Genomic DNA, 65,510 nt, shown 5'->3' on the forward strand with positions numbered 1-65,510 from the left:
GATCCTGTCTCTCCTTGTGAAATCTGAATTAATTGCCACTTTAAAGAAAGGGGAGGCACCTGGGGAAGGTGGAATTATTGAGGAAGTTTACAAAGCAGCCCCCAATTGGTGGGCCTCTACCCTTGTAGCTTTATTTACAGAAATTAATAACAGCGGCCATTTCCCCCTGCAATGGAATATCCGTCTACTGGTCCCCATATTTTTAAAAAACGTGACCCTAGTCAATCAGCCAACTACTGTCCTATTAGTTTGCTGGATACTTCATCTAAAATTTATTCCAGCTATCTATTAAAGAAATTAAATCATTGGCTCGAATCTAGTGAGCTGACTGCAGAAGAACAGGCAGGTTTTCATTGCAATCGCTCAACAATCAATCATTGTTTTGTTTGTTCTCACTTGGTCCATAAATATGTAAAACTGAAGTGCAGGCGTTTATTGGTGGCATTTATTGACTTCTCAGCAGTGCTTGATTCAATTAACCATGACCGACTCTGGAGTAAACTAAACCAATCCTCAACTGATAAAAGATTATTGATGCTGATGCAGAAACTTCACTCTGATACCAAAATTCAGGCTATAAGTAGTGGTATGTCAGTTGGCATTGATGTCATAAAGGAGAGATTTACCCTCCATTGTCTTCTTGGAATTTACTTCATTGCCGTGGAAGTAAATTACACCATTTGCCGACTCCTTGCTGAGTGTGCTTTCAGTGCCAAGCCTGGGTTTACTGTCGTGTGTTGTGTGTATGGAGGAGAAATCAGTTTGGGTTGCACTTTAGTGTGACCTTTCCTGATTTTGCACTTACAAACCGATACATGAATATCCTTCGAAATTTGCAGTGCCCTTAATTTTGCATTGCAGTTCTCAAATAAGAAAAGAAGGTGCTTACAAAAATGTGCACAGGGAACTGCACACAAAAATGTGCATATGTTAGTGAAAATAATGTTACAAAATGCGTTAAGTCAGGAACATTTCTTACCAAAAAACGTGCATACGAGGCAAGAAAAGAAGCGTACGAAAATGCATATATTAGGAGAAATATGCACAAAGGAAAATACATATTTTCATGCACTAAAAACAACACAACAACTCAAGGTTCATGACAAACTGAATTTAAGATTGGAAAAATGAGAAATGGAGAGGAGTGGAAGGAGAATTCCTCAGTCGGTGTCAATGGGGGATTTCCCCACAAAGCAAATTTCAGCTTCAGAAGAGAGATTTTCTCAAGACCCCAGCTGGGAAGTCAAGGGTGCCATTCCCTCTTCATGCCCGCTCAACAACTTTGCTTTTTTTCTTCTTTTTTAAAGCTGCACCTTAAATATAATTAACATCATGTGCAGTTTAGCCGTGAAACAGGATCTACCAGGGAGCTGTTATTGATGCTTCTCTATACATAGCCTGCACTTCTTCCACCTGCGAGGGGACTTTGAGAAATGTCGAGTCCAGAGTATAGCTTTGGTGCATTACAGCTGGTACCCATTTGCTTTGTCTCTTCTGCCATGCCCAGATCTGTCTCAGATGGCATCTAATCATCCAGAAGGCTTATCTTCAATCTCATCCTCTTGAAGGGAAAGAAAACCTTCCAATCAATGCAGGATGGGAGCTGATGTTACATTTACCCACCCCTCACACCCCCTCTTACACCCCTCTGAGCTTTAGAACTGAGCCCAGCAAGGAATTTCTTGCCAAGTTGGTTGGGCTACCATGGGCTGGCTTTGTTGGTTTTTTTATCTCAAAGGAACTCAGAGCTAGGCTCACGAGTAAGTCATATTACGCTAATCATTTGTTTACAGAGTCAGAGCACTTTTGAAAGCAATACCTGCAATAAAAAACTTGTCAGATATGCTATCAAAGTTTTCTTAAAATAATCAATTTAACATTGTTAGGTCATAAAATCCGCCCATATGCCACCAGACCAATGCATGGTGCAACAATTCTGAGACTTGCGATGATTGGAGCGCATATTTGGGAATCCGCCCTGGCACTAAAAGCAGGACACCTGCTGCCAAAAAGCTCTGGGGTTAACCTTCCACACTTAAGAAAGCTTTGTACCCCCAAATGTAGCTTAATGTGCTAAGGTTTTGTTGCTGGCACCAGTTTAAAAACAAAACGAAAACAAATGCTCCTGTTCTCTCGCTCTCTCCCCTCAGGTGATATTTCTCCAGCATATATTCCTGTGTTTCTAGCCCTGAGTTTCTTTACGACATATGTTCTTTGAGTTAGGCAAGCATCCCCTAACTGATGGACTGAACTACAACTCCCATCATCCCAGGCAGTTGGGCTGGTAGGAGTGATAGGAACTGTAGTCCATCCCCTCTGGAGGCCAACTGGTTGGGGAGTCTGAGTTAGGCTACTCTTTTGTTTGGGCTTTTAAAAGAACATTTCTAGACCTTATTGATTTTCAGTGCTCTGTTCCATCATTTCCCCTAATGTAATGACCTCCAGATGTTTTGGACAACAACTCCCAGCAGTCTCAGCCAGTATGTCCAATGGCTCTGAGAGTTGGCTCTGAGATGGAACTCAATGCAGTGGGAACCCGAGGGAGCAGTTCCAACGTGGAACCCAATGCAATGGGGAATTGAAGGGAGCAAGTTCTGAGGTGGAACCCAAAGCAGGAGCAAAACCAGGGAGCAGGTTGTGAGGCAGAACCCAATGCAATGGCGAACCCAAGGGAGCAAGTCCTGAGGTGGAACTCAATGCAAGCCCACACACACACACACACACACACACACACACAAAGGAACAGATTCCAAGATGGCATCCAATGCAAGGGGGGAATCCAAGATTTCAAAGCTCTCCGAACTGCAGGTCGCATTAATGGCCTTCAGACCCTTCTTTCCTTCTTCCTAGTCCCAAAGCCAACACACAAATCAGGTGTCAGTGGTGCCAAGGAGATGAAGGAATACAACGTGCCGTGTCAGCGTAAGGCAGAGCATGACGGGCTGAGTGAGGCTGAGCTAGAGAAGATTGGCCTGAGAAGCCAGACCCCGCCGCCCTCCATCTGTACCAAGATCCAGAAGATAAGGTATGGTGATTCTACAGCTCACTAAAGTTGCTGATATGAGGAGGCTGGAATAGACACTGTGGCGCTCACAAGCTCTGGAAAGAAGAAACAGGATCGTCCAAAAAAGAGCATGTTGTGAGAAATTGTGACTGTCAATTGATACCCCCAAAGCCTGAACATGACAGAATACTCCACCTCCCTGTACTACGGGACATCTGGTCATAATTTGTGGGTCCCTAGTGGATCAATAGACCAGTGGTCTAGTACTTTATACTGTTAGTTTTACCCTACCCTGTGCCTGCTTACCTTACCCTGTGCCTGTTTGCATTCTCTTCCCCTCCTTATTGTTTTACTATGATTTTATTAGATTGTAAGCCTATGCGGCAGAGTCTTGCTATTTACTGTTTTACTCTGTACAGCACCATGTACATTGATGGTGCTATATAAATAAATAAATAATAATAATAATAATAATAATAATAATAATAATAAAAAATACTTACATTGGCTTCTACTTATCTTGCTTGTTTTCTAAAGGGTGTGTGGGTGTGGCAATTAGAGATATACAGATTTTGTTACATCCATTCTGCCTGTGTTTCAAAGATTGTCAGGCATCTTTTGCTCTATTATCCACTCATTGACAGTATCTGACATTTGCTATGAAAATTTCATTCTACTTGCACTAATTGGCATTAACACTCATGCATGCTAATGCATGAGTGTGATTTCTCCCCAACGATGAAAAAACGGTTTGCAAGTCCACAGAATCCACATGACTTGGAAAAAGCTGGTCCACTGTGGAATCCACATATGGGATTCATAGGAAACTGAACTCATTTGAATCCGTTGCAGATTTCTCTGACTCCCATAGTGGCAACTGCTCCCTGTATATGTTGAATGGGTTGCCTGACTTGTTTCACACCAGCAGAGGCAGTGGTTTTGCATGCCATCCTATGGCCCACCTTGAGGAAGCTTGCAGCGGCATCCATAATGAAAGAAACACCCATATCTAGTGTCATAGCGGTAAAATTTGAAGTGCAGGCACTCATCGTGACAGTCCCTATAGCCCCCACCCCCACCCCAAGGACAGTCCGAAAATGCAGGTTGCGGTGTTGATCCATCGCAACAAACCAGGAGCAGGTCTTCTGCAAAGCGAATGGGTCTTGACTGTCCATCCCAGACCAAGCCATTCCAAAATACCTTGCATGACAACAGGGATAGCTCACAACAATATATTGTTGCTGGGAAACTGTTTCTGAGGTGATCAAAGCAGCTCCCAGTTCTCCCATTGCTTCCCCAGTCCCCAATACAACATGAAGACCCTGCTCCCCTCTTCAATGTGCCTTTCTGTACCTCTTTTCCAGATGCTCAGGTTCAGCTGCAAAGGCCTTGCTGTTCCGGTTCATCCCCATCCTGAGCTGGCTACCACGGTACCCAGTCAAGGAATGGCTACTTGGGGACATCATCTCAGGATTCAGTGTGGGAATCATGAACCTCCCACAGGGTAAGCTATCAGAGATCCTGTCATCAACCCTAAGGTTTCTAGTATCCTCTGAGGGCATTGATGACTCTGTGAGCCTGTTCCTTTCTCCTCCTGGGATTGGAGAGTGAGAGGCTGCTCCAGTCTTCATGGCCATCCTGAGTGTAGTCCTCTGTATTGTTTATCAGTGTACCTGGCAGGAGGGGCCACTAGCATCTACTTCTCAAGAGGCCAAAAACATCTTTCTGGCCCATTGGGGTGAACTTTCCCAAACATTTGCTGTGCGGGGAAATTAGGAGAGCTATTTCCTTCCTTCCTTACCTGTTGCATTAATACCTCACACTTTAGCCAAAAAGGTTCACAAAGAGTAGCAAGATAAGTACCACAACAGTCCCTGCCCTGTTTTCAATTCAAAACATGACCCAGAAAGAACAGGGAACAAGGAGGGAGGAGGATACATATAATTAAACTAGCAAGAATATACTATTTGATGGTGACCATTGACTTCTTCTTCCTCTCCTGCTCACAGGGCAGTGGGTTGCAATGGCCTCTGGGAGGAGAGGGCAGCCCCAGGCCCTGCTTGCTGAAGCTATGGGATGCCAAAGTCAAAATGGGCATAGAAACCCAACAAAGACTCTGGTTTGATTTAAAGCACGCTTGAATGTGCGCCTCCCAGCACTTGGGGTGTGGCAAGGACAAAACCGTGGCTAAAATACTGGCCGGAAATGAAAGGGAGAAGGGAATGCTAGGGCAGTAAGTGCCTGGTGCCCAGTGTGGAGCATCTGAGAAATGCTAGCAAGCTTGTGGGGAAAGGCAAGAGGCCATTTAAGCTGCCTGTATGGGCTTGGGTGGTGGATCAAACTAACCAGAGAGGAGGTGGAATGGAGTATGCATTGGAGGTTGGTGGCTCCTAGTTCAGTGAGGTAGTGAATCTGTTCTGGGCTTCAGTCGGAACTAGCCAGAACTCTAAAGGAGCTCTCCAAGGTGCTGAACCCATTTTGGGAATATGGGTCAGCACTTTGAATAGCTCCTATGGTGTTCTGACTGAAACCCTGAGAGGATTTACTGCACCACTGAATTAAAAGCCACCAGGCTCCACAGGGAGGATGTATTCTAGGCAAATGGACCAAGCAATGGCCAAGTCTTAATGTCCACCTTTGTTTTGTCTAGGTTTGGCTTATGCGCTTCTGGCAGGCCTGCCGCCTGTCACCGGCTTATACACAGCCTTCTATCCCGTCTTGGCGTATTTCATCTTTGGGACATCCAGACACATCTCTGTTGGTGAGCAGGAGATGCTTGAACAAGGGCCCCGTGGGATCACCCACTCTTGCACTACTTAGCGCAGGGGTGAGCAACCTGCGGCCCTCAGGCCCCATGCGGCTCTTGGCCTAATTTCATGCAGCCCTCTGCCTGTGATCCGTTCAGACTTCTGACAAGAGTGATTTGTCCCTTCCCTGGCAGTCTGCTGGGCACGAAGGAAGAGTGGGAGGGAAAGAGGGTGGTAGAAAAAAGAGAAGGGGTCACGCACCCACTTTGGGCTTAGCCCTGTCCACTGCCGATATGTGGCAGCCAACTGATTACCTGCAAAGGAAAATAACCCTTGACAGAAAAAAGTTTGCCCTCCGCTGGCTTCAGCACATGGCACTAGAGATAACCTTCTCTTATTCATTTGGTGGATTAAGTACCTTTTCACAGGTTTCACAATGAGTATTTGTTCTCTCAAATCAGGTGACTAGTGTGATATAAGGAGGCCTCTTTTTCAAAGTGCCTTTAAGGACAGAGGGCTGGGGACTTTTCCCTCTCTCCCTAAGCATGGCGAAGAGTGTGATACTTTGTCATCCAACGCAACCCTTCCAACCCATGCCTGCCATCCTGATCTGAATGGATAAGCAAAGCCAACAGCACCCTATGACCAACCAACTCTCCCCCCACCAACCCCTCCCCCAATTCTCTTAGAGATTCAAGGATGGACAGAACCTTGACCCTTGAGTGTTGCTGTCTTGCCTAAGAAGCCTCTATTTCCTTCCTACAGGGCCATTTGCGGTCATCTCTGTGATGATTGGGAGTGTGACAGTGGCACTGGAACCAAGTGAGAAGTATTTGGAAGTGATCAATGGTACAAATGACACGATCAACGAGCCCCTGAGGGATGCTGCCAGGATAGAACTGGTGGCTACGCTCACCTTCTTGGTGGGCATCTTTCAGGTGAGTGCGGCCCATATCAGGATGCTGCAGCACTTTGGGATAAGTAAGAGAGGCACTCAATGCATGGTGACAGGGACCACTGGATTCACTCTCTGGTTTCACGATTGAAAGGGTTGCACCATCCATTTCCTTCAGAATATGGGGGCCACCATGGCAGGTCTGTGTGCCCATTCTGATGTCAAGTTCAATGATTCATGGGAGCTTTTCTAGGATGATGGCCCTACCCTTGACCAGCACTGGGCTGCAGAAGACATTCTGCAGTCCAGTTATGTCCTGAAATGCATGGGACTGAGCTGAGTTGCAGACTGGATGGGTCAATGGATGGATGCATCTTGCTGGTGAAGAACAAGCCTTGCTCCTGGGAAAGTTCACAAGGATGGGCAATTCTAGCATCATTTCCCCACAAGGATGCACTCCCCAAATCCCTTCCTAAAGATCGTATGGGTACCTATTGGTAATGCTAGAAAAGAATCAACAGCCTTATCCAGATTCAGACCAGTTTCATCATGTCCAGGGGGCTGTGTTCAGAGCCGAGTTGGCGCCACCCCACCCCCAAAACCCCATGGTTTTACTTCCCCAGGGTGGCGTTGGGTAATCCTGATGCCAAGGAGGGAGCATGGGGTTTCCGGCAGTCATCTGGGTACCAGAGCTGCTCCCCGCTTTTTTTCCTACCAAAAAAGTCAGGATAAGTCCCCGATATTTTTTTCTGTGCAGCTTGGAAGTCTTGGAGAACAGCTTTGGTCTCATGATTTTGTCCTCCCTACTGGACTTCTTTTTTTTTAGATTGCCTTGGGCCTGCTGCAGTTTGGCTTTGTGGCCACCTACCTTTCTGAGCCCTTGGTGAGGGGCTACATCACAGCCGCTTCCATCCAGGTGCTGGTCTCCCAGCTGAAGTACGTCTTTGGGATGCATCTGGAGGAGCGTTCAGGACCTTTGTCATTGATCTATGTAAGTACACTTGGACATGGGGTAGGGTGGTGGGAATTAGAGGCATTGGCTTGTGAGTTTTTAGGGTTTTTTTATCCCTTCTGGTTATCTTGGGACCAAACTAGATGTGAGCTGAATTGCATAAATATAATTACTGTGCACATTTTAAAAAAAAATGTAAAAAGTACCTTTATGGGGGGAGGAGCTGGAGGACTGCAGGGGGTGGAGAGGGAGAGTTTACACCCCTCCCCCTTGCAAGCAGAAAACTAGGCCACCAATAAAAAGGCTTTACTTTTCTCCCTGTTGGATTAATTTTCTACTTGCAGGGTGTTGTTGCTGTTTTTCTCAGAGGAGCATTTATAAACCTTATCCCTTATCTACAACCTGAACTGGCAGTCCAGTGTACTAGCTCACTCCTTTCTCATTCTGCTGTATGGGTTAGGCCAGGTTTCAGCTGCATCAATTACTATGTTCATGCATATGCAGACCAGCCCTGGATCTCTCTAGGAGATACACACACGCATCGAGAGCTTGTGTTGATGGTGTCAGAGAATTTACAAACTCGCTAGCCAATTTTGTTTCTCCCTGGCTGGAGATATGTTCAGATCAGATGGAGAGGGGTGTATTGTCAGCAGAGTCTTGGAGACTCATACCCAAATAGCACCCTCCTGGGGTGGATGATATTGTGTTCCTCGCAGTGGAAGCTGGTGGCTCTAGTGCCAGTGGGGCAGTGAATCTGCTCCAGGTTTCAGTCAGAACCGGTCAGAATGCTAAAGGAGCTATCCAACCTTGGATAGCTCTCTTAGAATTCTGACTGGTTCTGGCTGAAATGTGGAGCGGATTCACCACCCCACTGGCATCAGAGCCACCAGCCTCCACTGGTTTCTCAACCTTCTGTGTCTCACAATTATTATTTTGCCTTTTTTTTTCTTTCTCTACAGACCTTTGTGGAAATTTGCTCAAAATTGCCGGGAACCAATGTGGGCACTTTGGTCACTGCCTTGATTTCTATAATTGCCATCTTTCTTGTGAAGATGCTCAATGAAAAACTTGGCAAGAGGCTTCCAATACCGATCCCCATTGAACTTCTCACGGTAATTTATTTTATGTACCTCCAGGATTGCTATTCTACCTTCCTATAAAATTATCAAGAGGACTTACAAAGAAACAAGAACAATAAAAAGGGCAGCAGCAGCAGCAACTCAAGGAGTCATGATTAATAACAGTACAATAGTATAATGAAAAAGCCCAGTAAAACAACACTGTTTCTGCTGCTTATCTAAAAGTGAACAAAGGGGCCAGTTGTACCTCTTGGGGGAAGATGCTCTAGATTTTGGGTGCCACAATCAAAAAGGCTCTGTCTTTTTGTTTCCCCAATATCTTAGCATCCTAGTCTTAGCTCTGCTGTTTTAAATCTGTATTTTAAATCTCTGCATTGCTGCTAGATTGTATTCTGGTTGTACTTTTAAACTGCAGTTTTAAGCTTCCATTTTTTATGTTGTACCTTGTGTTTTTGTAGGCAGAGATCTTCAGTATTAGATGGTATAGAAATGAAATAAAGAAATAATAAATGCAATCAAGCCAGACCTGTAGCATTTCCCTTCAAGATTCTCAATGGCATTTTTTTTTAAAATCAGGATTAGTTAGAAAGAAAACGGTCCATGGAAAGGCCCCCTTTTACAGCTCCGTCCCCTTTTACAGTACCAAGCCTAGTATTAAGAATAAGAGCTTTGCAAGGCCAGGAGGCCTTGCAAGTTATAAGTCAATTTAAATTAGTTCTAATTAAACTTACTTACAACTTGCAAGGCCTCACGGCCTTGCAATTTTTTAAACTTGATACCCAGACCCCTGATCCATGTGGGTTCAATGCTGTTTCCCACGCTAGATTACAAAAGCTGAGTTCTGGTCCCCCCCTCTGAGATGAATCAGTGAGGCTTAGTGTGCCGTTCCCACTGCATGAGAGACCAGGCCTGCAGTCCCATTCTTAACCCTTCTGACCAGCTAATTTCCTTCATTTCTGCCCTTCCCCAGTGGCTTTGAAAGGTAAAGGTGGTTGCTTTGTAACACAAGAGGGCTGCCTTGTCTCACGCTGCCACCTCTTTTCAGATTATTGTCTCGACGGGGATTTCCTATGCTGTCGGCCTGAACAAAGCTTTTGGGATTAGCATTGTGGGGGACATCCCCAATGGGTGAGTGAATGCCTCTTGCTTCTTCCCATCAGCCCGAGAGAGATGCAATTTGCCAAACCAATTCGTTTCAAGCCTGGTGGGCACCTCTTCCATGCTTTGTCCAAGGGGATCAAATGGTGCTCCCTTTCCTGCTGCCACAAAGTCTCCCCACTTCGCCGCTTTCCCCAGGGCCGAAGAACTGCTTGGGGAAATTAGCTGTTTCCTCTCTTCCCTTCCCCCTGAGTTGCCGTTAGACCAGAATGCCCTTAATGCAGCTCTGTTTCCTTCTTGCAGGATGAGACCTCCTGACATTCCCAAAGTATGCTATTTTGGGAAGGTGGCAGGAAGTTCTTTTGCCATTGCTATTGTCAGCTATGTCCTTACCATCTCGCTTGGCAAGATCTTTGCCCTCAAGCATGGCTACAAGGTGGACAGCAACCAGGTAAGGGCCTTCCTACCCACGCTGCTGCTCTCTGACTTCTGGTCTTTTTCTTCCCCTCTTCCTTTTACCCTGTCTTCTCCATTGCTGTCTTTCTGCTTTTTATTGTCTGTTTCACTGTCCCACCCTACAAGGGTGCTTCCAGGCAGAGGGCTCCCAGGGCTGCCCATTATTGCTCTTCAGATGTAAGCTAACAGCACAATTCCCATCGACTGTCCACACTTTGCAGGGTGCGCATCTCCCTGTGTTTTGTCCACACAGCGGATGGGACATAGCTGTGGCCGGTGTGATCCTCTTAGAAACATAGGAAGCTGCCTTATGCTGAGTCATACCCTGGGTCCATCTAGTCCAATACTGTCAACACTGACTGGAAACAACAGCTCTCCAGGGCTTCAGGCATGATTCTTTCGTAACCCTACCTGGAGAAGTCAGCGATTGAAGCTGGGACCTTCAGCATCCATTCAGCAAGTGTTCCACCACTCAGCTGCAGCCCCTCCTCTCTCCTTCCGTGACACCACATATCTCTTCTCCCAACATTTTGAAGAGAAGGAGAAAGTACAGGGCAAGAGGATTGCATCCTTACTTCTGAGTGAACATGGTTACAGTGGGGCTATAAATCCTGACATTTTCTGATCATTTTCTTGCTTTTTTAGTGGGGTGGGGGGCAATCCCATCCATGTTTAGATGGAAAAAGCCCTACAACTCCCAGCATCCCTCCAGCCAGCTAAATGCACATGGGATTGCGCTCTTAGTCAATGTCAATATTTCTGGTCAGTTTCGCAAGGCAGCTAGGTCACTGCAGAATTCCATTACATCCTAAAAAAAAACCTTCTCTCACCATTTGAAGTAGTTCCTTTGATTGTCTCACCATTTTTTCCTTTTTTTTTTTTTAAAGCAGTTCTTGTGGAATTTCAGAGTTCCCATATTCCAGCATAGTGAAATGTTATTTTAAAAAAACCTAAATAAAATAAATGGATTAAGTGACAATGGTAGGATTGCACCCTTATAAGCAAATCCTATACATGTTTACTCAGAAGTAAGCACTGTTGTGTTCATTGGGATTTCTGCCTGCTGTGCAAGCACAGAGAAGCCTTGGTGGAAGGGGAAAGCCTTCACATGGCCCAACATGGCTCTTTGGCTATAAATGCACAGGATGTGATAGAGAAAGGAGGAGCATCCACAACATATCATACACCTTCCCCAGTGACTGCTCCCCCCCCAACCTGCCTCAATTGCACATTTTCCTGTCCACACCTGCTGAAGAATTGCACTGCTGTTCCACTCTTTCCCTCCTTACTAAATTTTCTATGGTTAGAAAAAGATCACAAATGGATCACATACATGCAGCAACTCTGATCAGGATTGCTGCTTCCCCTCCATCTTTAGGCGTGGGGAAACAGCAGTTCTGACTGCATCAGGACTGCTGAAGTGGGAGAGGCGAAAGGCTCTTCCCCTGACCCAACGACCCCTCTTGGGATTGCTGTAGCAGAGCTGGAGCAATTCTGATCAGACCGACTGTAAGGGGAAGTGGGTGGGGCTCCCCGGGCAGCAGGCCACATAGAGAGTGGCAGAGGGTCATATGCGGCCCATGGGTTGGCCATCCCTGTTATAATGGGACACTATTAATAATGGGACACTGAGGAGCTGCTGCATAAGTGGCACATCTTGTACTTGTGGTTATCAGACACGCGTGAATAATACGGTAATAAGCTGAAACAGATTTGTGGCAAACAATCCACTGAGTCAGCACAACACAACTTGAATCCATGAAGTGATTGTACCTTCAAATGATTGGAACTTTGGGTCTTATTGGACTTGGGCATTTTGTGGCTTAAACTTGAAGGGTTATTTTATGTCATTGCTACCTTTATCTCTTCCTCCCCACCTGAACTGTCATTTATTTTGGACTGATATCAAATATAGATTGATTTGTTGATGCTCATGGGTAGGATGTACTTGTGTGGTGTTTTTTGTTTTGTTTTTTGCATTGGGATTTACATTGTATTGTGTATTTTGATTTGCAATTTGACGTTTGAGTGCTTATTATATATGATAAGTGGCTGTTTGTTTCCGGGAGCTTCCACAATTATGCTTAATCCCTGGGAGCATCCAGACCTTTAAAACAAATTAAACAGAAATGAATATAATTCAGAAATCATTGTAAACAACATTTTTTAAAAAAAACCACAAAAGCAGGGGGAAAAGCATCAATAAAATTGACTTGAAAAAGGTATTGGAGAACAAAAAGGCCTTCACTTGATATCTTTATGAAAGTGAAGATAAACCTCTATGAGAAAGGTGCACCACCCCCACGAAAGCCTGTCCCCTGGTAGCTCCCTTCCTCCCTCCCCTTAACATATGGGGACACCTTTATCAGATGATCCTCAAATGATCTTAACCCAGATTACTCCATCAGGTAATTTGGGCCTAAGCCATTAAGGGCTTTATAAATTAAAACCAACTCTTTGAATTGGGCATGGAACTGGACAGAGAGCTAGTGTAGTCATTTTGATACGGATGTCATACTGTATGTGCGAACCTGCCCCAACCCCAGTCAGCACACGTGGAGATGCATCATTTTGTACTAACCAAAGTATCCAAAGTGTCTTTAAAGGCAGACCGACACAGAGCGCATTGCAGTAATCTAGTCCCAAGGTTACTAGTGTATGAGCAACTGAGGCCAGGTTCTCATAGTCCAAATCAGGACACAGATATTACGCCCATGCAGACTCTCAGCCCTTCTCAATGGTAAATCTCTTTGCAGGAGCTGATCGCCATCGGGTGCAGTAACTCCGTGGGTGGTTTTTTCCAATGTTACAGCATCAGCGCCTCCATGTCCCGCTCCCTAGTGCAGGAGAGTACAGGAGGGCAGAGTCAGGTAAGTCCCAGATTAGACATGTAGCCTTTTTCTGGTTGGAGCAGAAATCAGAGCTTACGAATCAAGCCGATGAGCATCAGAAGAGTGCTGCAGAGCGCTCCTTTGGAGCTAACCGAAGTGCATGCCGCGATAAATGAGACCATTGTAATTTGGACAGCGGTGCCATTAGGTAATTTCAGATAAGAGACTTAATAGTCCTATGAAGGGGGATGAGCTCTTTACATGGAAATGTGTATTAATTATTCCGTGTACTTCAATGGGGGTAAATGGGCCGTGTTGTGGTTGGAGACCGTCTGCCTTTTCTGCTGAGAGGGGCTCTGGTGGTCTGCCCCAAACTCTCATGTCGAATGTGTAGCTCAAACCTTTCTTCCATCTCTATTTTCACAGAGCACATGGCAGAAATCACCTGCATCAATTAGGACTGTTTGCTTTTCCGCTCACAGGAAAACTCACAATCACCCTGAGAGCAAAAGGGAAGGGAAGAAATTAGGGATCTTTTTTCAAGCAAAATGAATTGAATGTTCTCAGCATCTCATGGCCATCACAAAGCTCCATCCGATTAGTATTTTATTGCATGCTCATTACTGGGCACTCACGGAGTTTGCTCAGGTCCCTCACATGACATCATCTGCCTCCCGCGTGCAACAAAAAAACCCCTCATTAAGTCCGATGTATTTTTAAACACAGAATTGCTGCTCTCTCCTGCTGTGTGCAGGAGAAGCAGCGCCATTAGAACAGAGGGCTTAGTGGGCCTCGTGCTTGTTGTGTACTTCCTCTTTTGAAGTGCTTGTTGTGTACTTCCTCTTAACTGAGGAATGAAAACACGGGCAGAGAAGTGACAGTAGAGAGCGTGCTAACCCCTGGTGTGATGGAGCTCACAGTCACCACAGAACTGGGAGGCTGTGGATTTCAGGATTCTTCCCCTGCACGCACTCACCCCAAATCAGCTCTGCACTCAGTTATCTTTATTTCCTCCTCTACAGGTGGCTTCGGTGGTCTCCTGTCTCCTCATCCTAGCAACCATCTTGAAGATTGGGGAGCTTTTCCAAGATCTACCCAAAGTATGTTTAAAATCCTGCCGCTTCCCAACTTTTCCTGCACATACACACGTGCATACACATACTGATTTAGGAGTAAGCTCCATCAAACTCAATGGGACTTACTTCCAAATAAACATGCATAGGGTTGTTCTGTTTATGTTCTTTCACTTGTCGACAGGATTATTATTTTCTGGGGCTTTATATATGCCAGCACCATCTATATATACCCTGTGGAAGACAGAAAAATAATAGCTCATTGGGCATATATAACCTTGAAGAAAATGTCCTTTAATTACAGGACCAATGGCCACGTCTGTCTTTTAGGGCTTCACCACTACTAGATAAAAGTTCTTCCTTTCATATTTAAATTTAAATTTAAAGTTTAAATGAAGGCTCTTCTGTTCTTTTCCATGATAGGTGTGCTATGATACTCAGTCATGTCTGTTCTCTGAATTTTCATATTCTATCTTTGCCTTTTCTTTTTCAGGCCATCTTAGCTGCTATCGTTATAGTCAACTTGAAGGGAATGTTCAAACAGTTTTCAGATATACCTGCACTTTGGAGAACCAACGTTATTGACCTGGTAAGGTGGCAAAAAGGACCAGCACACGAACCGCAGGGAGTCTATTTCATTGCTAGGCTGCTGTGGTCCTGTTTGGATGCACCTAAACTACCTGATCAACAGAAGCACACCGTTTCATTCTTCCTAGACTGCAGAACATCAAACCAGATACCTAATTAAATGTGGGAAATACTTCAGTGAAATCCAAACTATCATTCACTAACTAAAACTTTTGCAGGACTGCATGTTTGAATGTAGCTCCCAAGTGGCTGGGCAAGAATCCATGCACATAGAAGACTTCGGGGAAAGCCTGTGCTAGAAACTTTCTCCCATGCATGCTAGTTTAATAAATAAATAAATAGTTTTCTACATGTGGGGAGATTTCTCTCTCACACACACACTCTCTCTCTCTCTCTCTCTCTCACACACACACACACACACACAGAGGGAGCATTGAAAGATATAATCCCTGCAGTTGTTTGGTGAATCATTTCTTTTTATTGAAGTATTTTCCAGGCATGTGCTTCGTGTCTGATATTGTTATCGTGGTGTCTGATTTGTCTGCCGTCCCTGGCACATGCCGAGGGTATAAAACTGGGGAGCCACAGCCTAGAAGCCTCTAGGCTTGCCACAGACTTCCCAGCACAGTGCAGGAGCCTCAACCTATGCAAAACTCCTCAATGAATCCATGCATGGATAGTGTGCCAGGGTCATTGTACAAGATCATGCATGAAGTGTAGACGTGTAGCAGATGCAGGGATGCAGTGCTGGCATTTTTTTTCATTAGCAGGGGGGAATAAATTTCCCCAGCAACAATATACTGTTTCCTATGGTAATGTGAAGTATTTTGGGGTGGTTTGGCCTTGAATGGGCAATTAAGACCCATTCGCTTTACAGAAGACTTGTGGGTGAAAATGACTAGAAATGGTTTGTTGGTGTGGACGAGCACTGCACACTGAATTTTTGAACTGTTTCTGGGGGGTGGCAATGCGAAGGATGAGAATGAGGATGAGAATCTGAATTTACCACTACACCACTTGTGAATTGTACTTCTCATGAACCACAAGACCCTGGAGGATTCTGTTCATCCCATTTTAAATTGCTTTCTTAAACTATTGTTTAAGCGCCATTTTTAGTTTTTAGGTTGCATTTTATACTCTTTTGCAATGTGCTAATTTTTCTGCATAGGCCATCTTGTGTGCTTTAGTAAAGAGGAAACAATGAAAAAATAATACTGCATAGCAAGAGCATCCAGTGACGCTGCTGCATCTGCGTGGTATGAAAAAGGCGCTTCCTGCCTGCTGGATGACTCTACGGCGTTAGCAGTGGATGCAGACAGGGCACCATCAGTGGCAGAGTCCAAGCCCCAGTGCCATCCTCTAAGCCAGCCTTCCCCAACCTGGTACCCTCCAGAGACTTGGGACAATAGTGTCCATCAGCCCCAGCCAACATGGCTTATGGTCAGGGATGGTGGGAGGTGGAGTCTAAAATATCTGGAGGCCACCAGGCTGAGGAAGCCTGTTCTATGCTCTACTCTCTAAGCTAGAAGCCTATCAGCAGGCCCAATGGCCAGGCACAACAGAGGACCTTTCTAGATCAAGGCACAGTTGCTGTAGTAGTTCAGTGAGTCCCACTTAAATATGTTGCTGTATTATGGGCTTTTCTGGGATTCGATGGCAACCCTGCTTATTGTTCTCCTCTCCCCACCTCCGCCTCCAGCTCATCTGGCTTGTGACCTTTACTGCTACCATTTTGCTGAACCTCGACTTAGGACTGGGGGTTGCTGTGGCCTTTGCACTGCTCACTGTCATCTTCCGGACCCAGATGTGAGTATTACGTTGACTAGAGAGGGGAGAAAGAGGGAGCCCGCTCAAGACTTGCCTTTTGCTGAGAAAGATTATGCCAGAAAACAGGAGGCAAAAGGATGCTTCCAACAGGACACCGTGGGAAGATCATGGGGCCACTCCATGATAAGAGTCAGGGATGAGTCAGAGACAGCCATCAGGTGGGAGTTAGGACCATTGTAACAATCATAGATTGCTTCAGTAAACAAGCCCCCACAGGGCCTTGCTATTTACTGTTTTACTCTGTACAGCACCATGTGCATTGATGGTGCTATATAAATAAATAAATTATTATTATTATTATTATTATTATTATTATTATTATTATTATTATTATTATTTCACTGTACGAATTTGCCAACTTCTCCTTCAACGTAACATTCCGAATAACTGATGCCATAAATTACTTGCTGCCTGGAGCCTTTGCTAACCCCATCTTTTCCCCCATCTTCTCTAAGGCCCCATTATTCCATTTTGGGAGAAGTGTCTTTGACAGGCATTTACAAAGACGTGAAGGAGTATCACAATGTAAGTGTATCATGAAAGTGACCGAGGGAGATGCCTCTGAGGGGGAGGGAGAAACCATATAGAAAATGGTACAGGTGCTTTACAAAACAAAGTACTTGTGCCTTCTGTAGGGGCAAACAGCCACTAGGACATGCTGAACCAATAGCTGGGATGAGACAACCCCAAGAGTCAAAGAGTTTATCCTTCTCAAGCTTTCCTTCAGTTCTCACTCGGAACAACCCCTGGTCTACGACAATGTGTTCCATCAAGTCCTGTTTCGGGATCGATTTTTCTTGCCACATAAAGTGCCTTCTACAAGAGTTTCTCTTCTTACCATCTCCACTTTTAAAAATTTATCCAATTTGTATTCCCGGCCCACCCCCCTTCCCTTCAAGGACCCCGTGGCATCAAATACGGGGTTGTCCCATTTCATGCTCACAACTCCACTTTAAGAATGTCAAGCTGAGAGATGGTAACTTGCCCATGGCCACCAGGTGAGCTGCACTCTGTTCACTATTGCACACCACGTGAACTCCTCGTTTTGTTTCGTTTCAGGCCGAGGAGATCCCAGGTGTGAGGATTTTCCGCTCCTCAGCTACACTCTATTTTGCTAATGCTGAACTGTATGCAGAGGCCCTAAAGAATAAGGTGAGGAATGTTCAGAAGAATATTTCTCGTGGCACCGTTTCCATTACCAACATATGAGCCATGGAATGGCTTTGGGCTGTATTCCTCTTGGAAGGGATCAAATTGTGGGTAGGCAACTCAGTACTTTACAGATATTTTGGACCACAACTCCCAGAATTCCTGACCATTGGCCTTGCTGTCTGGGGCAGATCAGAGTTGTAATCCAAAATATCTGGACGCCTCCAGGTTGCCTCTCTGAACACCCTTTCAACTCATGTGATATGCATGCAATAATAGTTGACAACCCCACAATAGAGTGAATTCTCGCCAGTCATCTTGGTATGGAAAGACTGGGTTATTGTGCATTTTAAAGGGAAAAGACTGATGCAACCAACAGGATCAAGGACTGCACATTATACATTTTTATGTTTACTTTAAAAATGCTGTTCAGAGGGAAGGGACTCTGAATTTGATCAGAGCAGCAGTGCTGGGGAGGGGGCAGGTTCAACCCTTTCCTCCACCATTTTTCCTATCTAAATCTTTCCTGCCACTGATAGAGTGTCTTGAAATATCCCAAGTCCCAGCCAGTCCTATCATTAGGCAGAGTGAAATGGTCGCTTCAGATTGCAGATGCTACTTTGTGTGAAGCAGGGAGTGGTAGCAGCCCCCTAGCTGTTCCTCTCTGTTGGGAGGACAGAGTTGTGTGTTCCAGTCAATCTGCTCTGCCCCTCCCCCTAAGCTAGTCTGCTAACTCCCAGGTGTGGTGGATGACGCTGTCCCATCACCAGTATCAAAGTAAAAGTCAACTGCTGGCCCCATTGGCTTCAGGAGGTGGAATCATAGAATAGCAGAGTTGGAAGGGGCCTAAAAGGCCATCGAGTCCAACCCCCTGCTCAGTGCAGGAATCCACCCTACAGCATACTTGACAGATGTGGAGGGCATAATCGTGTCTTAAATCTGGTGCTCCGGGCACTTGGCCATGCTGTTCATATTTCTTTGAACTACATTTCTTTTACAATGTTAGCAGTATTAGCCTTTTTCTGTTCAAGAAGTTGGTGAAGAAAGAGGTCCACAGCCCATGGCTCATGGAATCATTTAACATTGTGCACAAGGAGCATATGGGAAGCAAGCAAACAGGGATCATCACAACAGCCCCCTAAAGCCAAGAGCTGCTGTTGCATAAGTATATGTCTCTTTTGTAGTGTGGCATTGATGTGACCCGCCTCATTGAAAAGAAGAAGAAAGCCTTAAAGAAGAAAGAAAGGAGAGACAAGAAAGAAGCCAAGAAAATAAAGGTGCACCCTTCTGTCTAGCGTGCTCTCTTCTAAATTACTAACCAATGTGTTTTCCATGACATTTCCTATGTAAGGTTAGTCCATGAATCAACAAAGAGAAAAGAAGGAAAGGGAGCTAGACTACAATTCCCGATAACCCTCCCAGCCAGTATGGTCAATTTTGCAAATGTAGTCCAAAACATCTGGAGGACACCAGGTTGGGGAAGGCGGCAGAACACGATAGAAGGCCTAAGGCAGCCATTTTTCAAACAGAAGGGATATCCATATATGTTCTACATCCACATTTCATTCAGGGGAAAACTGAAAAGCTCTGCTACTATTGTGTACCAAAACATTTTGAGCTACATTACACCAGCGATTTATCGCACAGATGGAATTTCACATTGGTGGAGTACCAGGAGAATAGTTTTGAGGGGATTTTTTTTAATGAACAGACCTGATACAAACATGGCCTGGCTTAAGCCCTCCTTAAGCACTATCACCCTGCCAAGTTTCATCTCTTTATCTTTAAAAATTACACAGATGTAAGCATTTTCATTAGCCACAGATGACAATATCAAAGCTACCCCTCACCCCACTCATCCTCTTCCAAATATGGAGATGTTCAATTAAGACATAGACACACACACACAGCATTGCTACCTGAAAAACTGTGTAATAATTTCGAAGACATTAGAAGCTCCAATTTGGTGCAGTAATTGAGCAGTTTCAGGCTGCCATACTATTGTATTTGCCCAGTAATAAAAACATATAAAGAAATATAAAAAATAACTGCAGAGGAAAGGAGAATTTAGGGGGCGGGGTGGGAGATTTCGCTGGCATAGCAGCGATACAGGTGAAAAGATACATGAGCTGAAATAGCACAACAATGCACAAATTTGAAAGAGCGCAGAGCTAGACTTGCTTAGGAAACAGAGGGGGAAACCATAGACTCAAACTGGAGTGGGGAGGTGTGTTGGAACTCTTGAACACAACAGCATAGGATCTGAAACCTTCTTTAGAAGTTCAAGTCAAAAGAGTATGTCTGTTATTTCTTCTCTGCCAACCTTTTTTCCAAAAGTCCTTTCTGAGGTTCTTAACATGTCTTAAGGCAAAACAGTTGTTGTGGGCTCACTGTGACTTATATACTGTTTTCTTGTTTTGGAAACAGAAAATGACTTCTGAGATCAAAAAGGCACAGGATTCTGGAAACAATAACATTGCATTTGTGGATATAGATATGGAGGTAAAATCACAGGTATATATCAATCTGAACATTTTTTAAAAAAAATCCAGAGCAGTTCACACAATTCTGTATCAGACTAAAACTTCAACTATTCTGTTTTGGAAACAGAAAATGACTTCAGAGATCAAAAACGCACAGGAATCTGGAAACAATAATATTGCATTTGCGGATATAGATATGGAGGTAAAATCACAGGTATATATCAATCTGAACATTTTTTAAAAAAAATCCAGAGCAGTTCACACAATTCTATATCAGACTAAAACTTCAACTATTCTTTTTTTAATTATATTTTTAACCATAGAGCACAATTTGGATTTTCTGCCACAGGCACCAAAATGTACTGGACCATCTCTGACTAGGGTTACATGAAGTGACACCCCACCAAGGTGCTACAATAAAACTAGCCATAGCCATGACAAAATAAGGAAGAAGCAGGATAGATAACTGACTTGGAATTCCTGTCTTCCCACCTTTCATCTTGTCTGAAATCAGTTGTATGAAACTTCCCTCGCTGAGGAGAGTTGCATGCTCCCATTGCTGGGACAACATGCACATCTCCTCAGCAGACATGTATATAGCTCCTCTCAGGTTTGAAATGCAGTTTTCTGAGCTCCAGGCTATGGTGTGAGAGCCTTACATATTATCAGTTAATAGGAGAAAGGAAAATGGAAGCCTCAATTTCCAGAAGAAAAGCCTCTACTTCCAGCTTTCTGAATATGTCCCAAGAGACCATATGAACAGAGACAACCTGGGAAAGCCCTATGACCAGTAACCTGTCACATGTAGGAAGTCAGCTGTGTGTTTTCTTTCTCACAGGAACCAGAGGATAACGCAAACATGGCTGAGCTTAATGGAAGCATGAAGGTCTGGGAGCACGAAAAGGACACCCAGCAGCCACAATCTCATTTCAATCCCAGCTTGAAGTCTCTGGGACTGGAAAAGCCTTCGCTTCACTCACTCATACTGGACTTCACTCCTGTCAATTTTGTGGACACTGTCTGTATAAAGACCTTAAAAAATGTAAGGAGCAATGACACAGAGACTTGTTTTACATGGAGTAAAATACAAAGGGCAAATCTATCACACAAAGCAAAGCTCTGGAAAGAGAAAGCTTTCAGATGCCCAGATGAAGGCGGCCATCTTTTTTATTAGTATTTTTATCCAAGGGTGCCCTGGGAACAAAGCTAGGCCACAGCAGCTGGTTATTGTAGTTCTATCACTGCTTGATGCAGTGATGAAGCTTTTGTTAGCCCTTAAAAGAAAGTCAGTCTGAAAATTTCTGCTATCAAAGTAAGGCCCTCCCTTTAAAAATATAAGAGACATAAAAATATATTATTTAAATACATAATGAGAATATAATAAAAAATTTAAGACATTCTCCCAACCCCCAAAGATCACAAATATCTTTAGGTGGGGGTGAAACGACTGTTCAGGCTGTTCCCTTCCTCCCCAAGCCAAAAATGTCTGGGCTGTTTTATTTTGCCTCGAGGCATTCCCCAAGAAGGGCCTCCATCGCATTGTAATGGCTGACTTGTCTGCTTGAATCTTCCTTATTGGCTTCTGTTAAATTCTCTGCCAATCACAGCTGTGGTGGAAACGTAGGTTATTTTAATATGCCATTAAACCAAAATGGTTGGATGTGAGCAAGATGTTTATCTCAGCTTTCCTTAAGCAGAAATTGTACCCATAGTAGTCCATTGCCCACTGGCCATGGCTACTCAGCTAAAACTCTAGTTGGGGCAGAGAGATCAATAAGAATAATACGAGTTTTGTGAAATAACTTCCTCATATCTTTCCTTTGCTGGCTTGCCTCAGCAGGACAGACAAGAGCATTCCCTACATTTCTACAAAGCTTCTCAACTCAGTTGTTTATGTTTGTTTTCCTTGGCAGATATTTAAAGACTTCCAGGAAATTGAAGTGGACGTGTTTCTAGCTGGTTGCCATGGTAAGGAGGCCCAGAACATTATGGTCAGCCACCATAACCTCAAAGAGAGTGTGCCTTGTATCACTGACTCCTCATCCCTCAGTTATAAATCATGGATGCCCAGTTCTTCCTGCCCATTGTGTTTCTTCTATTCCACCCCATATAGTCACATTATTTTATCAAGCCACAGAAGTGCTTTAAGTTTACTATCAAGGGCACAAGAAGTCGGTGATTCAGATGTTGCTTGCAGATGATGCTTTTACCATGCAATCATCCATGCCTCAGAATTTTAGAGCAGGTCCTGATAAAGTTGTCTTCCATTCGCAACCCTCCTGTATTTCCCCATCATTTCTTCTGGGTTTTTTTGGGGGAGGGTTTTTTGGGGGGGTCCTTACTTGAAAAAAATCACAAGGCTCCCATGTCATACCTAGTGTGGCCCTTTCTGATGGCCAAACTATTCCCATTGGGATCTACAAATGCCCATGGTTCAATATTGGGTGTAGAGATCAGAACAGACTCCAGTAAATTCTTACCAATGTACAGGGGTTTTTGCTCAGCATCTTAGTATGCTAGTATTAGCAAGATCCAGGAAAAAAAACTTTGGCAAAGCCTTACCAGGAAAAAAAACCTGTTACGAAGGAAAAGATGGAATAAATGCACAGTGCCATTTGACTGGTCATGCTAGGAGCGCTCCCACACCCCCGCCCCAGCTAGAAGCACTCAGAAGCCAAATAAAGCCAGGATGTAAATAAATATAAATCCCAAAAGAAGGTAATGCAGAGGCACACTTGTTCATGCTAAAGCTGTTTGGAGTTTTGGACCTGGATCTTGCTAATATGAGGGAGCTGCTAGCATGGGGTGGCAGAGGTGACTCAGAATGGTCATGGTGTACCAGTACTTAAAGTCACTCTCACGTTGCTGTTCCTTGTATTTCTCTTCACAGGTTCTGTCATTTCACAAATGGAAAGAGGCAACTTCTTCAGCCAAACCATCACCAAGCATCAGCTTTTTGCATCGGTGCATGATGCTGTTACCTATATCATCAGGAATCAGGGAGAGAGGTTACCACAAACAGACACAGTAAGCAGTCAGCACTGTTGCTTAACTGATTGGAAACAGGCCTCAGGCATATATGTGTGACGGGTCCATGCTACTTCCAAACCAGGGAAATGCCCTCAAACCACAGGGTTTGAAGGCCACCCTTGGTCAATGTACCTTCCTACCATGTACTTAATGTACCTTCCTTCCATGTGGTTTTCCCTACATTGGGTGCTGTTTGGCCTTCTATACACTGCAGGGCCATAGCTTATCTCATGTGCTAAGAAGACTCACCGCACTCCGTGCCAAACCATTGTGCACCCTCCCCGTTAAATGTACTTTTGCTTAAGCCACTGCACTGAGATAGAGCTAATATACAGCTTGTGCAGAGCAGGAAGTCCCCACTTCAAGCGCTGCTTTGCTATGAACTCATGAGGTTGTCTTAGGCCAGGAGTGGGGGACAAGTTTGGGATGGGGAGACAGATGAAGCCCTACCCAGCCCTCCACGGGCCAAATTACATCAAGGGATAGGGCCACAGTCCCTGCTGTCAGTGGTAGGGGCAACATTCCCTGACACTGATCCCTGGGAGAAGTGTCCACTGGAGCTCCTCCAGCCAGGGCAGCTTTGCCTGCACTGCACTTTCTCCCATTAGGGAGGATGCTGGGCAAGAAAAGCTAGTGGAGGCTGGTGGCTCCTATTTCAGTGGGGCAGTGACCACTCTGAGTTTTAGTCAGAACCAGCCAGACCTCTATAGGAAGTATCAAAGGTGCTGAACCCATTTGGAGGATAGCTCCTTTAGAGTTCTGACTGAAACCCAGATTGGATTCGCTGCCCCACTGAAATAGGAGCCATTAGCCTCCACTACCCCATTGTTAACTCCATTATTTAGGCAACCCAGTACTTCACATCCTGTAATATGTAGAAAAAAAATATTGGAAGGATTGCTATACCACTGCCTTAGCACTCATGCAAGTTGCCATCGTTAGTGGGTTTATTATTTTTAAACAAACAATTGAGGATAAAATCCATATAAAGAGTGTTCTGTGAAAGAGGAGGCCCTTTTCCAACCCATTTGTAGAGGAGTTATACTTTGGGTGGGTTTTCTTGGAATTTTCTCTGAGAGACATGTAGAAGGCTATTGGCAAATAGACTCCAGGGGAACCAATGCCCAACTCTCTCAGAGACATGGGTGGTGAGCAGGGTTAATTGGAAATGTTCTCAGGCGAAATCAGTGACAATATCTTTTGTCCTCCATTTTCATAGATCAATCCCAGCACTATGCTGTAACCAGTGGAATCATCTGCTCCTTCATTTCTCACAGAGGAGGATAAAATACGTTTCCAAATGACTGATGGAATTGCCTTTTGTTGATGTTGGTAAAAGTGAATGATGTGAGATTCTCCACCACAGCGAATCCACAGAAGAAATGAACTCATACCAAGTGTTTGAGAAACTGGGAGCCTGAGATTGCTTTTCCTTGACAGTCTACTTTAGATCTGGGAGAAACTGAGAAACTATCATTGTTAAGGATCTGTTGTTCCAAATGTTTGGGGACAAAGCATCTTCTGGTCCTCCCGTGAACACATTTCAAGGTACCAAAGTTCCTACCAAGGAAGAATTCCTTTCAGACATCTCATTTGTTGCTTTGACTACACTCCTTTGATAAGGACTTTACAGTCAATCCTGACATGATTAAGTGGAGCATATGGTCATCTACAGCATCCTCTGCCTGTCTTAAAGTCCCTGTTGATGTGGAAAGAGAGTACACTAACATATTCCTTGTGTGAACATCTACTGCCCATTCAGTCCTTCCCTCTTGGACAGGAATTCTAAAACCGGGTCTTAGAAAGCAACTTGTTCACACCTTGAATGTCTCTACATCTGTACCTGGATGTTGCAGAAGGACACTTATCTCAATGGGAGAGTAAACACTTTTCATGCAGTAGGGTCCAAGTTTCAATACTCAGCATATTGCCCGTTAAAACAATCAGGTATCAAGCAATGAGAAAGACAAAGACCTGTAAGTCACCGGAGAGCCATCACCATCCAGAGTGGGCAATACTAAGCACATGGACCAATAGTCTGACACAGGTCAAAGAACAGAAAGCTAAGAGTAGGAATAAATGTTCAGTTCTCACAATAGAGGGATGTAAACAGTAGGGTCCCACAATAATCTGTACTGGAACTGATGCTTTTAAACTTATTCATAAATGGTCTGGAGTCAGAGGTGAGCAGTGAGCTGGAGACGTTTGCTGACAACACCAAATTATTTCGGGTGATTAAATCAAAAAGAGACAGCAAAGAGCTCCTAAAGGAGCTCTCCAAACTGGAAGAATGGGCATTAAAATGGCAAATGCAGTTCAATGTAAGAAAGTGTGAAGTGATGCACATTGGGGGGGGGGGACCAAACTTCATCTATACGCTGATGGGGTTTGAGCTGACAGTTATTGACCAAGAAAAGCATCTTGAAGTTGTAGGTGGGCAGCTTGATGAAAATATTGACCCAGTGTGTGACTGCTGTGAAAAAGGCAAATTCCATGATAGGGATAATCAGGAAAGGAATCAAAATTAATATTGCCAATATCATACTGCCTTTATAGAAAGGTCTGGTGGGACTATGTTTGGAATACTGGTCACACCTCAAGAAAGATATTGTAGAGCTAGAAAATGTGCACAAAATGATCAAGAGGCTGGCACAACCCCTCAATGAAGAAAAGTTACAACATTTGGGGCTTTTAGCTCAAAAATAAGGCAATGGGGGAGCAAGATAGAGGGATATAAAGTTATGCATGATGTGGAGAGAGTGGAGACCTGGGGTCATCTAATGAAGATAAAAGGAAGTACTTCTTCAAACAGCACATAGTTAAACTGCAGAATTCACTAACGCTGGATGTTAACTTGGACAGTGAATAGCTTGGAATTTGTTTTAGGTAGGTAGAATCTTATATGTCAAAAATCCTTGGTCATTTTGCATGAAGCGTAAATTTAGCAATATGTGATTATAACAACTTATATAAGCACATAAAGTATTTGAGACATGTTTTCCCATATGGGTGTAATTCTGCTTTTTAAAAAAAACCTCTCCTAAACTCTATTCACTGTAATCAATGAATGCAGAATTTTAATGCCAGTGTCAGCTGTACATATGAAGATATTTTATTTAGACAGAAAACCTCTTAAATTGGATATGTTGTATATTACTATTGATTGCTAAAGAATGTATGTTTCAAATATTGTAGAAGTTCTAATTTTGCACAAATAAAACTATTTGCTATGTTAACAAATGCCTATTTTATTTGTTCTCCATTAACTAAATTATTTCTGGAATAATAATCTCCCCAAATAATAGGGCAGAATGGAAAGGCAGTTGGTTTTCAGTGGTCTTCAAAGTAGCTAATGAGATTACTTTTAGACTTCAGATATAAACATTTCAAAATGAATAATGCAATTAAATCATCACACTGTTGCAGATCACAATAGCAACCTAATTACACATTAGTCTCCATGGCGTGAAGTACAAATAGGAGCAACATGACTACATTTGACTTGGAGCCAATCTGCACATTGTGTTAGAGTTTAACAGTTAGATCAATGCAGTAAAATTTGAGGGTATATCTATCATGTCGGACATCGGTGGTGGGGTAAACATTTTTAATGTTCCCGAATGTAAAAAGCCCCCTGTAAACAGAAAAATAGTACACCGGGGAGAGTTTTGGAAAATATGACAATTCTCCACTTGCAGCTTAAAGTGGTACAGACCAGCCTTCTACCACCACATTCTGCACTTTTCTACACCAAGCATTTATTGTGCATGATTTCTTACTCATGGTTGTTTAGTTTCTTTGGATGATGTCATGATCCCTCAGTTTCACTTGTTTTTAAGAGCAATTTCACCGGAGGAGGGGTTAGGGCAGGTAAAATGGGGTACAATTTCTGATGGCGAAAGAAAAGGTATTTTCCTACTTGTGTATTTGTGCTATTCCACTATAGTACAGCACCACCTAGAGGTTATGTACCACTAAAGGAAAAGCTCTTTGTGTAGAGCTCAGATCTCAATTCTGCAATGAAATGGAAAGTAGATACAGCATTTAACTGCCTTTGTAGAAAAGCTCAGTATGATGGAGTCTTGCTGAACTCAGTAGATTCATTCATAATCACTACTTCCAGCTTGACTGCATGCAACAATCCAAGTTGGCACAAGACAGAACCCAGTTTTCAGGGACATCAACGAACCACTTGATCAACAGCACAGCTTTTCACTTGACTGTTGTATTTTATTTTATTTTATTGTATGACTGATTCTCATCCCCTTCACTGGATAATCCCCCTTTTCTTAGGTTTTTTAAAAAATTGAGATTGTCTACTTTAGTGTAAAGGCTTTAACGCTAAAGTAGACAATCTCAATTAAAAAAAGAAATAACTTAAAGCATGATCTAAGCTGTGCCTAACTATAAATGAATGTTCTAGTAAATACACATTTATCAGGAGTGTTGTATATTTCTGTGTCTCAATAAGTGACATTCTTTTATATCCGGCTTCAAATCAGTTGGTGCCAGCCTTTTCATTAAAATTCCATCCATTATAGCAAGGCTTATGAACAGCGTGTCCTTCAGAAAGGAATAATTCAGAGCAAGCAAGCCTGATTCAGGTTTTCATTTTAAATTAGTGTGACTATATGAAAAGGAGGACAGGGCTCCTGTATCTTTAACAGTTGTATGGAAAAGGAGATTTCAGCAGGTGTCATTTGTATGCATGCAGCACCTAGAGTCCCTCTTCATCACAACAGTTAAAGCTGCAGGAGCCTTGCCTAGCGTGACCAGATACAAATGAGGGCAGGGCTCCTGCAGCTTTAACTGTCGTGATGAAGAGGCAATTTCCCCCAAACCTTACCTCTCACACACTTCCCCCCACAAAATTCAACACCACTACCATACAAACAAAACCAGAAGACATTGGCACCTTGAGGTTTTTTGTCTTTTTCTTTTAGTCCCAAAGCTAGGGAAGATTGAACGGGGGGGGGTGGGAAGCAAAAGATAGGCGGGAAGATCTAATACTCCCCTACCAGCACATAGTACTCCCAATCCAGACTGGGCCCAGTACACTTACACTAAGATAAACAGATTGGTGAGGTTCAGCTGCATGTTATGTATTATGTCATGTGTACTTTAGCCCTAACTAGGAAGTCTGGATTTTGTGAAATCCATCCCATATGTGTTTTGTGGATTGTGCAGTATTGTTCATTCCAGCATCCATTCACAGACAGATTCGATTTTTCCTCATTATGCGGAAATACGCAAATAATTCCGTAAGAAAGTTCACAACACTTTACGTAATCTATGATAGTATGTAACATTTAGCGCATTGTCCCCCGTTCCATTTGACTTTTCCCCACGTATATTTTCCAGCATGGCATATGTCTCAGCAGAAACTTGTATTCACTTACCTGTGAATGAATTTTGAGAAAGTAAAAACCAAAAATCCAGAAGTCTACCTGGCCTGGCCGCAGCGGATTTCACAGATTGGATTCTTAGAAATCCAAACTCATTTTAGTCCATCTCAAATTTTTTCATCATCCCTAGCCCTAATGCAAACCATGCTTTTGGTGTAAATCAATACAGTGTAAAGCAGGTGGGGAAGAGCCTTCAGCGGGGTTGGAAGTAGTAGTGGCTCAGGCCATGATGCATGGTGGGAGAGAATAGATGAGTTGCAAGTACATGAGTGTCCTTATTTGCTTGCTTTCATCTGTGAAATGTTAGAGGGAATGCAAAGAGAATGCTCGAAGTAAAACAGCTTGACCTCTTCTTCCTACCCCAAAGATTGGAAAGCAGATTGAAAAGAGGATGACTGCTTGCAGAATGTATACTCATCCCACTTTCTCTTCTGAAACCACACAAGGAGCAAATCTTGTTTACCAAATGCCTGCTTACAAAAACTGCTTTCACCAGAGAGATGTCGGTGGGACTAATGAAATGGAAATGTGATGCATCTTTCACTAAAAGCCCGTCCTAGTTATAAATGACTTGCCAGTTCAACGCCTGGCATGCACAGATGATCTCATTATGGTTATATCAAATCTGTGGAAGGGGAAGCTGAGCTGTTTGATAGTTCACTACATATGGCTCCCTTTCTAAAAGTTGCCAGAAGGTAACCGCTTTTCAGTGAAATGCTAGAGGTTAGAGATGATAAATTATTCTTACTATTTCCATATAGTCAGTAAATAGTAGTCTAACTTAATCCTGGTTTTCATTCAACATTGACCAGTTTGTACTAGCTTTTACCACCCCACCCCTTCTGTTAAGTTAGAGGCTCTCCTTTTTCAAGACCCCACTCGTCCGACGCAGGATATTATCACAAAGCCCAAAGGACGAAGTATAAAACAGTATTTGATCGTTGAGACAAAGAAATGGAACACACCCTAACTACATACATACCATAAATACATACCATATATTCTGGAAAAAAATATTGTAGATAATGTCATTATACAATTTTGTCACTAGGTGGTACTGGACTTAGTTTATTCTGGTTCTTAAGAGAAACAATCAAGTTCCTATCTAGCTTCCTGAGAGGTGCACTCTCTAAGCCTTCCATGACAACTGCAATAAAAAAAAAGCCCAGTAATAGGGTGACCATATGAAAAAGAAGCCAGAGCTTCTGTATCTTTAACAGTTGCATAGAAAAGTGAATTTCAGCAAGTGTCATTCGTATGCATGGAGCGCCTGGTGAAATTCCCTCTTCATCACAACAGTTAAAGCTGCAGAAGCCCTGCCCTCTTTTGTATCTGGTAAAGAGGGCAGGGCTCCTGCAGCTTTAACAGTTGTGTTAAAAGGGGAATTTCACCAGGTGCTGCATGCATACAAATAACACCTGCTGAAATTCCCTTTTTTATACAACTGTTAAAGATACAGGAGCCCCATCCTCCTTTTCATATGGTCACCCTAAAGCCCAAAAACATCCCAAGGAAATCTTTACAGAAATGATTGGGTGGATGCTTGTAATTGTCACTGACCTTAAAGTGGCCATTCTTGAAGAAAAGAACTTGTTCACAAAGCTTCTGGCTTCTTTGGATCTTTTTTTCTTTTTACCTTCTATGGGGAGGAAGTGAGAGCTACCCATGCAGGTTTTTATGACAGGATTTAACAGTACAGCAGCGTATTGTCATCCCACCCATTACAAAGGTAGCAGCAAAGAGTTCCTATAACAGGGGTAGGCAACATGGTGCCTGCAGGAAACAATGAGCCCATGAACACCTGTCTTGACACCCAACAAGGTGCCCCACCCCTCCCACTTTTTTAAAAAATAAAAAATTAACACATTTTCTTACCAGCAGCTGGGATTGCTGTGAAATAAGTTTCTGTTGGTGCTGAAAACTGTGGGTTCAAAGGAGTTCTTTAGTTAGCTTTGGGGTTAAGTTCTCACCCTTTGCCATGCATCCCATGGCAGCCATTTTGTGGTGGTGCCCAGAACAGTTTCTCAGATTGCCAAATGTACCCACAGTCCACAGAGGTTGCCTACACTTTCCAGCGCAGGTCTTACTTTGTGTGAAAATGTAATTTCATTTGTAAATATTTGACATATAACACATCTGCATGTAAGCCAATGGAGCACAAGGCTTCTGTATGGGACGTACTAAACCGAAGGACACCGAATGGCCATTGAAGTGCATTGTGTCATTCCGAATGGCCATAGGAAATCATTGAAGGAGTTTAGGGATCATCTACAAATTAAAATATCTAAAGGAGTTAAACATTTAGTTTTCATAGAAAACCACACAGAATCAAAATACAAACCAACAAAGTGGTTTTGGGGAACAAATCCTATGACCCCCAACACAGTGGTTTCTAGGGATCATCTCCAAACATAAAAAGAAAACAGAATACAATAAAGAGAAGGTGACTGCCGTTCCATGCAATGCTTCATAGGCACCAATTTTAAAAGACCAAAATAAGTGGAGGGGGGTTGCCAAAAACTGTCACAGATTATTTCCATGTTTACAAATCCCCCCCCCCTGCACCCTCTCCTCACAACTGGCTTACATTTCAAAGTGGTCATAGGAATACATGGGAATGATACCACAAGCCCCTTAAGAATCAGATGAAGCTGAAAATGCTTACGGCTTAAGGTTCCATCAGAATGACCATAGGAAAGCATTGGACAGTCACGCAGCCCCAGAAATCAAAGGGAGCCCCAAATAGACATTTGTAATGAGACCCTAAGCATCCTAAGAGTTTTTGCTGCAGACGTGCTCCATTGGAATGGCCCCTAAGCTGCACACGGCCACGTGAGGTTTCTTCAGAATGGCCATAGGAAAGCATGGCGCTTTCTGGCAGCCCCAAAAACTCAGGGGGAGCCCTGAAATTCTCATAGATGTTTGTAATGAGACCCTAAGCATCCTAAGAGTTTTTGCTGCAGACATGCTCCATTGGAATGGCCCCTAAGCTGCACACGGCCACGTGAGGTTTCTTCAGAATGGCCATAGGAAAGCATGGCACTTTCTGGCAGCCCCAGAAACTCAGGGGGAGCCCTGAAATTCTCATAGATGTTTGTAATGAGACCCTAAGCATCCTAAGAGTTTTTGCTGCAGAGGTGCTCCATTGGAATGGCCCCTAAGCTGCGCACGGCCACATGAGGTTTCTTCAGAATGGCCATAGGAAAACAATGGGCTTCTCTGGCAGCCCTCCCAAATCAGGGGGAGCCCCAAAATTCTCGTAGAGGCTTGTAATGAGACCCTGAGCATCCTAAGAGTTTTTGCTGCAGACGTGCTCCATTGAAATGGCCCCTAAGCTGCACACGGCCACATGAGGTTTCTTCAGAATGGCCATAGGAAAGCATGGCGCTATCTGGCAGCCCCAGAAACTCAGGGGGAGCCCTGAAATTCTCGTAGACATTTGTAATGAGACCCTAAGCATCCTAAGAGTTTTTGCTGCAGACGTGCTCCATTGGAATGGCCCCTAAGCTGCACACGGCCACGTGAGGTTTCTTCAGAATGGCCATAGGAAAGCATGGCGCTTTCTGGCAGCCCCAGAAACTCAGGGGGAGCCCTGAAATTCTCATAGATGTTTGTAATGAGACCCTAAGCATCCTAAGAGTTTTTGCTGCAGAGGTGCTCCATTGGAATGGCCCCTAAGCTGCGCACGGCCACATGAGGTTTCTTCAGAATGGCCATAGGAAAACAATGGGCTTCTCTGGCAGCCCTCCCAAATCAGGGGGAGCCCCAAAATTCTCGTAGAGGCTTGTAATGAGACCCTGAGCATCCTAAGAGTTTTTGCTGCAGACGTGCTCCATTGAAATGGCCCCTAAGCTGCACACGGCCACATGAGGTTTCTTCAGAATGGCCATAGGAAAGCATGGCGCTATCTGGCAGCCCCAGAAACTCAGGGGGAGCCCTGAAATTCTCGTAGACATTTGTAATGAGACCCTAAGCATCCTAAGAGTTTTTGCTGCAGACGTGCTCCATTGGAATGGCCCCTAAGCTGCACACGGCCACGTGAGGTTTCTTCAGAATGGCCATAGGAAAGCATGGCGCTTTCTGGCAGCCCCAGAAACTCAGGGGGAGCCCTGAAATTCTCATAGATGTTTGTAATGAGACCCTAAGCATCCTAAGAGTTTTTGCTGCAGAGGTGCTCCATTGGAATGGCCCCTAAGCTGCGCACGGCCACATGAGGTTTCTTCAGAATGGCCATAGGAAAACAATGGGCTTCTCTGGCAGCCCTCCCAAATCAGGGGGAGCCCCAAAATTCTCGTAGAGGCTTGTAATGAGACCCTGAGCATCCTAAGAGTTTTTGCTGCAGACGTGCTCCATTGAAATGGCCCCTAAGCTGCACACGGCCACATGAGGTTTCTTCAGAATGGCCATAGGAAAGCATGGCGCTATCTGGCAGCCCCAGAAACTCAGGGGGAGCCCTGAAATTCTCGTAGACATTTGTAATGAGACCCTAAGCATCCTAAGAGTTTTTGCTGCAGACGTGCTCCATTGGAATGGCCCCTAAGCTGCACACGGCCACGTGAGGTTTCTTCAGAATGGCCATAGGAAAGCATGGCGCTTTCTGGCAGCCCCAGAAACTCAGGGGGAGCCCTGAAATTCTCATAGATGTTTGTAATGAGACCCTAAGCATCCTAAGAGTTTTTGCTGCTGACGTGCTCCATTGGAATGGCCCCTAAGCTGCGCACGGGCACATGAGGTGTCTTCAGAATGGCCATAGGAAAACAATGGGCCTACCTGGAAGCCCCCAAAAAACAGGGGAGCCCCAAAATTCACACAGACATTTCTAATGAGACCCTAATTATCCTAAGAGGTTTTGCTGCAGCCGTGCTCCATTGAAATGGCCCATACGCTGCGCATGGGCACATGAGGTTTCCTCAGAATGGCCATAAGAAAACAATGGGCTTCTCTGGCAGCCCCAGAAAATCAGGGGGAGCCCCAAAATTCTCATAGATGTTTGTAATGAGACCCTAAGCATCCTAAGAGTTTTTGCTTCAAATGTGCTCCATTGGAATGGCCCCTAAGCTGCGCACGGGCACATGAGGTTTCTTCAGAATGGCCATAGGAAAACAATGGGCTTCTCTGGCAGCCCTCCCAAATCAGGGGGAGCCCCAAAATTCTCGTAGAGGCTTGTAATAACACACTAAGCCTGCTAAGAGTTTTTGCTGCAGTCGCGCTCCATTGGAATGGCCCCTAAGCTGCGCACGGGCACATGATGTTTCTTCAGAATGGCCTTAGGAAAACAATGGGCTTCTCTTGCAACCACAGAAAATCAGGGGGAGCCCCAAAATTCTCTTAGAGGCTTGTAATAACACAATAAGCCTGCTAAGAGTTTTTGCTGCAGGTGTGCTCCATTGCAATGGCACCTACGCTGTGCACGGGCACATGAGGTTACTTCAGAATGGCCATAGGAAAACAATGAGCCTATCTGGAAGCCCCAGAAAATCAGGGGGAGCCCCAAAATTCTCATAGATGTTTGTAATGAGACCCTGAGCATCCTAAGAGTTTTTAATGCAGGCGTGCTCCATTGCAATGGCCCCTAAGCTGCGCACTGGCACATGAGGTTTCCTCAGAATGGCCATAGGAAAGCATGGTGCTATCTGGAAGCCCCAGAAAATCAGGGGGAGCCCCGAAATTCTCATAGATGTTTGTAATGAGACCCAAAGCATCCTAAATTTTTTTGCTGCAGACGTGCTCCATTGGAATGGCCCCTAAGCTGCGCACGGGCACATGAGGTTTCCTCAGAATGGCCATAAGAAAACAATGGGCTTCTCTGGCAGCCCTCCCAAATCAGGGGGAGCCCCAAAATTCTCGTAGAGGCTTGTAATAACACACTAAGCATGCTAAGAGTTTTTGATGCAGGTGCTCTCCATTGCAATGGCCCCTACGCTGTGCACGGGCACATGAGGTTTCTTCAGAATGGCCATAGGAAAGCATGGCGCTATCTGGTAGCCCCAGAAAATCAGGGGGATCCCCGAAATTCTCATAGACATTTGTAATGAGACCCTAAGCATCCTAAGAGTTTTTGCTGCAGTCGCGCTCCATTGGAATGGCCCCTAAGCTGAGCACGGGCACATGAGGTTTCTTCAGAATGGCCATAGGAAAACAATGGGCTTCTCTGGCAGCCCCAGAAACTCAGGGTGGGCAGAAGCCCATTGTTTTCTTATGGCCATTCTGAGGAAACCTCATGTGCCCGTGCGCAGCTTAGGGGCCATTCCAATGGAGCACGCGTGCAGCAAAAACTCTTAGGATGCTCAGGGTCTCATTACAAGCCTCCATGAGAATTTCGGGGCTCCCCCTGATTTTCTGGGGCTGCCAGATAGCGCCATGCTTTCCTATGGCCATTCTGAGGAAACCTCATGTTCCCGTGCGCAGCTTAGGGGCCATTGCAATGGAGCACACCTGCATTAAAAACTCTTAGGATGCTCAGGGTCTCATTACAAACATCTATGAGAATTTCAGGGCTCCCCCTGATTTTCTGGGGCTTCCAGATAGGCCCATTGTTTTCCTATGGCCATTCTGAAGAAACCTCATGTGCCCGTGCACAGCGTAGGGGCCATTGCAATGGAGAGCACCTGCATCAAAAACTCTTAGGATGCTCAGGGTCTCAGTACAAGCCTCTATGAGAATTTCGGGGCTCCCCCTGATTTTCTGGGGCTGCCAGATAGCGCCATGCTTTCCTATGGCCAATCTGAAGAAACCTCATGTGCCCGTGTGCAGCTTAGGGGCCATTCCAATGGAGCACGTCTGCAGCAAAAACTCTTAGGATGCTCAGGGTCTCATTACAAGCCTCTACAAGAATTTTGGGGCTCCCCCTGATTTGGGAGGGCTGCCAGAGAAGCCCATTGTTTTCCTATGGCCATTCTGAAGAAACCTCATGTGCCCGTGCGCAGCTTAGGGGCCATTCCAATGAAGCACGTCTGTAGCAAAAACTCTTAGGATGCTCAGGGTCTCATTACAAGCCTCTATGAGAATTTTGGGGTTCCCCCTGATTTTCTGGGGCTGCCAGATAGCGCCATGCTTTCCTATGGCCATTCTGAAGAAACCTCATGTGGCCGTGCGCAGCTTAGGGGCCGTTCCAATGGAGCGCGACTGCAGCAAAAACTCTTAGGATGCTTAGGGTCTCATTACAAACGTCTATGAGAATTTCGGGGCTCCCCCTGATTTTCTGGGGCTTCTAGATAGGCCCATTGTTTTCCTATGGCCATTCCGAAGAAACCTCATTTGCCCGTGCGCAGTGTAGAGGCCATTCCATTGGAGCACCTTTGCAGCAAAAACTCTTAGGATGCGTAGGGACTCATTACAAACATCTATTTGAATTTCAGGGCTCCCCCGGATTTTCTGGGGCTTCCAGATAGGCCCATTGTCTTCCTATGGCCATTCTGAAGAAACCTCATGTGCCCGTGCGCAGCTTAGAGGCCATTCCAATGGAGCACGTCTGCAGCAAAAACTCTTAGGATGCTTAGGGTCTCATTACAAATATCTATGAGAATTTTGGGGCTCCCCCTGATTTTCTGGGGCTTCTAGATAGGCCCATTGTTTTCCTATGGCCATTCTGAAGAAACCTCATGTGCCCGTGTGCAGCTTAGAGGCCATTCCAATGGAGCACACCTGCAGCAAAAACTCTTAGGATGCTTAGGGTCTCATTACAAACATCTATGAGAATTTCAGGGCTCCCCCTGATTTTCTGGGGCTGCCAGAAAGTGCAAGGCTTTCCTATGGCCATTCTGAAGAAACTTCATGTGCCCGTGTGCAGTGTAGGGGCCATTCCAATGGAGCACACCTGCAGCAAAAACTCTTAGGATGCTTAGGGTCTCATTACAAACATCTATGAGAATTTCGGGGCTCCCCCTGATTTTCTGGGGCTGCCAGAAAGTGCAAGGCTTTCCTATGGCCATTCTGAAGAAACTTCATGTGCCCGTGTGCAGTGTAGGGGCCATTTTAATGGAGCACACCTGCAGCAAAAACTCTTTGCATTCTCAGGGTCTCATTACAAGCCTCTATGAGAATTTTGGGGCTCCCCCTGATTTTCTGGGGCTACCAGATAGCGCCATGCTTTCCTATGGCCATTCTGAAGAAACCTCATGTGGCCGTGTGCAGCTTAGGGGCCATTTCAATGGAGCACACCTGCAGCAAAAACTCTTAGGATGCTCAGGGTCTCATTACAAGCCTCTACGAGAATTTTGGGGTTCCCCCTGATTTGGGAGGGCTGCCAGAGAAGCCCATTGTTTTCCTATGGCCATTCTGAAGAAACCTCATGTGGCCGTGCGCAGCTTAGGGGCCATTCCAATGGAGCACCTCTGCAGCAAAAACTCTTAGGATGCTTAGGGTCTCATTACAAATGTCTATGAGAATTTTGGGGCTCCCCTTGATTTCTGGGGCTGCGTGACTGTCCAATGCTTTCCTATGGTCATTCTGATGGAACCTTATGGGCCCATGTGCAATGTGGGGGTCTTTCTGGTGGAGCATGTCTCCAGTAGAAACTCTTAGGTTTTTTGGGGGGGGGTTAGTTCAAATCTCCATGAGTGTTTTGGGGCTCCCCCTCTTTTCTGCGTGCCTGCTTGTGACAGCCTAATGCTTTCCTATGGCCATTCTGAATGACACCCCGTATTATGGCTATGCGCAAGTTGGGGGCAAGTCCAATGCAACATGTATCAAGCACAGAGTCTTAGGATGCTTGGGTTTCTAATTTCAATCTCCGTAAGCATTTTCAGCTTCATCTGATTCTTAAGGGGCTTGTGGTATCATTCCCATGTATTCCTATGACCACTTTGAAATGTAAGCCAATTGTGAGGAGAGGGTGACGGGGGGGGGGGGGGCATTTGTAAACATGGAAATAATCTGTGACAGTTTTTGGCAACCCCCCTCCACTTATTTTGGTATTTTAAAACTGGTGCCTATGAAGCATTGTATGAAACGGCAGTCACCTTCTCTTTATTGTATTCTGTTTTCTTTTTACGTTTGGAGATGATCCCTAGAAACCACTGTGTTGGGGGTCATAGGAATTGTTCCCCAAAACCACTTTGTTGGTTTGTATTTTGATTCTGTGTGGTTTTCTATGAAAACTAAACGTTTAACTCCTTTAGGTATTTTAATTTGTAGATGATCCCTAAACTCCTTCAATGATTTCCTATGGCCATTCGGAATGACACAATGCATTTCAATGGCCATTCGGTGTCCTTCGGTTTAGTACGTCCCGTACATAAGGTTTCTTCAGAATGGCCATAGGAAAGCACTGGGCAGTCAGGCAGACCCAGAAAAAAAGGGGGAGCCCCAAAATTCTAATGGAGGTTGGTAATAAGACTGTAAGCATCCTAAGAGTTTTTGCTGGAGGCGTTCTCCATTGGAATTGTCCCCACTTTGTGCATGGCCACATTAGGTTCCACAGCCCAGTGCTTCCTGTGGTCATTCTGAAGGAACCTAATGGGCCATGCGCAAAGTGCAGACCATTCCAATGGTGCACGCCTCCAGCAAAAACTCTTAGGATGCTTAGGGCCTTATTACAAACCTCCACGAGAATTTTGGGGCTCCCCTTTTTTCTGGGGCTGCCTGACAGCCCAATGTTTTCCTATGGCCATTTTGAAACCAGCCTGTTGTAAGGTGTGGGCGCTGTGGCGGGGCATATAGAAACATTTAAATAATGTTTGGCATGTTGCGACAAAATTCCTTTCTCATATTTGGGTGTTTTAGAACTGGTGCTTATAAAGCAATGTATAAAACTATTACCCTCTTTTTATTGCATTCTGATTTCTTCTTGAATTTGGGGGTGATCCCTAGAATCACAGTGTTGGGGGTCATAGTAGTTGTTCCGTAAAACCACTGTTAGTTTGCATTTTGATTCTGCGTGGTTTTCTATGAAAACGAAATGTTTAACTCCTTTAGGGATTTTGATTTGTAGATGATCCCTAAACACCTCCAATAATTTCCCACGGCCATTTGGAATAAACCAATGCATTTCAACGGCCATTCAGTGTCCTTTAGTTTAGTATGTCCCTCTTTCTAGTTCACACTTGTTACCAGCTTCACAATAATACATATTGTTGTGGCTTTCCAAGAAAATGACAAAGAGACCAGTGAGACACTAGCAACAGCTTTATTTTCGGCAGCAAAACAGAGCACCTATGCGGGCTGAACCCCGAGAGGAAAGGCCCAGAGAATAGCTATGGCAGGCATTTTGTATTGCTGAGTAAACAACCTCAGTGTGTGTGTCTTTTTTCCATGGGAACTAGCTAAAATGCATTATCTAATAAATTTCTATTCCATAGTTCTAGCTTATGTATGTGCAGCAAGAAGTGTTAATCACGGCACAGACTCTTCTTCGTGCTGCAAGTAAGACATTAAGGGTCATGCAGTTTTGTAGTGTGACTTGTGAAATCTCTTGTTTCAGCTTAAATGGCAGAAATGGCATCCATTGTGGCAGTTTCAATTGGCCTCTGCTGTGTCAGAGGTTTACTGGAAGCAAGATCTTCATGAATTCATGGGATCTAGTGTATCCCGTTTCCAAAGGATTATTAATAGCCCTTTTGACCTTATGGTTGTAAATAATGTCTGCTGTTAAACTGGTGTGTGAACTGAGACCAGGCAATAGTTCTATGGCAGGATCTTATATGCCCATGGTCCACATAGCCAATAGAGTCTGTGGACATTTAACGCTGGATAGATTAACCATTTCTCACCTTTGGAAAAACATACTGGTAGAGGAATATGCTCTGCACCTTCTGGAATACCATATAACGGAAGAGGGAGATCTCTCTATTATTTGGTTGTAATTCTTACGGCATTTTGCTACATTGGGTTTACTGATTTTACCATTATCTGTCAGTGTGTAACTGCTTTTGAAACACGACAGTAAAGGAGGAAGAACAGTGCTACTAATAAAGAGGTCTTTGTATTTGCTAACCATCTCTAGCTTGAAGCCTCCAATTGCAGGAAGTGTCTACCTGAAACTTGAATGAAGTCTAAAAAATTAACATTGTTTTATCTTTAAACCAGCAAGTGCAATCACATTATGGTCAAAGGAGAGTAGACAAAGAACTCGGAAACCCAAAATCTTGTGCAGCGTTCTATCTCTTAAAGCTTTCCCATAATTACTGCCAATCAAGGCCAAATCTACACATCGTACTGAAGGCGCTTGTGTGCGCCGTGAAAACGATGGTGTAGACGGCGAAAGAAGAGATGGAGGAAGAGGCGGCTGGGGAACCGGCTGCGTCCTTGCCGCTGCTGCCTCCTGCTGCCGGGGTAAGTGCCACCCAGGTCGGAGAGCTCGGCTTCCGGCGGCGGCAGCGGCAAGGATGCGGCCGGTTCCCCAGCCTCCTCCTCCTCCACCTCTTCCTCCGTCTCTTCTTTTGCCGTCTACACCATCGTTTTGACGGCGCACTGGAGGCGAGCGCCTTCAGTACTACGTGTAGATTCCCTCCAAGTAATCCACAATAACTTTTGCTGTTTGCCTAATCTCCTACGGGTTGTCACTGAGTATGTGTGGCATTCTGATATGGGCCATTGAACTGGCAGCGTAGAGGGGTTTCAGACTGGGATGGATTATATTCCATCCTTTATTTCCTTATTTATTTATTAAGCACTTTTATCCTGCCCTTTAGCCAAAAAGGCTCTCAAGGCAGCTTACAAAAATGTTTCTTAAGACAGTCCCTGCCCACAGGCTTACAATCTAAAAAACATCCCTGCGCACAGGCTTACAATCTAAAAAACATGACACAAAAGGAAAGGGGGTGGGGAGGGAGGAGGAGAAAGGGGGATGGAAGCAAATTCAGTCACTAGATTCTCAGCTGCAAAGTCTATATATCTCTGTACCAAAGTTTGTTCATTTTCTTTGGTGATGTTTTGTTCAAACTGGTATGCCTTCTACCCTTCTTTTGCCCGAGAGAGGCAGGCACACCAATTACAGGTATGCCTTGTTCATGATGGGCTGGCATTTTTAGTTATTATTATTATTATTATTATTATTTATTACATTTATATACCGCCCCATAGCCAGAGCTCTCTGGGCAGTTTACAAAGATTAAAAAGATTAGATTAAAAAGACTGAACATTAAGAATCGATATACAAATTTTAAAAACAAAAGCATAGGAACAGCTAAAGTTTAAAACAATAAAAGCACATATCCAACAGTTTAGTAAGGTTAACTAAGGTTAGTAAGGTTAGTAAGGTTAACTTTTATATGCCGCCCCATAGCCGAAGCTCTCTGGGCGGGTTACAAAGATTAAGACTGAACATTAAAAATTGATATACAAATTTTAAAAACAAAAGCATAAAAACAGCTAACACTTAAAGTAATTAAAGCACACATCCAACAGTTTAATAAGGTTAACTATTTCTGCTACTGCTATACTTAGTTGTACTATTCCCTTCTTTATTTCCTGTAAAGCATAGTTCAAAGAGAACAAGACCGCCGTACTGGAACAGAGCGGCCATCTCAGTCATCGTTGGCTGCCTGGCGAAGTCTGTCTTCATGCAGCTGGCTGGACTTTTGCCAACTCTACCAGTAGGATGAAACCTTTTTGGTTTCTGGAGAGTGGCTGGGCATTATTATGGCCCTTAAATATTTGTAGAGTAAAGTTAGGTGGTCTCCGGGCATGATCCGCTGGGTCTTGGGAGAAGCAGTAGACACCTGCTGTTGGCCGTGTCGAGGAGAAATCGCCTGTGTTGTCCTTGAGAGCACCGCCTCGGTTGCTGTCTACACTTGACTGGCGAAATCTGGGTTAACGGCCCTCTTGCAGGGTGATGTGTGGATCTGGGAAGATCTGGTAGGGACCTTTCCACCTGGACGCCAGGGCACTCTTGTCCACTGAAGAACCGTGATGCCGGTGGTCGTGGCAGGGCTCATCTGGGTGTCTTTAATCTGTGAATGACAACCTAAAACTACCTCATTAATGCACGGCCATAGTCTTAATACTTGATCATCTGTTAGCTGGAGTTCGGTGGCCTGAAATTTAGTAGGGGGTGGGGGGGGGAGTCATTGGTTTACCCATGAGGGTTCCCATAAGGACTAATCTCTTGTTCGTAAGTGCCAGAGGCCGGCCACACACCCAACTGCTCTGCCCAACTAGAGTAATTACGCTGTTAATCATGGTGTTATCAACTGCATATAGCTCAGACTACACAGAAGGTATGAGCTTGCCCTTTCCTGGAAACATGGTGTGCCCTGATATCCTTGATAATCCCTTTTCTTAATTGCAAAAAAAGGATTTCATCAAATTCCAAGACCCCCAGGTGATCAGGCTGGAAGTTTGGATTTCATGAAGCGGAATCAGGAGAACACACACACCATGCTTTGCAGCAAGGTCACAACATATTTAGGGCATCAAGAAATGCTTCATGTGGTGAGTAAACCTTTATTTACAGAATAGCTTTCTGCTTAAAGAGGAAGCATGTTGGTCTGGATAGTGAGGCGGTTAGTTAAGAAACATGCCTACAACAGTTATAGTTTTTTTAGCAGACATTGTAGCTGTAAGGAAATCTTGAAATGTTAGTGTAGATCAGCTAGCTTTATGAGGTGTCTGCATAAGCTGGCCAGGCTTATTAGGACACTCATTTTCTAGCGACCAATTTCACCACAATAGTGGCAATATTCTAGGGTGATTTTGCTTTTTGCTCACACCATGTTCTCATCCATCGCCTCTGCCCTTGAATCTACCATGGATTCATTATTATTATTATTTATTTATATAGCACCATCAATGTACATGGTGCTGTACAGATAACACAGTAAATAGCAAGACCCTGCCGCATAGGCTTACATTGTTCTTGTTTTGTGGGCTTCTTAAAAAATGAGATTCTTAATTGCTTGAACTCTAAATGCAATTTAACTCTTCAGAGTCTGAAATTTCTACTCCTACAATTCAATACTAGTGATACATTAAAAAAAATGCAGGTAGCTTAAATATACAACAGCCTAAAAATTCTTTCTTTCTTTGCCAGGAGAAATCTCCCTCCCCTTTCTTTCTCGGTTCTTGTCTCTAGGCTCCACAACACCTTTTGCTAGGTGCCAGATTTAAACTCTTCTTCTTCTTCCTGTCTCTTTGCAAACTAAGCCACAAACCATTCAACTTCTTCCTAGCTATCTTAAAGAGAATCTGAACAATTTAAGTGTTTTCGAATTTGCAGGTTCTGGCCCATAACTTTTGTACATATACACCGTGGGTGTCAACGACAGCTCTGTTCACTTGCTTCCTCAGGTACCTGTTTTACTGACCTGTCTTTTGCACTGGGCCCAGCCATGTTAAACCTCATCTGCCCCTCCAATGGACCAGGCCCACTTTTCTAAGTCTGTTTTGCTGGGTCTCACAGAAGTCTTGGGTTGGGAGTCCAGTGTGAACCAGACCCACGGTGTCACCTGAAACAGAAGGCTAAGCCAATAGGGATTTCAAAAGGTCTCTTACCTTGGGTACGTGCTGGAATGGCAGTCCCCAGAGAGCTTCTGCCTGTGTGCTTCTGACGAGTGCTGTCAAATCCCAGACGAGGCTCCCCAGGTATTGTCGTGGATCTCCAACGCACAGACAAAGAGACCAGTGAGACACTAGCAATAGAATTATTTCCCACAGCAAAAGAGAGTTTGCACAGCGGTGGGCTGAACCCCAATAGGAGAGGGAAGGCCCAGAGTACAGTTACAGCAGCATTTTTATACTGTGAAGTAAACAATCTCAGTGCAAATGTCTCTTTTCTGTGAGAACTATTTAAATACATTCTGAACTCAGCCTTCAATATTAGAAGCCTGTGTTCTGTTAACTCCAAATTACAAGTTTGTGATCATGCCTGTCAGTTCTGAAATCAGCCATCCCCATGAAGAGGCAGGCCAGGCTGCTAAGTCCCTGAACTTCAAGCATGGCCTTCTCCATGAAGGAAGAGCTGGCTCTGCTTCCTAGGGCACCTTCACTGGCCTGAGACATCCCATGAAGGGAACCCTGGCTGTGTGTAACACAGTTCTAAGTCCAGGTCTGGCCCAAGGTATTTTGCTGCCCGAAGCAATCCCCAAATTACTTTAGCAATCCCCAATAAAACATGACTAGGTCATGAAACAATTAGGTCGACCTGAGCCAGGTGAGGGACGTGCAAGCCTGCTTGTGTCCTTTGCCGGGAGAAGGACCTGCAACCCCGTGGACTCCCTTGGACCTCTTATGCTATCCTTCTGGGAAGGCTGTCTTGGGTTGGGATGTGAAGTCGTGTATTGCAACAGTTCCGCTCCTGCCTAGAATGCCCCTTAGAGAAGGTGGTGGCAGGGGATAATGGGTCTGTCCTATGGTGGTCTTGCTACAGGGTGCCTCAGGGCTGTAGTTGACCCCCATGCTTTCCAACATCTACATGAAACTGCCGGGACACGTTAACCAGGGGTGCGGGCTGAGGCATCACCAATGACACGTAGCTCCACCTCTCCTTCTCAGCTAAACAGAGGTGAGGCAGTTGAAGCTCTGAACCAGCGCATGGGCAGAGGAGTGGGCTGGATGAGGGCCCAATAAACTGAGATTCAATCGAGACAAGACAGAAACACTGTTTGTGGGTGGCTCATCTATCCGGTTAAGTGTCAGTCACCCTGTTCTGGAAGGGGGTTTCAGACTTCCTAAAGGGCGAGGTCTGCAAGTTGGGGACGATGATGGATCCGTCATCGTCCACAGAGGCGCAGGCTCCCTCAGTGGTTCAGAGCACCACCTTTTAAAGGGATGTTTTTACTTCTTCTTAGTTATTTTAAATATTATTAGACACTCAGCGATTTTAGTGATTTTCTCTCCTGCTGGTTTTAGTTTAGTATATTTATTTCTGTTGTTTGAATCTTGGCTAGTTTTATTCTGTTTTAATTTCTTATTATTTTAAATGCTTGAAGAACTTTGGGATTGGGTCCAGTAAATAAAAAGAAAAAAATGAACTAAAGTAAAATAAAACACAACTAAAATACAAATGGAAATTAAAAAAATGGTGACCTCAGTTGTTTTGGACTACAATCCCCATCAGCTCCAGCCAACATCGCCGATGTAAGGGGATCATGGGAGTTTTAGGCCAAAACAACTGCAGCTGTTCCTCCCTGGCCTAAGCTAGTGAGAAGCTACTCTGAGCCACGAAGGGAGCCTGTGCCTCTACGGGCAACGATGGATCCATGACCATCCCCAAACTACAGACGTCACTGATTGGGAAGTCTGAAACTCCCCGCCAGAACAGGGTCAATGTCACTAAGCCGGAATGATGAACCACCTGCAAACAGTATTTCTGTGTTGGCTGGATTGAATCTCAGTTTATTGGCCCTCATCCAGTCCATTCTCCTGCCCGTACGCTGGTTCAGGGCTCCAACTGCCCCACCTCTGTTAGCTGAGAAGGAGAGGCGAAGCTAGGTGCCATTCGTGACGCCTCAGCCCGCACCCCTGGTAAACGTCTCCTGGCGGTTTCATGTAGATGCTGAAAAGCTTGAGGGTCAAATAAAGCCCTGAGACACTCCGTAGTAAGACTGCCATAGGACAGATCCATCATCCCCTACCAGCACCTTCAAAATTCTTGGCAGGAGCAGGACCATCACAATAATGACTTCACATCCCAACTCAAGGCAGCCTTCCCAGAAGGATGGCATGAGAGGTCCAAGGGAGTCCACAGGGTTGCAGGTCCTCTGTCCTTCTCCTGGCACAGGTCGACCCAAGAGTGACCCACCCTTCTCTCAAACAGGAATTTCTGAACACCTGGACCCAGCCGTACATCCTCTCTTAGATGAACGCTTCATGGGTAGGGATGTGCGTTATCAGGAAATCCAGTCCTTTAAGGGCTCGTGGGATTTCCAATAGGAATCCTGGACATATGCTAAGAATTTAGGAATTTAGGCACATCCTCAGTAGAGGAATCAAGCGTGATCAAGATCACAAGTGTGCTCACATGTAATTTCACACAAGAATACCACTCTTAGTACTCCCCACAGTCAGCCATGAAATAAAATGTAGTACACAACAACTAAAACCCTCAAAACGCATGAAAGAGGGGCTGGCTCTGCTTCCTAGGGCACCTTCACTGACCTGGGATATCCCCATAAAGGGGACGTGTACCTGTGTGCAACACAGTCCTAAGTCCAGGTCTGGCCCAAGGTATTTTGCTGCGTGAAGCAATCCCCAGAACTGTGCCACCCCACACAACCCCCCCCCAAAGTGACTAGGTAATGCAACAATTACCAGTAATGCAGCAGGAAAACCAACAATGTCTTACCTTCCAAGATGTGATGGGAGCAGGCCTGGTCCTCAAAATCTGCAAGCATGGAAGCTAGGAAGGAATCTTGGTAAGGGGTGTTTAACCCTATCACTGCCAACCGTTCTTCCTCTAAATCACCCTTCCCCAACCTGGTGCCCTCCCATTTCACAGTCAAACACATTAGCATTTGCTTCTAATTAAACACACATAGGATTGTGTGATAAACCCTAAAAAAGGGCACAAACCAACTCTTTGCAGTGAAGCACTTTGGGCAATTCACAACAATTAAAACCACAAAATGCATGAATGCTGGCCATGCCTGCTAGGGCATCTTCACTAACCTGAGACTTCCCCATGAAAGGGACGCTGCCTGTGTGTAACACAGTCCCAATCAGTGGTCCTCGTGAAGAGGAGGCAAAGAAGTCCGCTAAGTTCCAGCACTTAGACCATAATGTTCTCCGTGAAGGAGGGTCCTTGGAAGGGCACCATAGCTAACCTGAGACATCCCATAAAGGGGTTGCAAGCTGTGTGTAACACAGTTCTAAGTCCAGGTCTGGCCCAAGGTGTTTTGCTGCCTGAACCAATACAAAAAATTGCACCACCCCGCACAACCCAATAAAACGTGACTAGGCAATATAACTATTACGAGTAAAGAAGCAACAGAACAATGTCTCTGATAAGTTGAGTTTTTATGATTCTGCTTTCACACATGTAGAAATTATACACTTACCTTGTCAGAAGAGATGGGAGCGGGCCTGGTCCTCAAAGTCTTCAACTGATGGTAATGATCCTGTTTGGACGCGTCATTCCTATGCACAATTACCTTGCAGAAAGCCTGATTGGGAACTGAACACTGTTAAGCTTTATCACAAAGTCAGCACAAACAAACTCTTAACAACCAAGCTCTTAGGTCTCTATATCTGAGAACTTCAAGCATAACTTTCTTCAGGATTGCAAGTCAGGATTGCTAACCTGACATATCCCCATGTAGGGGGATGTAGGCTGTAACCCAGTTCTAAAGCCAGGTCTGGCCCAAGGTATTTTGCTGCCTGAAGCAATCCCCAAAACTGTGCCACCCCACACAACCTAATAAAACATGACCTGGAGCGGATCTACACAGAGTCATTGGGGTGCCCTGAAGGTGCTGGCGTGCGCCTCCAGGGCGCCCCGAAACTCCTAGTGTACGTGCTGGAATGGCAGTCCCCAGAGAGCTTCTGCCTGTGTGCTTCTGACGAGTGCTGTCAAATCCCAGACGAGGCTCCCCAGGTATTGTCGTGGATCTCCAACGCACAGACAAAGAGACCAGTGAGACACTAGCAATAGAATTATTTCCCACAGCAAAAGAGAGTTTGCACAGCGGTGGGCTGAACCCCAATAGGAGAGGGAAGGCCCAGAGTACAGTTACAGCAGCATTTTTATATTGTGAAGTAAACAATCTCAGTGCAAATGTCTCTTTTCTGTGAGAACTATTTAAATACATTCTGAACTCAGCCTTCAATATTAGAAGCCTGTGTTCTGTTAACTCCAAATTACAAGTTTGTGATCATGCCTGTCAGTTCTGAAATCAGCCATCCCCATGAAGAGGCAGGCCAGGCTGCTAAGTCCCTGAACTTCAAGCATGGCCTTCTCCATGAAGGAAGAGCTGGCTCTGCTTCCTAGGGCACCTTCACTGGCCTGAGACATCCCATGAAGGGAACCCTGGCTGTGTGTAACACAGTTCTAAGTCCAGGTCTGGCCCAAGGTATTTTGCTGCCCGAAGCAATCCCCAAATTACTTTAGCAATCCCCAATAAAACATGACTAGGTCATGAAACAATTAGGTCGACCTGAGCCAGGTGAGGGACGTGCAAGCCTGCTTGTGTCCTTTGCCGGGAGAAGGACCTGCAACCCCGTGGACTCCCTTGGACCTCTTATGCTATCCTTCTGGGAAGGCTGTCTTGGGTTGGGATGTGAAGTCGTGTATTGCAACAGTTCCGCTCCTGCCTAGAATGCCCCTTAGAGAAGGTGGTGGCAGGGGATAATGGGTCTGTCCTATGGTGGTCTTGCTACAGGGTGCCTCAGGGCTGTAGTTGACCCCCATGCTTTCCAACATCTACATGAAACTGCCGGGACACGTTAACCAGGGGTGCGGGCTGAGGCATCACCAATGACACGTAGCTCCACCTCTCCTTCTCAGCTAAACAGAGGTGAGGCAGTTGAAGCTCTGAACCAGCGCATGGGCAGAGGAGTGGGCTGGATGAGGGCCCAATAAACTGAGATTCAATCGAGACAAGACAGAAACACTGTTTGTGGGTGGCTCATCTATCCGGTTAAGTGTCAGTCACCCTGTTCTGGAAGGGGGTTTCAGACTTCCTAAAGGGCGAGGTCTGCAAGTTGGGGACGATGATGGATCTGTCATCGTCCACAGAGGCGCAGGCTCTCTCAGTGGTTCAGAGCACCACCTTTTAAAGGGATGTTTTTACTTCTTCTTAGTTATTTTAAATATTATTAGACACTCAGCGATTTTAGTGATTTTCTCTCCTGCTGGTTTTAGTTTAGTATATTTATTTCTGTTGTTTGAATCTTGGCTAGTTTTATTCTGTTTTAATTTCTTATTATTTTAAATGCTTGAAGAACTTTGGGATTGGGTCCAGTAAATAAAAAGAAAAAAATGAACTAAAGTAAAATAAAACACAACTAAAATACAAATGGAAATTAAAAAAATGGTGACCTCAGTTGTTTTGGACTACAATCCCCATCAGCTCCAGCCAACATCGCCAATGTAAGGGGATCATGGGAGTTTTAGGCCAAAACAACTGCAGCTGTTCCTCCCTGGCCTAAGCTAGTGAGAAGCTACTCTGAGCCACGAAGGGAGCCTGTGCCTCTACGGGCAACGATGGATCCATGACCATCCCCAAACTACAGACGTCACTGATTGGGAAGTCTGAAACTCCCCGCCAGAACAGGGTCAATGTCACTAAGCCGGAATGATGAACCACCTGCAAACAGTATTTCTGTGTTGGCTGGATTGAATCTCAGTTTATTGGCCCTCATCCAGTCCATTCTCCTGCCCGTACGCTGGTTCAGGGCTCCAACTGCCCCACCTCTGTTAGCTGAGAAGGAGAGGCGAAGCTAGGTGCCATTCGTGACGCCTCAGCCCGCACCCCTGGTAAACGTCTCCTGGCGGTTTCATGTAGATGCTGAAAAGCTTGAGGGTCAAATAAAGCCCTGAGACACTCCGTAGTAAGACTGCCATAGGACAGATCCATCATCCCCTACCAGCACCTTCAAAATTCTTGGCAGGAGCAGGACCATCACAATAATGACTTCACATCCCAACTCAAGGCAGCCTTCCCAGAAGGATGGCATGAGAGGTCCAAGGGAGTCCACAGGGTTGCAGGTCCTCTGTCCTTCTCCTGGCACAGGTCGACCCAAGAGTGACCCACCCTTCTCTCAAACAGGAATTTCTGAACACCTGGACCCAGCCGTACATCCTCTCTTAGATGAACGCTTCTTGGCTAGGGATGTGCGTTATCAGGAAATCCAGTCCTTTAAGGGCTCGTGGGATTTCCAATAGGAATCCTGGACATATGCTAAGAATTTAGGAATTTAGGCACATCCTCAGTAGAGGAATCAAGCGTGATCAAGATCACAAGTGTGCTCACATGTAATTTCACACAAGAATACCACTCTTAGTACTCCCCACAGTCAGCCATGAAATAAAATGTAGTACACAACAACTAAAACCCTCAAAATGCATGAAAGAGGGGCTGGCTCTGCTTCCTAGGGCACCTTCACTGACCTGGGATATCCCCATAAAGGGGACGTGTACCTGTGTGCAACACAGTCCTAAGTCCAGGTCTGGCCCAAGGTATTTTGCTGCGTGAAGCAATCCCCAGAACTGTGCCACCCCACACAACCCCCCCCCCCAAAGTGACTAGGTAATGCAACAATTACCAGTAATGCAGCAGGAAAACCAACAATGTCTTACCTTCCAAGATGTGATGGGAGCAGGCCTGGTCCTCAAAATCTGCAAGCATGGAAGCTAGGAAGGAATCTTGGTAAGGGGTGTTTAACCCTATCACTGCCAACCGTTCTTCCTCTAAATCACCCTTCCCCAACCTGGTGCCCTCCCATTTCACAGTCAAACACATTAGCATTTGCTTCTAATTAAACACACATAGGATTGTGTGATAAACCCTAAAAAAGGGCACAAACCAACTCTTTGCAGTGAAGCACTTTGGGCAATTCACAACAATTAAAACCACAAAATGCATGAATGCTGGCCATGCCTGCTAGGGCATCTTCACTAACCTGAGACTTCCCCATGAAAGGGACGCTGCCTGTGTGTAACACAGTCCCAATCAGTGGTCCTCGTGAAGAGGAGGCAAAGAAGTCCGCTAAGTTCCAGCACTTAGACCATAATGTTCTCCGTGAAGGAGGGTCCTTGGAAGGGCACCATAGCTAACCTGAGACATCCCATAAAGGGGTTGCAAGCTGTGTGTAACACAGTTCTAAGTCCAGGTCTGGCCCAAGGTGTTTTGCTGCCTGAACCAATACAAAAAATTGCACCACCCCGCACAACCCAATAAAACGTGACTAGGCAATATAACTATTACGAGTAAAGAAGCAACAGAACAATGTCTCTGATAAGTTGAGTTTTTATGATTCTGCTTTCACACATGTAGAAATTATACACTTACCTTGTCAGAAGAGATGGGAGCGGGCCTGGTCCTCAAAGTCTTCAACTGATGGTAATGATCCTGTTTGGACGCGTCATTCCTATGCACAATTACCTTGCAGAAAGCCTGATTGGGAACTGAACACTGTTAAGCTTTATCACAAAGTCAGCACAAACAAACTCTTAACAACCAAGCTCTTAGGTCTCTATATCTGAGAACTTCAAGCATAACTTTCTTCAGGATTGCAAGTCAGGATTGCTAACCTGACATATCCCCATGTAGGGGGATGTAGGCTGTAACCCAGTTCTAAAGCCAGGTCTGGCCCAAGGTATTTTGCTGCCTGAAGCAATCCCCAAAACTGTGCCACCCCACACAACCTAATAAAACATGACCTGGAGCGGATCTACACAGAGTCACTGGGGCGCCCTGAAGGTGCTGGCGTGTGCCTCCAGGGCACCCCGAAACTCCTAGTGTAGATACCTGTAGATACCTGTCCAGAAGAGGAGGAGGCGGCAGCGGCAAAAAGTTCCCAGGGCTGCTGTCAGATGCGAGGGTGCCTAGCGTCCTTGCCGCCGTTGCTCACCTCCCCGCCGGCCTCTTGCTGCCAGCGAAAGAGCCACCCGGGTTGGAGAGCTCAGCGGAAGAAGCTCTCCAACCCGGGCGGCTCTTTCGCTGGCAGCAGGAGGCCGATGGGGAGGTGAGCGACAGCGGTAAGGATGCTCTAGGCACCCTCGCATCCGACAGCAGCCTTCGGAACTTTTCGCCGCCGCCTCCGCCTCCGCCTCTTCAGGACAGGTATCTACACTAGGAGTTTCGGGGCACCCTGGAGGCGCACGCCAGCGCCTTCAGGGCGCCCCGACGACTGTGTAGATCCCCTCATGGTAGTGAAACTATTACCAGTAAAGCAGTAAGCGAACTAACAATGTCTCTGAGAAAATATGTACATAGGACTAAGCTGAGTTTTTATCATTCTGCTCTCACACATGTACAAATTATACACTTACCTTGACAGAAGTAATGGGATGTGTCATTTCTATGCATACTTACCTTGCACAAAGCCTGATTGGGAACTGAACACTGTTAGGATTTATCACAAAGTGGGCACAAACTCTTTACTCTTTGGTCTACTGACAACCATTAAAGGCACAAAATGCATTTTGAAATAAAATGCAGATAGCCAAATTTTGGAAGGGCGCAAAAGGTTCAAACTAAGGACGACGGTACAATACAGTATGGGAAATAGCATTTGCCAACTGTTGGAAGGATGCAAAAGGGTTTAAACCTAAGACGACGGTACAATACAGTATGGGAAATAGCACTTACAGAGAAACATACTCAACATTTTAGACTATTAAGAAAGCAAAGGAAGGAGACGCTTTTGCAACAGAATGCCGGTGTTTTATTATATACACACAAACAAAATAAAAGTACCAACACAGGTTTCAGATGCTTTTATTAGGTTATGGTTTCTCAGGAGAGAAAAATTAAAGTACATAATAATAAAAAACAGTCTTCCTTTCTATTTGATACCTATCCTCCCATTAATTTATCTTATTTTAAACCTGCCTAATAATTAATGTTAAATTCCTACTGGGTATTTATAGTGTCGGACTCTTTCTTTTAAATATATATAGCAATTTATTACTTATTCCTTGCTTTTAAGATTTCTGTATTATGGTGATATTTAAGTTTTATAATAAAATAATAAAAATCAATACACAACAATGAAAACGTGCAATTAGGAAACTTGGTAAGGTGTATTTAACCCAATCACTGCCAACAGTCCCTCTAAAACACCTTTAACCAAGCTGGCCCCTCACCCACCATTTCACAGTTAAACACATTGCGATTTACTTCTGTCCACTTTGCAATAAACCCTTAAAAAATGACACAAACTAACTCTTACAACAATGCTCTTCGGGCAATTCACAACCATTAAAACCCTCAAAACACATTGCAAAATAAAATGCAATGCACAAGAATTAAAACCATAAAATGTTTTGCAATATAAAATGTAAAAGCGCAGTCCTGGTAAGGGGTGTGTAACCCTATCACAGACAACCACTCAAATTCTAATCCAAACTTCACCAATTTGGAGTCCTCGCATTCCACAGTTAAATGCATTGGGATTTACCTCTGAATAAACACAAATCGGGCCTTGCGATAAACCCTAAAAAAAAATGACACAAACCAACTCTTACAACTAATTTCTTTGGGCAGTTCACAACAATTAAAACCACAAAATACTTTGTAAAATAAAATGCAGATAGCCAAATGCACATAAACAAATTTTGGAAGGATGAAAAACATTTCAACATAAGATGATACATTATAGCATGAAAAATGGCACTTTCAGAGAAACTTAATAAACTTTTTAGAGTAAAAGAAAAATGACACTTTTGCAACAGAATGCTTTTATTACATATACACAGGCAAAATAAATGCACACGGACAAAATAAATACACCAACTCAGGTTTCAGATGCCTTTATTAGATTGTTACATTAATATCTCAGGAGAAAAATAAAATAAAATTCATAATGAAAACATTTCTTTTGCTTTAATATCCTCTCATTAATTTATATTTTAAATCTGCCTAATGACTAATGTTAAATGTGTACAGTAAATGCAATACACAACAATTAAAACCTCCATAATCCACGAAGACCATTGCTAACCTGTGATGTCCCCATAAAGGCGACGCTGCCTGTGTGTAACACAGCACTAGTCAGCCAACCCATGAAAAGGAGGCAAACAGTCTACTAATCCTTGCCCTTAGCGCATAACGTTCTCCATGGAGGAAGGCTAGCCTTGCTTGCAAGTGACCATTGCTAACCTGTGATGTCCCCATAAAGGGAACGCTACCTGTGTGTAACACAGCACTTAGTCAGCCAACCCATGAAGAAGAGGCAAACATTTTGCTAATCCTTGCACTTAGCGCATAATGTTCTCCATGGAGGAGGGCCAGCCTTGCTTGCAAGCGACCATTGCTAACCTGACACATCCCCATAAAGGGAACGCTACCTGTGTGTAACACAGCACTTAGTCAGCCAACCCATGAAGAGGTGGCAAGTAGACTGCTAAGTCCTTACACTTAGCGCATAACGTTCTCCATGGAGGGCCAGCCATGCTTGCAAGTGACCATTGCTAACCTGACACATCCCCATAAAGGGAACGCTACCTGTGTGTAACACAGCACTTAGTCAGCCAACCCATGAAGAGGTGGCAAGTAGACTGCTAAGTCCTTACACTTAGCGCATAACGTTCTCCATGGAGGGCCAGCCATGCTTGCAAGCGACCATTGCTAACCTGACACATCCCCATAAAGGGAACGCTACCTGTGTGTAACACAGCACTTAGTCAGCCAACCCATGAAGAGGTGGCAAGTAGACTGCTAAGTCCTTACACTTAGCGCATAACGTTCTCCATGGAGGGCCAGCCATGCTTGCAAGCGACCATTGCTAACCTGACACATCCCCATAAAGGGGACATTACCTGTGTATAACACAATCTGAAGTCCAGGTCTGGCCCAAGGTATTTTGCTGCCTGAAGCAATCCCAAAAACTGTGCCACCCCACACAACCCAATAAAACATGACTAGATATTTAAACAATTGCTAGTAAAGAAGCAACAGAACTAACAGTGTCTGAGAAAAGATGTACATAGGACTAAGCTAAGCTGAGTTTTTATAATTCTACTCTAATACATGTACAGTCTTGCACTCACCTTGTCAGAAGTCTTCAACTGATGTTAATGATCCTGATGAGATGCGTCATTCCTATGAACACTTACCTTGCAAAAAGCCTGTGGGCACAAACTCTTACAACCAGGCTCTTTGGGAAATTCACAACAATTAACCCCCCATGCATAATTATGTCGAATACATCGACACCTCTGGCCATTAAGCCAAATTATTATTATTATTATTATTTATTTATTTATATAGCACCATCAATGTACATGGTGCTGTACAATTAACACCAGCTGTCTGATTGTATCCTGGTGTCAGGGTGATGGTGTTATCATTTACCTTGTTTACTGATAATGCAGTTGCAGCTTTTTGCAGTTAAATTTATTTTGACCCCACTGTTCACAATTATCCCACTATCTGTATTGTTCTATGTTGTTCCCCGCCTCAATCCAGAGGGAGAGGCGGTTAAGAAATAAAGTTATTATTATTATTATTATTATTATTATTATTATTATATGGATTCCTGCACTGAGCAGGGGGTTGGACTTGATGGCCTTATAGGCCCCTTCCAACTCTACTATTCTATGATTCTATGAGCCTGGAATTATTTTTTTGTGAACTTCCCAGAGAGCCCCGGCTATGGGACAGTATAAAAATTTAAGAAATGAAATAAAACACAATAAATTGCAACACACAACAATTAACCCTCCAATTTGAATAGTAAAATCAAACACAATACATAACAATTAAATCCCCAAATTGCATAGTAAAATCAAACATAATACACAATAATTAACCCCTCAAATTGCATAGTAAAATCAAACACAACATACAATTAAACCACCAAAATGCATAAAAACACAACACACAACAATTAAAACCACAAAATATGTACTAAAATGCGCTTTTACATATTATATTGCAAATAGGAAGCAAGGAAGGAATCTTGAGTTTACATTTTATATTGCAATTAGGAACCAATCTTGCGATGTCCAGCCCTGTCTCTGCCAATGACGCCCTTTGAGGAACTCACAACAATCAAAACCACACAACAATTGAACCTCCAAAATGCATGTTCAAATAACACGCAATACACAGTTAAAACCACAAAATCCATAACAAAAAATGCAATGAAAACCACAAAATGCTTTATGAAATAAAATGTGCTTTTACATTTTATATTGTAATTAGGAAGCAAGGAAGGAATCTTGGTAAGGGGAGTTTAACCATATCACTACCAGCCATTGCTCCTCTAAACCACCCTTCCCCAACCTGGTGCCCTCCCATTTCACAGTTAAACACATTGGGATTTGCTTCTAATTAAACACACATAGGATTGTGTGATAAACCCTAAAAAAGGGCACAAACCAACTCTTTGCAGTGAAGCACTTTGGGCAATTCACAACAATTAAAACCACAAAATGCATGAATGCTGGCCATGCCTGCTAGGGCATCTTCAATTAACCTGAGACATTCCCATGAAGGGAACGCTGCCTGTGTGTAACACAGTCCCAAGTCAGTGGTCCTCGTGAAGAGGTGGCAAAGAAGTCCGCTAAGTTCCAGCACTTAGACCATAATGTTCTCCATGAAGGAGGGTCCTTGGAAGGGCACCATGGCTAACCTGGGACATCCCATAAAGGGATGTATCTAACACAGTTCTAAGTCCAGGTCTGGCCCAAGGTGTTTTGCTGCCTGAAACAATCCCAAAAACTGTGCCACCCCACACAACCTAATAAAACATGACTAGGTAATGAAACAATTGCTAGTAAAGAAGTAAGAGTACCCACAATGTCTTACCTTGTCAGACGTGATGGGAGCGGGCCTGGTCCTCGAAGTCTGCAAGCGAGGAAGCAATCCCAACCACACCATCACTGCTCTAAACCACCCTTGCCCTGGTGCCCTTCCATTTCGCAGTTAAACACATTGGGATTTACTTCCAATTAAACACACATAGGATTGTGTGATAAATCCTAAAAATGGCACTATCAATTCAATTCTTTTTATTACAGTCAACAGACCAATAAAACACATGAAAACACATAATAAATATTTAAAATACATGGAATTAAAACAGAGTATGATTGCATGAAGCCTCCTTAAAGTTCTGTACTAGAAGCAAAAGGAAGTCCTGCTCCTCATTCCCTGCAAGGGGAAAGGGCAAAGTTGGCACTAACCAACTCTTACAATTGAGCTCTGTGGGCAATTCACAACAATTCAAACCACAAAATGCATCATTAAATAAAATGAAATACACAACAATTCAAACCACAGAACGCATCATCAAATAAAATACAATATAAAATGTGAAAGCACATTTAGGAAGCAAGGAAGGAATCTTGGTAAGGGGTTTAAGTTTAACCCTATCAGTACCAATCATTCTTCCTCTAAACCACCCCTCCCCAACCTGGTGCCCTCCCATTTCACAGTTGAAGACCCTATTGGCCCTGTTCAGAAGGCTCCTTAAACCACAGTGGTTCAGACTTTTTTGTTAACAAAAAAGCCTGAACCACCGTACTTTAAGGTGCCTCCTGAACAGGGTCATTGGGATTTACTTCTGATTAAACACATGTAGGATTGCGTGATAAACGCTAAAAAAGTTACACAACCCAACTCTCACAATAATAACCATTCAAAACACAAATTTCATTACAAAATAAAATGCAACCCACAACAATTCCAACCCCAAATGCATCAGAAAATAAAATGCAACCCACAACAATGCAAAACACAAGAAACATTATAAAATGAAATCCCAGGCACTTAGCTTTCTTTGATGCAAGTAGATCAAGCAGACAGACAAGCTGAGAAGAGAAGTGAAAACGTACAATTACACACAAGAACAAATAAAACACTTAAGACTAATGCAAACTAAAACTTACTAATTGCAATATCCAAAGAGACACCTTTAGTTTTCAGATGTCCCTCAAACAGAAGCTGCATTTCAATAGGGCTTGTTGGCTCATTTGCTGTTCAGGACAACCAGGAGGAGAAGGGGAGCAAAGCCACTGGCCAAGTAACTCTCTGACCACCCCGGCCATAACTACAGCAGACTAGCCAAGAGAGCAGAACCCTATTTTATTCCTTTATTATATATTTATACTGCCCAACAGCCAAGGCTCTCAGAGCAGCTCAAATCATAATACACAAAATCAAGAATAACGATTTTAAAATGTCATATAAAACCAATGCAAGTTATAGTCCAGGGAAAGCTTGTCTAAACAGGTACGTCTTCAGGAGGCTTTTGAAGGAAGTTTATTTATTATTTATTTATTTATTTATTTATTACATTTTTATACCGTCTAATAGCCGAAGCTATTTCCGCCTCCCAAACTGCACGAGGGAGGGTTTTTCCAGAGGGTGGGAGCTGCTACAGAGAAGGCCCTGCCGTCGAGGATCTTCATGACAATAGTCTGTTCTTCTTGGAACGAGAAGCAGGGCCTCCCTCTGATGATCGTAAATGTCGCCTGTGTGTTGAGGCTTGCCCCCAAATGACAGCTTGCCCCCGAGTAGCAGGGCTGGTGGTGTTTTTTTTAAATGAGCCTCTTCCAGGTGAGGCTCCGGCGCAATCCCCCCACCACACAGTCCCCAGAAGCAAACCCTTACCAGCCAAGCTGCAGATTGAAGCCGTCCAGGTCAGCAGGCAGGCCAAGCGAGAAGGCACTCTTGCTAGCAGGTAAAAGGCAGCTGAGGCAGAGGGCTGGGTGTCTCACGCTGCCAGTTGGGCCTTTGTGCTGCTCCCAGGAAGGAAGGACACAGCAGGGCTAGCTCTTTTATGAGCCTCTTCCAGGTGAGGTTCTGGGCCAATCCAGCCACCACAGAGTCCCCAACAGAAAACCCTTAGTGGCCAGCTGCAGGTTGAAACAGTCCTGGTAAGCAGGCAGGCCAAGCAAGAAGGCGCTATGCCATGTGGTGGCTGTGCCCGGCTATGCCCCCTCGTGGTGGCTGTGCCCGGCTATGCCCCCTCGTGGTGACTGTGCCCCCTCATGGTGGCTGTGCTCAGCTGTGCCCCTCGTGGCGGCTGTACTCGGCTGTCCTCCCTCGTGGCAACGTGGCAGCTGTGCCCCCCCACAAGGCTGCTATGCCCGGCTATGCCCCCACGAGGCGGCTATGCCCCTACGAGGCGGCTATGCCCTTATGAGGCGGCTATGCTCCTACGAGGCGGCTATGCCTGGCTATGCCCCTACAAGGTGGCTATGCCCCTACGAGGCGGCTATGCCCGGCTATGCCCCCACGAGGCGGCTATGCCCAGCTATGCCCAGCTATGCCCCCATGAGGCGGCTATGCCCGGCTATGCCCCTACGAAGTGGCTATACCCAGCTATGCCCCCATGAGGCGGCTATGCCCCCACGAGGCAGCTCTGGTTTTTTTAAATGAGCCACTTCCAGGTGAGACTCTGGCCCCACATGGCCAGTTGGGCCTTTGTGCTGCTGGCATGGCAGGGCTGGTTCTTCGTTTAAGTCTCTCCCCTGCGCAAACTCTCCACCTAACTGAGGTCCTGAGGGAGATGGAGAGATTATGCGCACGCTGGCTCTGTTGCTGCAGCTGAACGGAGTCTGGCTCGTTGGCATTCACAGCTGGTCCTTCCTTCTCTTGAGTAGACCCCTTCAGTCTCCGCCCATTCGATGCTTTGCAGCACTGAAAGCAGCTATTAAAAAAAGAAGGGGAAAAGAAACTTTAAAAGGACTGGTTCCTTCTCCTCATGAGCAGGCTTTTGCTCCTGAGTAGAAATTTTCAGCCTCGAGCCTTTGTGTAGTCTGTAATGCTACAAAGTGGCATTAATATATAATATAGATAGTGGGGAACTGGTTCTTCCAAAGCTGATTTGGAAGCGCTTTTTAACAGTTTTGACAACTGTTGGGGCCCAGGACACACTGCATATACAGGTTTCAAAACGTTTTCAAAGCGCTTTAAAACGCTTTAAAAGCAATAGTGTAGATCCCCCCTTTCTCACACAAATTAGGTGCTTTTCCTACTGAAGCAATGCCCCAGTCCTTAAACCCCTTTACCTCTGTGTTTGGGAAAGGGGGAGGATTGGGCCCCTTCTGTAGCTGAAAGCTCTAGATTGAGGAAAACCAGGACTTGTGCTCCTTTTCCGTTAACTTCATTATTTTATGACATTTAGATACTTCCCCATAGCCAAAGCTCTCTGGGCGGTTTACAAAAGTTATAAACAATGAACATTAAAAACAAATATACAAAATTTAAAATCACCAAAAGTTTTTTTTTAAAAAAAAAAACTTTACTCTTGAGTGCGTGATTTTGACTGGGCGATTTGTCTTAAAAGGGGACATGGAAGTTTGGGGGTGTGGTGGTGGTGGGGGTCCCTGAGAGAGATTAAGGACTGAAAGTGTGGGGTGCAGGAGACAGCAAGAACTCCAGACCTGAGGGGACCCTAATATTTACTTTAGGATTTTCAAGATTGCTTGGTGGCAACTCGGAAGGACTACAAGCAGCAACAGTGATTTTTTAAAATCACTGATTAAATCACTGATTAAAAATCCATGATTTTTAAAAAAAATCCAAAAAAAATATGGATTTTTTAAATTTAAATTTGATGCTTTTGATATGTTTTTTGAGGAAAAATCTATCTAAAGATAGTTTTCTATTTAAGATACATTATAGTTCAAAGGTTATTCATCATGAAATAAGGATTAGTTTTTAACTACGTAGCATGAGGCATTTTTAATTTTTTGGTAAATGAATTCCATGAATCCATTCACAATGTCATGCTCTTCCAGAGGTTTCTGTAAGATTATTTTTCACCTTCCAATAAAGTACAGCAGAAAAGTGGCCAAATATGAATGATTAACCTATTAAACTGGAGACCTCACAATAATTTCATAATTATCTATCTATGATGTGTTTCTAATAGTATCACCAAATATGATACTATTAGAAACTATTAGATACTATTTTTTTATATAACTGTAAAACTATTCTGAAAAGTTGCTATTCTAAAACTGAAACCTTCATCTGGTTGTAAATATTAAGCTTATACCAGCAAGAATGAGTCTTTGGTAACTCTGAGTTGTGTAAAATTTAGCAAGGAAGAGTGCACCTTTTTTGGGGGGGGGTCACCTCAAAGTCTTTCTGAGTAGTGATTTAAATCATGATTTAAATCAAATCCACCCTACAAGCCTCTTAATACTTTTTTCCCTTTCTTTTTTTTACCTCAGGCCATATTCCCTAAACCCTCACTCAGGTCCACCTCGCCTTCCTCTGGCTCCCAGCAATTGTGAGACTGAAGCCAGCTGTTATTAATTGCATTTTATTATTATTATTATTATTATTATTATTATTATATTATTTATTTATTTATATAGCACCATCAATGTACATGGTGCTGTACAGAGTAAAACAATAAAATTCCTTCTGAGGGGATTTTTCTCTCTCTCCTCAGCACTGGGGTTTCTTATTCATGGCAAATGCCTCTTATTTAGGGCGCCCATATGAAAAGGAGGACAGGGCTCCTGCATCTTTAACAGTTGCATAGAAAAGGGAATTTCAGCAGGTGCCCTTTGTATATATGGAGAACCTGGTGAAATTCCCTCTTCATCACCACAGTTAAAGCTGCAGGAGCTATACTAGAGTGACCAGATCTAAAAGTGGTCAGGGCTTCTGCAGCTTTCACTGGTGTGATGAAGAGGAAATGTCACCAGATTCTCCATATATACAAATGACACCTGCTAAAATTTCCTTTGCAATACAACTGTTAAAGATACAGGGGCCCAGTCCTCCTTTTCATATGGTCACCCTACTCTTATTTCAGGGCTTAAGGAACTCTCTTGTTCCAAAGCAGCTCTTTTGCAAGTGAGAAGTAGCAGCTCCCTTTTGAGGCAGCCCAAAAGCCAAGACGTCTCCATCCCCCCTTGGGAGAAAAGCCCAGGGAACAGGGCTGAGAAGAATCAGCGAAGCTGGACCAAGCAATTCAGTCCCTAACAGACCTCTTAAAAATGTATTCTCCAAAGGCAAAAGTGTGTGGTTTTATTTTAAACCTGAGCAGAATATGAATGCTGGATAGCCAGAGTGATCGTTAGTGACACACCTGGTCAGTCTGCACACCTGTATTTTAAGGCAGCCATTAGCATGTAAGGCCATCTTTTGTTAAAAGCAGGTTTCTGGCAACTACAGCAATTATTCCCTTTGGTTAGATGGGATGGAAAGGCAGCCCAGTCTTTCTCCCATATCAAGGAGCATCTTTTCCAGGGCTTAGGACCCATGGCACTGCACTTCTCCATGGCACTGTGTAAGTACCTTCATGTCTGGGAGAGTCCAGACTCCCCTTCTTCCCAGAGGCATTTTATTTATTTATTAAAACATTTACATCCCACCCTATATCACAAGGATCTCAGGGCGGCGTACAAATAAAACCATACATATAAAATAGAATAAATATACAATCCTAAAATAAATTAAAACATTAACATGTTAAAACCAATATGAAATTTTAAAATCCAATTAAAAGAAGACAGTGTGCCTTACCCCCCCCCCACACTCCCCAGGGCAACTGAGACTCTCTTCCCAGAGGAAAGGCTCCTGCTGAAAGCACTAGGCTTCTTGCTTGCCAGGGCAAAGTGCCATTGTTGGGTGTCTCGCCTCTTCTAGTCAGGCCACACACACAGACACACGTTTTCCTTCCTCTTCACTGGCCTGGCTCAGACAACATGCTAAACCATGCTGCTTAATCACAAAATGGTTGATGGAATGCATTGACCTTAATGCATTCCATTAACCATTTTGTGGTTAAGCAGCATGGTTTAGCGTTTTGTCTGAACCAGGCCACTGAGACCAGGCACTGCAACACACACTAGTTGCAGTCTATAGGAAAGGGTTTCAGCAAAGGGAAAGGTGTCTTGCTTTTTGGGGTTCCCTCCCCTCTTCCCCCTACATGGTGTGTGCATGAGTGTATGCTCTAAAAGCTCCATCTCACCAGTTTGTGTTTGTTAACAAAGGACAGTACTTGCCCATAGACAAACCATACTTGCCCATAGGGATCCAATGCAAACCACTTGCCCATAGAAAACAATGGGACAGAATTCTCCATAGAGAAACCATACTTGCCCAAAGGGATCCAATGCAAATTCTGTCCTATGTTTCCCTATGGGAAAGTGCTTTTCAATGGATCCCTATGGGCAAGCATGGCTTCTCCATGCAGAATTCTATCCTAGGTTTCCCTATGGGCAAGTGCTTTTCAATGGATCCCTATGGGCAAGCATGGCTTCTCTATGCAGAATTCTGTCCTAGGTTTCCCTATGGGCAAGCATGGCTTCTCTATGCAGAATTCTGTCCTAGGTTTCCCTATGGGCAAGCATGGCTTCTCTATGGAGAATTCTGTCCTAGGTTTCCATATGGGCAAGCATGGCTTCTCTATGGAGAATTCTGTCCTAGGTTTCCCTATGGGCAAGTGCTTTTCAATGGATCCCTATGGGCAAGCATGGCTTCTCTATGCAGAATTCTGTCCTAGGTTTCCCTATGGGCAAGCATGGCTTCTCTATAGAGAATTCTGTCCTAGGTTTCCCTATGGGCAAGCATGGCTTCTCTATAGAGAATTCTGTCCTAGGTTTCCCTATGGGCAAGTGCTTTTCAATGGATCCCTATGGGCAAGCATGGCTTCTCTATGCAGAATTCTGTCCTAGGTTTCCCTATGGGCAAGTGCTTTTCAATGGATCCCTATGGGCAAGCAAGGCTTCTCTATGCAGAATTCTGTCCTAGGTTTCCCTATGGGCAAGCATGGCTTCTCTATGCAGAATTCTGTCCTAGGTTTCCCTATGGGCAAGCATGGCTTCTCTATGGAGAATTCTGTCCTAGGATTCCCTATGGGCAAGTGCTTTTCAATGGATCCCTATGGGCAAGCATGGCTTCTCTATGCAGAATTCTGTCCTAGGTTTCCCTATGGGCAAGCATGGCTTTTCTATGCAGAATTCTGTCCTAGGTTTCCCTATGGGCAAGCATGGCTTCTCTATGGAGAATTCTGTCCTAGGTTTCCCTATGGGCAAGCATGGCTTCTCTATGCAGAATTCTGTCCTAGGATTCCCTATGGGCAAGTGCTTTTCAATGGATCCCTATGGGCAAGCATGGCTTCTCTATGCAGAATTCTGTCCTAGGTTTCCCTATGGGCAAGCATGGCTTCTCTATGGAGAATTCGGTCCTAGGTTTCCCTATGGGCAAGCATGGCTTCTCTATGGAGAATTCTGTCCTAGGTTTCCCTATGGGCAAGTGCTTTTCAATGGATCCCTATGGGCAAGCATGGCTTCTCTATGCAGAATTCTGTCTTAGGTTTCCCTATGGGCAAGTGCTTTTCAATGGATCCCTATGGGCAAGCATGGCTTCTCTATGCAGAATTCTGTCCTAGGTTTCCCTATGGGCAAGCATAGCTTCTCTATGGAGAATTCTGTCCTAGGATTCCCTATGGGCAAGTGCTTTTCAATGGATCCCTATGGGCAAGCATGGCTTCTCTATGCAGAATTCTGTCCTAGGTTTCCCTATGGGCAAGCATGGCTTTTCTATGCAGAATTCTGTCCTAGGTTTCCCTATGGGCAAGCATGGCTTCTCTATGGAGAATTCTGTCCTAGGTTTCCCTATGGGCAAGCATGGCTTCTCTATGGAGAATTCTGTCCTAGGTTTCCCTATGGGCAAGCATGGCTTCTCTATGGAGAATTCTGTCCTAGGTTTCCCTATGGGCAAGTGCTTTTCAATGGATCCCTATGGGCAAGCATGGCTTCTCTATGCAGAATTCTGTCCTAGGTTTCCCTATGGGCAAGTGCTTTTCAATGGATCCCTATGGGCAAGCATGGCTTCTCTATGCAGAATTCTGTCCTAGGTTTCCCTATGGGCAAGCATGGCTTCTCTATGGAGAATTCTGTCCTAGGTTTCCCTATGGGCAAGCATGGCTTATCTATGGAGAATTCTGTCCTAGGATTCCCTATGGGCAAGTGCTTTTCAATGGATCCCTATGGGCAAGCATGGCTTCTCTATGCAGAATTCTGTCCTAGGTTTCCCTATGGGCAAGCATGGCTTCTCTATGGAGAATTCTGTCCTAGGTTTCCCTATGGGCAAGTGTGGTTTCCCTATGGGCAAGTATGGTTTCCCTATGGGCAAGTACTGTCCTTTGTTTTAGTACGTCCCTTTGTTAACGAGCTCTTGCTTCCTAATCAACTGCCTTTAGATAGAGAAAGGACTACAAAAGTAGAGCCTCCAACTGCAGGAAGTGTTTACCTGAGACCTGAATTAAGTTTAAACATTAACACTGTTCTGCCTCTAAACCAGCAAGTAATATCGGATTACAGTCACCAGAGAGTAGACAAAGAATTGGAAGCCCAGAATCCTGCGCAAACTGCCTGTGTGAAGCCAAATATTGGTACCACTGTACTTTTATTTTTAAATGCACCTTTGGCTTCTCAACATCACAGGTGAAACAAATCCAGACCAATCAGTTTGCAGACAGAATGCTCACCCATGCCAACGCCCTAGGAGGCAGTGAGACAGTTATATTTTTGTGCTTTAATAACCTTCCTTTGTTTAGAAAGCCGTGTAGATAGACTCAAGACTAGAAAGGTGTAAATCCTACTGATCTTAGTGGGGCTTACTTCTGAGTAGACATATTTAGGATTGTGCTGCAGCTGTTTTTAGGGTGACACAAGATATACACACACACACCCCATGTTTACCAAAAGAACAGTTTGCTGGTTACTGCATTATTTTTGCATGAAAAAATGGGTTTTTAGACACCCTAATATAAGCAGGGGCAGATAGGAATTGTTTTAGGAAGCCCTCTGGAAAAGGTGCTAATGAATCCTTTTTAGCCAGGAAGGACCTAGGGCATTGCAATTTTCTCCTGATCCTGCTGGAGCCCAGATTTTGGGTGTGTGTGTGTGTGAGGAGAGAACATACAGAGGCCTGGTTCAGACAACACGCTAAACCATGCTGCAGCCAGAGACACACAGTAGCTCTCTCTTTAACATTTGATTTTAGCAGTCCTGTGTTGGTAGCAATCTTAATTATAGGGCTGATGGAAGGGACAAGTAATAACACAGGCCAAAGTTCCAGAAGACAAGTTTCAGTAAGCTCTGGCAAATGCAGGAGGGGTCTAGATAACAGGGACAGGGTCAAGACACAGGCAAGCAAGCCAAGATAATGTCCCTGTTCAGAAGACATGTTAAACCATGGCTTTAACCACAGTGCTTAAACCTGTGGTTTAAGGTATCTTCTGAACAGGGCCATAGAGTCAGCCAAAGCAGAAGTAGTCCAACAGAGTTAGGCAGCCCAATACATACACAATCCAATAGCAGGGTCAAGCAGGAGTCCAAGTTGGGTTCAAGATGGGCGAAGAAACCAGGAGAA

The 65,510-nt window shown here is 44.5% G+C and overlaps 1 protein-coding gene across 1 annotated transcript; it reads left to right on the plus strand.

Annotated features, from left to right (window-relative positions):
* Positions 1 to 2,894: 2,894 nt before the first annotated feature.
* On the plus strand, positions 2,895 to 26,270 carry SLC26A6 (solute carrier family 26 member 6). Its single transcript, XM_063121611.1, has 21 exons — positions 2,895 to 3,025; positions 4,369 to 4,508; positions 5,655 to 5,765; positions 6,517 to 6,689; positions 7,473 to 7,637; positions 8,558 to 8,710; positions 9,723 to 9,805; positions 10,079 to 10,226; positions 12,988 to 13,101; positions 14,085 to 14,162; positions 14,629 to 14,724; positions 16,423 to 16,529; positions 17,006 to 17,075; positions 17,610 to 17,702; positions 18,884 to 18,976; positions 20,127 to 20,213; positions 20,310 to 20,396; positions 21,021 to 21,224; positions 22,096 to 22,150; positions 23,073 to 23,209; positions 24,432 to 26,270. The coding sequence occupies exons 1-21, from the start codon at positions 2,895 to 2,897 to the stop codon at positions 24,453 to 24,455; spliced, it is 2,349 nt and encodes a 782-aa protein (XP_062977681.1). The 3' UTR covers positions 24,456 to 26,270.
* Positions 26,271 to 65,510: the final 39,240 nt, after the last annotated feature.

Source organism: Elgaria multicarinata, chromosome 3 (assembly GCF_023053635.1).
Source record: "Elgaria multicarinata webbii isolate HBS135686 ecotype San Diego chromosome 3, rElgMul1.1.pri, whole genome shotgun sequence".
In the NCBI taxonomy this organism is placed as follows: Eukaryota; Metazoa; Chordata; class Lepidosauria; order Squamata; family Anguidae; genus Elgaria; species Elgaria multicarinata.

Coding starts and splice junctions, on each gene's coding strand:
- SLC26A6 (XM_063121611.1), top strand. CDS start 2,895: ATGAAGGAATACAACGTGCCGTGTCAGCGTAAGGCAGAGCATGACGGG. Junction 5,766..6,516: donor ATCCAGACACATCTCTGTTG/GTGAGCAGGAGA, acceptor TCCTTCCTACAG/GGCCATTTGCGGTCATCTCT. Junction 9,806..10,078: donor GTGGGGGACATCCCCAATGG/GTGAGTGAATGC, acceptor TCCTTCTTGCAG/GATGAGACCTCCTGACATTC.